This window comes from Cyphomyrmex costatus, unplaced genomic scaffold, assembly GCF_001594065.2.
Source record: "Cyphomyrmex costatus isolate MS0001 unplaced genomic scaffold, Ccosl1.0 scaffold133, whole genome shotgun sequence".
In the NCBI taxonomy this organism is placed as follows: Eukaryota; Metazoa; Arthropoda; class Insecta; order Hymenoptera; family Formicidae; genus Cyphomyrmex; species Cyphomyrmex costatus.
This window is the reverse complement of record NW_017275315.1, coordinates 44,150-116,238: the sequence shown is the minus strand read 5'-3', so window position 1 is coordinate 116,238 and position 72,089 is coordinate 44,150. Positions and strand designations below refer to the sequence as shown.

Genomic DNA, 72,089 nt, shown 5'->3' with positions numbered 1-72,089 from the left:
AACACAGCTGGAACGAGCGCCTTGCGAGATGAGCGGAAAGAAAAAATTAACAATCACGCGAGAAGCTTCTCTCCCTTCCCTAGCAAACGGCTCCCACGAGTACGAACACCTCTCTTATATGCGATGGCTCCGTCTCGTATCGTTATCTCAATGAGAATTCCTCGTAGTACCATTTTCCAACGCACATCCACGCGCGAGGGTCCCTTGAAAAATGCCATAATATAGCCATTTGCCGCGCACGTACGAGCTTTGAGATTTGATACTTTCCGAGAATCGCACGCCGGTATACTGTATGCACGTGTTACGAATGGCTGTAGGATGAAGGTAAACCTCTTCGTGAGTGAGGAATGTTAAAGTGACAAAAATCATCGAGAATAGCAGTACGAGGAAATTTCATTTAAATGACGATAAAAATTATGCGCGCAATAATCATGTTACTTTATTGAACAAAATGTAAAGAAAAATAGTAGCTTTAAATTCTATATTTCGACAAAATATTAGTATTCATTACGGCGCCATAATTAGACTGCGGAAGTTTATGTAAGAATTATATGCCATCAATATGCAACACATATATAATATATATGCACAAAATATGCAAAATATATGTAAGAGTATATTTAATCTTTATTTAATTCAAACTATTATAAATCATAACATAATATTATAGATATACATAACACGTTTTGAGATATAATTCAAATGCTTGTCTTGCACTGCTTCAATCCAGCTGTTTAAGATTGTGCATCTGGCTCTTTTTGCTTTCGGCATATTGTCCGTATAGAAAATTCAAGATTAGAAATAACGATGTAAACTCAGTCCTTATACTGATCAAGTGCGCATTCACTGAGTAATATTACTGATTGCGAACTGACTGAGGGCCGACCGCGAACGAAACTTTCGTACTTCGTATTGTTATTGTTGACAACAGCGAGATGGATCAAGGTCAGAGAACTCTATTTGAGCTAATTTGTAAACAAATTTAATTCATGCTACAACTATTATATGCTAGAACTATGAGAAATATCGAAAATAATATGATATGCAAAATATGAAAAATATATGCAATATGCAAAATATGCAAAATAAAAAAGTATTTTTAAATGCTGTAATGACGAAACATATTTCTATAGAAGTCCCACTTACTTAGCCTCATTCATAAAAATATGTATTTACATAAACTTCCGCAGTCTAGAAATAATAAATGTTTTCATTATTCTACATTGAAATCAATATTTCGAAAAATATAAAGGAAAATTTAGAGCGTCGCTTAAAGTGCAGATTCGAAATGTAAAAAAAGATTTAAATGTATATACATATATTTGTATTATTCAATATTACAATAAAAATTTCATATATAGAAGTATATATACACACTATAAAAAATTTTCCGACGTAGGACTTAGAAAAAAATTTGAAGTCAAAATTTTTTGGGAGTACTAAGTAGTTCTGATCGGAGTTCTGGACAGTTCTCGGCGAGTTCTATCGAAAAGTATCAGGGCTCAAAACGATTGGACCAACGGTTTCCGAGATATACTCTAACAATTGTTGATCTTCTGACAAATGTCGCTGTATCTTGCAAACCGTTGGTCCAATCATTTTTTCACCTTACAGTTTTCGATAGAACTCGTCGAGAACTGTAAGAAACGCTACTCAGAACTACTCGGTACTCTCAAAAAATTTTTCAAAGATTTCTACTACTTTTTTAAAATTATATTATTCTTCAAAAATGTTTTTTATATATCAAGAACTCTAGGTATTCACAAAATAGTTCTGTTAAGCTGATCAGAACTATGCGACCTTGAATTTCGTTAAAAAGTTAGCACCCCATTTTTTAAAAATTATTAAAATTGATTATTAAGCGCATATGTCATTAAAAATTATAGAGAACTCTTCGTATCGTCAAAAAGAAGCAGGAATTATCATCAGAACTATTGTATCTAAAAATTAATTTTTCAAAAATTTTTAATATTTTTTTTATTATTCGAAAATTTTTTTTACATATCAGGAACTCTAGGCAATCGCAAATTGAAGCTATTAAGCCGCTCAGAACTATTCCACCTCGAAATTCGATAAAAAGTTAGCACCCCATAGTCACTCATGCCATTTCTCGCGAGTGCCGAATTACATGAGTGATTGTTTATATAGAACTTCTTTCTAACATCTTCCCAGGCGTCTAAGGTAGGCTCCCACTACATTACCTTATTGATGAGTCCAGTAGTGGAAGCCGGGACGAAACGCCAACTTGTGATATTCTTCGCAATCTTATTTTTCATAGATTCTAAATTATTAATTTAATATTAAATTTTAATATATGTCTTTCAACATATTATTAAGATCTAATAAGATGCTATAAGCATCAAAAATTGGTTAGATTGATTGTCAATTCAACTAAGTGATATTACTGCGGTAGTGAATTTGTATGCATCAATGCTGAAAATCTATCAGCGTCGCGGGGGTGATTACATACGCAGTATATAAATTCACACAATATAATAAACATTAACATCCTGTTTACAAGACTCAATTAGGCATTACACTTTCTGAGATTTTTAAATCATACGAGTCAATTAGTATTATCTTTCACCCCATTTTTAAAAAATGTAAAAAAAATGTTTATTGAGCGGAACTCTTGTTATTAACTATAGGGAACTCTTCGTCTCAAAAGGAAGTCCCACACGCGATACCGAGTCGCCAGTTCGCCTCAGACCGCCGTGGCAGCCCGACGAAAATCGACGAAGGCACGAGTGACCGCCCTTTGCAAGCATTTTTTTTCAAAATCATCAATTGAGCCATTTTTTTCCTAAAAGGTACATTCTTCCCCTTTAATTTCGTTATTGATTCATGTCGATATCTTTCGTTGGCTTAAAGTTATGATTTTTTAAGTAAACAAGTGATTTTTCCATAGGTACCTCCAATTTTTAATAAAAAACTAAACAAAATAAATTTTTTTCGAAATATTATGACTTGGACTTCAAGTTAAAGGTTGAAAGAAGCCCCATGAATTTTTTCAGATTTTTTGAAGCGCACTAGTCGCTAAAAAACATACCAGGTCACGAGTTACCCCCCCTTGCAAACCTAAGGTGCCGAAAAAATCTTTGCAGACGGAGGGTTGACATACTCGAAATTTTTTATCAACATAGTCATGAGATATGAATTTTTTTCAAAATTCGCAATTTTCAAATGCCTATAACTTTGCGAAAAATAATCCAAATAAAACGTTTTTTTTTTAAATTGTGTGTTTTGTTCTCTATCATTTAAAAAAAAAATCAAGAAAAGTTTTCAAATTGTTTTTTAATTTTTTTCTTAATTTAATGTAAAAAATTTTTAATTTTTTAAAGTATGACACGTTTAATTTAAAAAAAAAAATTCTCATAAAGACTTAGATTTATTTGATGATTTTTAAGACTAATTTGATTATGGGCAAATTTTTGTTTCTATTTTTTTTCGAATAATTTTTTTTCAATTTTGCATTTTTTACATGATAAAATAATATAAAGATATAAACTCGTGACATTTTCATTTCCTAAAATTTTCGGTTTGTTCTCAATGTAATAACTTATTTTTTTATATTTACTTATTTAAAAAAAAAGTGTTTCCGTGATTGATATTACTTTTATACTAAAATTATCGGTTTCATATTATGAATTTTTTTACAATATAATTTTTCATTTAAAAAAATTGTTATTATTGTCCGATCTTATTTGTAAGAGTACGGCTACACTTCTGCATGCAAGAATTAAGCTTGCATGTACAATTACTAATTTTGATTAGTTTTGCTCATAGAAACGCAAAACATAGTAGGAAAGTTTTATGGGCAAACCTAATCAAATTTAGTAATTCACAGAGCTGCTCTGTGAAATCGGCACCCCTAAATGCAAATTTTGATAAAATCATTATTGTATTAGTTTATCCACTGTTTGTCCACGTTTGTCCACCTATTATTTTCGTTTGTCCATCCTATTTTTATTATATTTTTCATAATAATGAAAAATAATCACTTGGAGATACTACAATTTATTTTTGTGTATAACATTTTTTTGGAGGGTGGACAAACATGGACAAACAGTGGACAAACGAATGCAATAATGATTTTACCAAAATTCGCATTTAGGGGTGCCGACTTCACACGGCAGCTCTGTAAAGTCGGCACCCCTAAATGCGAATTTTGGTAAAATCAATATTGCATTTGTTTGTCCACTGTTTGTCCACGTTTGTCCACCCATTATTTTCGTTTGTCCATCCATTATTTTCGTTTGTCCATCCTATTTTTATTATATTTTTCATAATAATGAAAAATAATCACTCGGGAGTACTACAATCTTTTTTGGTGTATAACTTTTTTGGAGGGTGGACAAATGAAAATACCGGATGGACAAACGTGGACAAACAAATGCAATAATGATTTTAGCAAAATTCGCATTTAGGGGTGCCGATTTCACACGGCAGCTCTGTGAAGTCGGCACCCCTAAATGCGAATTTTGGTAAAATCATTATTGCATTTGTTTGTCCACTGTTTGTCCACGTTTGTCCACCCATTATTTTCGTTTGTCCACCCTATTTTTATTATAATTTTCATAATAATGAAAAATAATCACTCGGGGGTACTACAATCTTTTTTTGTGTATAACTTTTTTGGAGGGTGGACAAATGAAAATAACGGGTGGACAAACGTAGACAAACAGTGGATAAACGAATGCAATAATAATTTTACCAAAATTCGCATTTAGGGGTGTCGACTTCACAGAACAGCTCTGTGAATTACTAAATTTGATTAGTTTCGCCCATAAAACTGTCCTACTACGTTTCTATGGGCAAAACTAATCAAATTTAGTAATTATACATGCAAGCTTAGTTCTTGCATGCAGAAGTGTAGCCGTACTCTTACAAATAACAATTTATAAAAATGAAAAATAATATTGTAAAAAAATTCATAATAAGAAAACGATAATTTTAGTATAAAAGTAATATCAATCACGAAAACACTTTTTTTTTAATAGGTAAATATAAAAAAATAACTAATATAAAGAGATATGGGCAATATGAGCCAATAATTTTCATTAAAATCTTTAAATTAACCTAATATATTGCGAAGAATATTACGTAATTATGGCGTTAATTTAAAAATTTTTGACGAAAATTATTGGCTCATTGCCCTTATCTCTTTATATTAGTTGTTTAATACATATTGAGCCTTATCACAAACATTATAAAAAAATAAGTTATTACATTGAGAATAAACCGAAAATTTTAGGAAATGAAAATGTCACGAGTTTATATCTTTATATTATTTTATCGTGCAAAAAAATGCAAAATTGAAAAAAAATTAATTCGAAAAAAATAGAAAGAAAAATTTGCTCATGATCAAATTAGTCTTAAAAATCAAATAAATCTAAGTCTTTATGAGAATTTTTTTAAAAAAATTAAACATATCATACTTTAAAAAATTAATAATTTTTTACATTAAATTAAGAAAAAAATTAAAAAACAATTTTAAAACTTTTCTTGATATTTTTTTTTAAATCTAGAGAACAAAACACAGAATTTAAAAAAAAAAACGTTTTATTTGGATTATTTTTCGCACAGTTATAGGCATTTGAAAATTGCGAATTTTGAAAAAAATTCATATCTCATGACTATGTTGATAAAAAAATTCGAAAAAAATCATGATAGCTTCTTGCGATACTATAATATATCAAAATTTCAGCCAAATCAAAAATCCAAAAGTTTTCGAGTGGCACACTTGGGATGGAATGCCTCATATATATATATATATATGTATATATACACGTATATATATATATATATTTTATTAAACTTTTCTATTATATTTAAAGTTAGAGTTATAAATTATAAAAAGACAAAAATATGATACAAAATCTGATGCTATTAATTCGTTTTTAAATCTGTAAGAGAAGCCTGCAAATATTGAATGTCTTATACTTAAAGTAAACAACCGTTCCTTGCATATTATGAAAGAAAGGATCTATGTACGTGTACATTGTTAAATAAGAAGATTCTACATGAGAGAGAAGGTCCTCGCGTTTCTCACAAATGCTCTAATGAAGCAGAAGCTTCTAATAAGTCTTCATTAACATGTGTTAATAAAGAAAATCTTACATTGATGTTTCAGGTATCTTCCGATCGAAAATCGAATTTATATTCGGCTCAAATACATATTCATGCTTAACAACGTTGTCGATCCTCTCAACTTTTTGTAGTGCAAAATGTTTTAATAATTCTACAACTTTTCTAAAAATTTGTCAGAAAATGTAGATAATGAACTTAGGGACCTATTCTGTAACTCTTAACGAAAAATTTTTTGCGCTTTTTCTGTCTAGCAGAAAAAAAATTTTTTTGTGAAGGAGCTGAGTAGGCAGTCAGTCAGCCCCCTCTCTATAAGGTGTAAATAAGATCCGAATATATATACATATAAGGTCATTGTTACTAACATTATAGCAATAATAACTATAAAAATTATGCTCCTCACTATAATTATCTTACTATATAATTACAGTTACAAATACGATATACTTTTCTCTCAGTGCATCTTCGAGTTAAATAAACTCAAATAAAGAGTAAAATAGGACAATGCAATTAGTTGAATTGATAATGCGATTACTACAATCAACGATGTACATACTTTGTTTAATGCAAAAATGTTTAAATTAACTATAATATTACTTCATTTGATATTTTGTTAAGTTTCATTGTCTCGTAAGTAAGTTAAAGCCACTCGAATTGATAATTCAACCAACTCAGTTAAATATAATTTTTAACAAACAAAGTTATTATCGCGTTTAAAAAATTTTAATTAATCGTCAGTTATCATCAAAGTTGAAACTAAAATTTAGCTAATTAAAATTTGAATAATTTTCTCGAACGCATTAAAATAAAATGAATTTAAAAAATGTTCATGTAATAATAAAAGTTACATAACGAAACTGCACATAAGAAAAAGGTATAATGCAGTATCTTTTTCAATGCTGTGCAAGACGATTTCTTTTCGTGAAGCGCGTCGCATTTAAAAGGCCTTCGAACTTTATGATACCCGACGAAAGAAAGGAACCGTTTGGCGAAACGTGCACCATAAAAGCGAGTTGATTATACCAATTGCTGTATAAGCAATTGTATCGATAATCATGGCTTTTTCACTGCATCGTAATACAACGCATCCGAAAACAGTACCTTGGCAATCCGTTTATTTACAAAAATATTGAGTGCAATTAATGTAATGAATTTATTACAAATAAATATTGGAAGAAGGAGAGCAAGATAGAATGATTGAGTGTGTTCTGCGCGGGAAAAGATAACTTAGAACAATGTGTGAAAGACTATGTAAAAAAGTAAGTGTTTGGTTTCAAGAGTTAGGGAAGAATATAGAGGAGTTATAAGGAATTTTAGGGATGAGAATCTAGGTAAAGCGAAAGGAGAAATTCTATGGAAGTTGTACAAAGAAAAAGAAAATATTCATAAGAGAAAAGACGGGACAAAAGATAATTGTAGATATAAAGCGAGAAAGGTAGAATAGAGTAATAGAATAGGATAAGAATAGAAAAGAGTAGTTGTTCATTTTAAAAAGGCTAGTAGTATATTTAACGGAAATGGCTGTGAAAATAATACAAAATGTTTAAAGATATAGGATAAGAAGAGATTATTTGTTTTGTTATATTATCATGTTATTAGTCATGAGTTAAGTTTAGGATGATAGAAAAGGTTGTATGTGTGCGTGGGTCATAAATGGATTAAGATTTATTGTAAACCAAGTCCCCTTTTTGGCTATTTTTCAAGCTGAAGTGAATAAAATTCTTCTTCTATGTGATGAATTTATTAATTAAAAATAATTAAAAGATATTTATATTGTAGATACATTCAAGTTATGATAAATAATCATATTTTCAATATTTCTATCTTTATAAATGCAATTCTTTACGATTTACATTTATAATGAATTTTACTTTTTACATACAAGCTTTTATAATCTAAATTGTCCGTATTTTACAATTTCGTGATTCAATACATAACAAGTACAACAAATTTGAGATTTTTTAAATAAAATAAAAAAAAAAAATAATTTTAATTTTTATTATATATTATTTATTTTCGGAAATGTAGATTGCAAATAAAGACAATTATTAAAGCGCAATCCTCAATTGTCCAAAAGAATATAAAATGTATAATAGGATATAAAAACAGTAAATGATATCAATACATAAGTAATATGTAAGTATATAATAAATGAGTTTACTCACTGGTCGTTGTACTCTAGCTAAATACGTCTTCAGCTGTACCTGGAAAAAAATTAATGTATTATAATTATTATAAATGTTATCACATTTTATATACGCTAACACATTAAATTATTTCGATTCGAGTTTTAATTTAATTAAAAAACGCAATTAATAACAAATATTTGGTTAATTATTCACACAATAAACCGAATAAATAATTATTTAAATATTTAATTATTTAATTAAATAATTAATTAAATATACAACATAACGATTATTTTATTCCACCCCAACATTTCTCTCTGCTTGCATATTTATCAAATTTTTGTCGGACACAGCTTGCTCAAAAATAAATAGAGAGAAATTAGAAACTGACATTTCTCGAAGCTCTCAAAGAAAAAAATAGATTGAAAATATTATACAAAAAGTAAAAAATTTGCATATTAATTTTTAATATTTAATTATTGAGCTCAGTCTTTCTTGTCACAATAAATATTTGATATAAATATTTTTTATAATGTTAAAATTTAAAATATAATACATAAAAAACATTTTCTTTTATAAATATTAGAGAAATAATTGCAACACTATGTATATGTAATGTGCACAATCGTGTTTTTTAAATATCTAATAAATCAATATCTGTTCACACACACACACGCGCGCGCACACACCAACTAGAGTATTGTAATTTGCTCCATCGGTTGCTCCACTCGTTGCAAATTCCGTTTTACAATTAGAAGAGCTCCGCTGCTCCACATCGAGAAAACAATAAATATCGAAATCAAGCACTTAATTACACGCTGACCAAATAAACTTTGAAAGTTGGCCCGCAAATTTCACTACCGAAGAAACACGAGAAACGCGAATTTGCGACACGAGTCCGCCACGCCACGCCGCGATTTTGCAAAACGTTCTTCGTTCTGCAAATTTCCATGCACACAATTATTCCTTGCTAATTATTGTCACGTGTGTCCGATAGCGAACTTTTCTTTAGATGCAATCGATACACGTTTAAGACTTTATTATTATTAAAGAATCAAAATCCGCCATGCTCATGTTTAAATTAAAAGTATAACGATATAGTTTTATGTTATTTTTCTAAGTTATTCTTTAAGTTCAATTTCATTTCTAGGATTGTAATATTTGATTGTGAGATAAACAACCAATTGATTTTTATAGCTATGGTAGTCTTATTAAAAAATATTTAATCTATTAAAAACACACAGCCACACTACAGTTACAACATTATCATTGCATTATCGACGAGATATATGTCCATTAATACTACGATCACACGGAGTTAACTCAACGAATCTGTACACTCACCATTTATCGTATTTTAATGTGAAATACACCATATTCAATATTTCATAAATACATGTAAAGCAAATTTTTTATTCTGAACAATAAACGCTGAATATAATTACGAAATATAGTGAAAATACGCTAATCGGACATCGATTCCTTCGGATAAATCGTAAGGATCATTTTCCCGTGACGATGACATCGGAATATGTACTCACCGGCACTTTTCGGCTGTACTCGCTACATGCAGTATCCACTACGAAACGGCGTCAATAACAACCACTCGCGATAACCGACACTTTCCGACGATCACTTGTCACTTAAATCAACATTCTCGACAAGAATTTCCACCCGTCACGAGCTCTTACTTGATAAATGTCGCGATTAAACCAGAGATTGCTCGCTCCATGTGATTCTGTATCAAAGGCACTGTATTGAGTGTCATGGCGGCCGGCTCCCGCACAGTCGGCGCTTCCCGCGCATGCGCGAGTCGTCCTACACCGCGCCGGTAATTCATTTCAACTAAAACAGTTTGATTTACAGACGATTAGATGATCGCGATGATAGTTATGTGCTTTTCACGCTCATTTTGGACAACAACTGCAATAATGTAATCAATATTTTCTTTAGAGATTTAAAGAAATACGGAAGAATTTAACTGCGGAAAACGCGAAAAGTAAGCGAAATAGTCACGATTAAATTTCAAATTGGCGCGTACGTGAAGGAGTGAAACGCGACGTCACGTAATAATGTTTTTAGACGCATCTTATCATATTTGAAAGTACACTAATTGGATGTCGGTCTCTTCAAAGGAATCATAAGAATCAGTGTCCCGTCTACGAACTGTGTATCAAAATCTGAATTTATACTGGAATTGTATCCGTTCCGATTGTATTCGTCACGACGCAATGTCAACTGCAAATTAAATAGTGTCGTTCATAAATACCCGCGATAACCGGCATATTCCGGCAGTCATCTATCATTCCAGTCCGGCATTCCTGAAAAGAATTTCTATTCATTGTGAGTTCTTACCTGATAAATGCAACGATTAAGAAGGAGCGTTCGTCCTACGTGTTCCGACTTCTGTATCAAAGGAGCTCTACTTTCGAAAATGGTAATTGATATTCTGATTTGATAAATTCTCTACGAAGTTATGCTGACACAAATGAAAATGCGTCAAATCTTAAAAATGTTTACTAACTTTGAGAAGTTCCATGGCGTGAATTAAAAATCGCATAAAAATTCAATTTACATGATTCGAAAGCGTGAACTTTTACCTTTAATTAATTTTTTTATTGAGCTCTGTACAATTTTTTTTCACCGAATTATTCAATATTAAAGCAAAAGTCCTTTTTGCTTTAATTATATTAAAAAATAAAACTGTCCATACAAAAATGTGTCTTGTAATAAAAATAAATGTATTTTTTAAGGTGAATCCATTTTAAGAGAATTATAGATAAGATCAGAAGTTTTGCAGAAGTATCGATTCAATACCAATTTTTCCCCCAAATTCCGATAGTGTCGATACATTTTTTATCAATCTTTTCGAACATTAATTTGAAATATGAACATTTAAATGTTTGCGCAATGCGATAATTCGATGCTTTTCACGCTCATTTAGACAGCTACAATAATAATATATTCAATATTTCCTTAGGTGTACAAAAAAGTTCTGAGCTTTAGATTTCATACAACCGAAATAACAATTTAAATTTTATATATCTTCCCGCCCTTTTGCGGTTTTAAAGCGTTAACATTTGGCCTTCTAAAATGTCATACGGTTTGGCGTTTGATGCACATAATTTCAAAAATCAGTAGTGTTCACGATGGCAATAACAAAAGAGCAAATTCGATTTTCCATCCACTTCGCGTTTCATCTGAAGAAAAATGCTGCTGAAGCCACTGCAATGATTTGTGCTGCATATGAAGAGAACGCTGTAAGTCATGCTACATGTAAAAGATGGTATCAAAAATTTCGCCAAGGAGATTTCAGTCTTAAAGATGAATCGCGTGCTGGACGCCCTGAAAAGATTGAAACGGACGAATTGCAAACACTGCTGGATATAAACTCTGCGCAAACTGAAAAGGAGCTTGCAGAACAGCTTGACGTTACGCAGCAAGCCATTTCCGTACGATTACATACGATGGGAAAGGAAATTTTACAAAAAAAAAGCTCCGAACTTTTTTGTACACCTAAAATTAAAAAAAAAATACAGAACAATTTATTTGTGAAACACGCAAAAGATAAGCGAAATAAAGTCTCGACAAATTTCAAATTGGTGCATATCAGCATATGTGAAGGATTGTAGCACAACGTTATGTAATGACACGTCATATCGAGCGTATTCTTCATTTCGTGCATGACACGTGTGATGTATCATTTCTTATGCTTCTTTATTATTTGGTAAACAAGAAGGATAAAATGATACATCATCATGCGTGAAACGGAACACATTCATCATGTGTGTGACGTTACAGAACGTCGCCGTAGTACTAATATATTCCAAATTTATTTAGAAATGCTGACTACGTTTATTAGTATTAATAAATAAAAATTTGGGGGGGATTTTTCAGATTATTAGAATTGCGTTTCAAGACCGACGAATGTTTGGCACGCAATTTTGGGGGGACTACGTATATTGGTTAATTATTAATTAAATAGACGTCGCAATATTTACCCAAAGTAAGAACAATGTCCTATTAGGGATCTTTTTTTGATTAGATGAACATTTAAAGATTTAAAGGTCTAAATTTTTGAGAGGATTCTTTTTTTGAACATGGCTTGACCTTTTCATTTTTATATGATGTGATTTGTTTAGTAATATTTATAGAAATTGTGAGAAAAACGCGAAGGAGTAGAGAGTCGATCAGCTGACGCCGTCTGATACAGTCGAGTTTCGGGGAATTCTCCGGTTTATTTCGAGAATCAATAACATTCGAATAATTTGTATCGCGACCGAATATAAGACTTTCTTGTGATCGAGCGAGTTTTAATTGAGTAACTTTTATTATAGCATCTCCGCGCGCTTGTAATTAAATTGATAATTAATATATTCACGAACTCTTATAATTTAGTTTTCTCTTATTTTTATTTCGGTGACCCGAACATATCCGCTGCTCACATTCACCTTTCCTTTGATGTCTTTTATACCGTTGACGGAGTCGAAAGACTAAAAGAATAAAATTAAATATTTTAATTTGTTTGCTCGTAAACCCTTGTTTCTTTTTATTATTAGTTTTAAAAAACTTATCAAGCCTTATTACTTACATGTTTTAATAAATAAAACTCTCTCTATACATATGTGTGTGTATATATATATATATATATATATATATATATAGAGAGAGAGAGAGAGAGAGAAAGAGAGAGGAAGAGATTATTTTATATGTATATAATGTACACACATGTATACACATGTAAACGAGACAGAAACTTTAGTGCAGTTTCTAGTAAAATACATAGAAAGCTTTATATCAGTGATCCATAGATAGATTATTTACATAGATGATTTGAAACATAATTTACACAATCTACATTATACAAAAGTAAATACAAATTATTACATTTCACGAGTAAATACACAACTATTGGAAATTGTGGCTAGATATTATACGCTGGTTAGAGAAAAAGAAGCGTTTTGCGTATTGTGTGCAACATGCACCTCATATACGTACCGGCGAGAAATTGTAAGTAGCGCTCTCGGTAAGATGTATTAATTTTTTTTTTAAGTTACGTCGCGAGATCTTAATTGCTCATGTCGTCAGACAATAATCTTGTCGTGAATTTCTAAGTTCTGTCATAGTTCCGCGATACCGTTATTATTGTTGTTATACGCACGTGATCACGTCTGCGCGAGCATTTCGTATACATACGCATATTTATTTGAGTTTGTATCCTTAAGGTACTTTTTCATGCGCAGCACGCTGCAGCAGCAATTCGTTACTATTGGTTAAGAATTTTATGTAAGCTAGATGACGCACTTCCGGCGCAAAATACATTTTGCCGCAGTTCGTTGAAGTTGAACCGAACGAACAGCAAGCAGCAAACGGCAAAATCGAGGCAATATTATTTATTGCAACAAATATTAGGAAAATAAACGAAGAATGGCTTCGGATAAGGTACGAATGTTTGTAAATTAGATTATTTTATACTTTACACTTTACTTTTTCAAATTTGTGGTAAAGTATAAAATGATCTAATTTACAAACATGTATCCGTACCTTATCCGAAGCCATTTTTCGTTTATTTTCCTAATATTTATTGCAATAAATAATATTTTCATAATGAAACGACGGACATATTGTACGCTTTCTCGATTTTGCCGCTTGCTGCTTGCTGTTCGTTCGGTTCAACTTCAACGAACTGCGGCAAAATGTATTTTGCGCCGGAAGTGCGTCATCTAGCTTACATAAAATTCTTAACCAATAGTAACGAATTGCTGCTGCAGCGTGCTGCGCATGAAAAAGTACCTTTAAACTTCTGAATTAGAATCAGATAGATCAGTGATTAACTTTCCATCGCCGACTAAGCATTTTCCCGCGTATTCCATTTCGCCTTCAGGGTTGCGTTCAGAAATTATCGCCTAGGTATATATTTATATAAAAGATATATATTTAAAAAATTTACAATTAAATTGCAAAGGTATACTCTTATTAAATATGTAAAATACATGTTGTATGTTATATATGTATGGAAAGTTAAAAAAAAATGCAATTTATCAATATAGTGATCAAAATTTTTTTTCTGATCAAAGTAGGATATCCTTAGGAAAAACTTTGTTATGGGGGTAACTCTAGGCTATAGTTTACGTTACGTATATTATATCAAAAATGCATCCAAGAGTTATTTGAGCGTAATTTCTGAACAGACAAGACACATAAAATTTAGACTATGTGGTGCCATCTGACTGTTCTCACTTTAATCACAATGCCCGTCACACTGAGTAGTCGAGAGAACGTTATACACCGTCTTTCTTTCACCGCGTAAGCCGCGATAAAATACTCCACGGGGGGCATCGGTATTATTTAATATTACCTCATAAGTGCGACAGTTGAAAATATACTCTTCTAAATATAGCATTCAAATACAAATAAACGAATGAGTCACATGCACTTGTCGTGCCTTATCTGTCGATATCTCGACACATGATTTCGCGTATTTGTCGTGTATTTGTACGAGCGCCCGAGTATTTCCATTCTACGTTCTACGAACGCGACCCATTCTCTTTTTTGCCTTTTTGTTTTTTTTTGTTCAACTTTCACTGAAGCGTAGAAAATTCGCGCGAATCGCTCGAGGCACGCTAGCGTGACGCGCACGCGTACACGGCGCCTGGCCGGTCACGCGACGTTGAGACATGTGACCCGTTTAAAGTTTCACCGTGCGCGTGCAATTACCGTGCGAGCGCCGCCGCTCGTGTGGATTCCTTCGCGCAGTCGGTGCTCGCGGAGCCTCCCACTTACGTCGTCGCACCTGCGTATCCCCCACGAAACCGTAGGTTATGTCGCCGTGTTTATACTCGCTGTGATCCCGCGAGATCGAAGTTATATATTCGCTTGACACGCGGCGCTTCGCGCGCGCGTACACGGTCTGTCATATATCGCCGAGTGATCGCGACGGGCTTCGTAGGGGATCGCCTGGGCGAAATATGAGAAGGATAAGGTCGGGACATCAACTGGGACATCGGCAGCCGCGCTACTGCGTCGTGTCCGCGAGCTAATTTGATTACGAGCGGCCCAAGGTTCGTATATCCGCGATTCCGTTCTTCCTACTTCTTTCTCGCTCTTCCTCCGCTTGTCCTCTTTCCCCTTCCTACCTCTCTCGCATGGTGGAAATATCTCTCGTCTCGGACATCCCGTGTCGAGGGACGAGAGAAGAGACTCTCACGCAGATGTTTACGCGCAGACGACTATCGAACGAGAGCGAAAGTCGTATATTTTCGTCTCCGGGAAAAGTGTCGTGCCTCCGGTGTGCGCCGCGATCGATTTTCACGCGTTGCGTATTTCTTTCTTTTTTTTTTACCGAAGATTGTGGCCGCTGCGAAACCTTGTCCTATTTTTGTAGACCGCCTGCATACGTATGTATACATATATATGTGTGCACGTACAATACATGTACATAGCGGCGCGCGATTACTCGGCTGACATTCGCGGGTAATCGCGGCCGGTTACGAATCTCTATTATGACCTTGCACAAATGCGTTTTGTCGCCGTGGCCGCATCGTTTGTTTATGGCATGGCTTAGAATAACCAAAAACTGTCACTTTTATCAATCCGAGAGGTAGACTCTATAATATGGTTTTATCTGTTTCTGAGAAGATTTAATCAGATTGCATGGATAATACAACTGTCAAAATTTAATGTCGAAAATTATAACAGCTAAACATTTCTATTTTTATTTACTTGTTCCCTTTAAAAAAAGAAATTGATAAATGCGATACGTCATCGAGAAGTGTGCTCAGAATTGATTAAATACATTTTGAGATTAATCTGAAATTTTATAGGTTTTCTGATTATTTAATTGGCTTGATAGTTTGCAAGAATGTTATAATCAATTTGTAATAGTATTGGAATGCTTCGGAATGAACTGTCTAATTTAATTATGTGTGCAATAGATCAATTCATTCTTTATCCAAGATGACAGACTGTGACTAATGACTGATGACTCATTCTTAAGGTAATATCTTTTTTTGTGTTGATTGATAGGACAGCTGTGTTATGAGTATTGGTTTATCTATGTACGATGGCTTGGAGAGCGAGAGCCCTCCTGATAATGGCTTGGACAGTACTATGGGTACTACCAAAAAACTGGCTAGAGGCATCTCCCGTGCAACTGAAAATGCAGCAATTGTTTCCTATGCTCGTTTACAATTGGCAGCCTTAGAAACACTCGATACACCAGAATTCACATTTTCATTGCCGGACTTGTCTGTGTACCCAGGTATCATTTTTTGTTCGAGCGCAAAATGTGTATCCGAATTATTTTTTTTATTAACATTTAACTAATTTTTTTATTGATATTTTACATCTAGATAATTTTCGTAAGTTTTTGGAGAAAGATCTGATAGAGAATGGATGCCTAAATTCTTTAGAAGCTGCAGGTCGTTTAAACTGGTGGTATAAAAGTGGAAGCACTAGAATTCTTTGGCCACTAGCAACATCTGGAGATGGCAATTGTCTACTTCACGCTGCATCGTTGGGAATGTGGGGCTTTCATGATAGATTACTTACTCTGCGAGAGGCATTGCATAATACTTTAACCAAAGGAGAATACAGACATGCACTTTTTAGGTATGAAATGAGAAAATATTAATTTTAAAAGAGGTAAATCTTTGAGACATCTATTTATCTAATACCGTAATTATTAGACGATGGAAGTGGAGACAAACTAGTCTAAATGAAGCGGCTGGATTATCATACACGGAAGCGGAATGGTCATCGGAATGGCAAAGTATAGTGGATATGGCATCTCCTACAATCAGAAATCAGACTGCTGCCTCTTACCAGAGTCTTGAAGAAGTGAATATTACGGTTTTCTTTGGCTACAAATTTTTATTTTAGATATGCAATCTATACTTTAATTTCAGATACACGTGTTAACCTTGGCTCATGTCTTAAGAAGGCCTATAATAGTTATAGCAGAAACTATGTTGAAAGACGCGGATGGAGTAGCTTTAGCACCGATCCCATTCGGTGGAGTGTATTTACCTTTGGAAGTACCGCCTTCGCATTGTCATAGAACACCCTTACTCTTGGCATATCATTCTGCTCACTTCTCCCCACTTGTAACTGTAGATGGCTGTCACGATTATGGCAGCGCTTGCGGCGAAGGAGTTAGTATACCATTAGTGGATCCAGACACAGGCAAAATGTTATCAGTTTTATTTGCCGTGGATCCTGGCCCTGATTGGGATTGGGTTGATGGTTCACGAGAATTGTTAACATGTACACAGGATACCGTAAGTAAATCTCGTTGCATATATTCAGCATTTTATTAACAAAGTATTAAATTATTGGTAACGAAATCATTTTATTATTTGTATGCAGATGGAGGCTTTGTTGCGACAGTATTTAGATTGCGAGTATCAAAGTTTCACGTCCGAAGATATTGACAGGCTTTCTGATACGGATGGTTATTTGTCAAAAACCGCGAAGCAATTGTTAGAGGTCGCGAAACAATTCAGTTCTATCGGTAAATCTGTCAGTAAAAAAATATTGTCTATGACAAATAAAAGGCCAAAGAGCCCGCCTTCCACAAACGGTGGAATTTCGACAGAAGGCTTGTTGTGTGTGAGAATAAAAAGTAGACGTCATCAGTACGTGGATCAAATGCTTCAAAATTATCTTGAGTGTGCCCATGCGAGGTATTTCAATTTTGATTATTCAATAGATCAGAAAAGCGTGGATCATAGTTATATAATAGATTTACAGTTTACTGTATCTATATGTTGCAGATTTCTACAACATTATCAGTTGGACACAGGTGGTCAACTAAATTACGGTGCCGGAAAATCCAAATTTTACGCTGCCAGTGATCGCAGTAGTCATGCGAGCGTTAACAAACTAATACCTACTAACACAAATAAAGATCCTACTCTTTATCTTTCGAGGTATAATTCCAGAATCTAAACTTTCTTTGCTATATACAATATAATTATAGAATAAATTAACATTTTTTTTTCACAGATCTACATTTTTTATTGATACAACTCTACCAAATAATACGGGGCCAGAGACTTGGAATAGTAGTGACCATTTAAAGGTATGTCAAATAATTTTCGAAAGGAATAAATTCTGTTAATTAAAAGTTTTCGTTTGTACAGGGCACCGTGAAGGAGTGCCGCAATGAACACTGCCAATTCTTTGGATCACCAGAAAACCAATATTATTGCTCGCAGTGTTGGGCTCATCAACATTATAATTAAACAACCGTCCATAATCGTACATGACAATAATCTCAGTTTAATACCGTTCAAAATACTATTAAATAATTTTTAGACATAATACTAGCCATAAGATAAAGCTTATGAATGTCCCACCAACATATCGTCGATAATGTTACATTGTTTTCAGTTGTTTTCTCATGTTTTCTTGTATTTATTAACATTTTCTATCGGAAAACTGCATATCATATGCACAGGATTCAATTAATCGACATGCGGATTCATTGCGAAGCGTTTACAGCATATGTTTTCGTTTCAAATTTAAAAAAATGTATATTATTTTTGTTTGAGAAACAAAGTTGTTTTGCAATTTCGATGTGCCTTCTGTCTTACATGCGCGGAACAAAAAATAATCTAATCATAATAAAAACGTTTACTCTCACAACTACCTCTACAATTTTCGATTATAATCGTCAATAATTATCACTCCGTGGTTTTTTTTTGTATTGATAAAAGATGATATGGAAATGTTTATAATCTCTCATTATCCTGTGCATCTACAGCTGTGTGAAAAATAAACCATATTTTTATACATATATATATCGCCTCATTATTTGCTGATGTGTGGAATATGATAGATCGTAGTTAAAAACATACACAAAAAACTCAGTTTTTGCCATAATAAAATGTATTTACACATATTTCCTCACATTAGCCTATCATCATGTGAAAAAGGTAATTAATAGTAAATGATTAACATTACCTGATATTATTACCCATATTCACTAAATTATCGACAAAGCATATGTGTGATAATATTACACGCTAATTTTTAATATTTATACGAAGAAAAAACTTTATATACAAAAAAGAGGAGGAAAGAATTATGCAGTATATAAATTATTGTTTTTTTTTTTTTCAGTACTTTGTATGTTCTCTATTATTATAAATAGCTATAGAAGAAAAACACGAAATGAAGAAAGATTTTACAGTACGTCGAAGGAACTAGGGAATATTCACTTCAACTACGATATTACTACAAGCGCAGAGTATATGCTTAACTATTGGAATTTAAAAATGTCCTCTTGCTTTCATTTTATCATTTAAACACTTTCAACATCCGATATTGGTCTTTCAATTAAATGACTAATAAAGAAATAAGTAAAAGAGTACCATCTATGTATATTTCGTGTCTTTAAAATTGAGTTTCATGTACTATTTACAATTTCAGTCATACGAGCACAGATACAGTATCAGAATCGATTAGTTTTGTATCCCCGATATACTTTCCATTTAAATAATAAGTTTATATTTAACCAATTTCATCTGGAAAGTTTTATTTTCTTTTATGAAAGATGATAGCAAAAGAGAGATCTTTAAGAAAATTATAAACTAAAATAACATTTATGGCTGTAGCATTATACACGTATAAATTTCATTATAAGTTCTTTTGAAGATATTTAATGTCATTTACAATCAAAATTAAGATGTAACAAAAGTTATCCATTTCTAAAGCCATAAGTGAATTTATCATTCAGAGCCGCGAAGAAATAAAAACATGATTATTGTTAATTTCATTTTGTAATTCAGTAAAATAATACGGCGAAAATATCAGTATGGTTACATCGATATATGGATGCACATACATATATAAATATAATTAATGATATCAATGTATAACATGGATCCTAGTGTATGAGATGCAAAATTTATTACTGATAATTTTTTAACAGGTCTTCTTCGGCAGCTTATTTTCTCTTACACTAGATTGGATTCTTCCCCTGATAATTTTTTTTTCTTTTGTGTCATTGTAACATAAATAATTATTCAAAACAATGCAAATTTTATATATATTATAGATATTATACTTGGGATCAATTGATGTACCCATTTACAACTTTAAACAAGACGTAAAACTAGATGTCCAATGTAAAAAAAAATCAATCGTGTACTTATAGTACTTACGTATGATCATTTTTATCGAACGTATGTTATTGTAAGGTAAATCAATTGGTCCGTTCCTATTTAAAAGATCAAAGTGCCAGCCACAACACAACAAGCAGAGTGCTCCTCTATCCATAGTACTTATATCTTATATCCATATCTCGCGCGCGCGCGCCATAGCATATTGCTTAAGTTAAAGAGCTTGTAAACACGGAATTCTCCATAACTTTTCCATATAACTATTAACATTCCAATCTTTCTATTAACTCTCGCCCAACGAAGACTGGCATCATTCTCTTAATTAGCTCCACTGATTTTTCACACATTTCATAATAAGTTTCTGTAAAGTAATATATTAAATATTTGTGTAATATCTATATCGTATTTGTGTAATACAATATAACAAATATAGCTTAACATATTAAGGTTTAATATTATGTATACACAACATAAATAAATTTTCTAATCACGCGCCATAATAAATAAAAATTTTCATCGCATAACGATTCAATTCTCACTGTCCAACAAATACTTCGGTAGTGCAAGAGTTAAAGAATATCTTTCATAAACCATCGTTAAATAGAAAATTGTATTGCTCAACAATAAAATTTTGAAATAAACCTTTTTAAGAACTTTATAAATATAAGAACTTTATAAATATATCCTATTAAAAGTTTTATAAGTTTCAATAGGATATATATATATAGATTTGTTTTTAAAAAACATAAATGACACTGATTGATGATGTCTTATGAGAGATATATACGTAATCTTATTTCAGTTTTTCTTAGAGTATTTTTGACAAAAAATACTTATTTGAACTTTAATATCCAGAAAAAAAAACACAGAGATTGTCCGGTTTAGAAGCTCGTTAATTTATTAATCTATACAGAACTGATATATAATAATTAGCGATTCGCGGGCTTTTATTATCATTTAAGAAATGGATCACGATTCCCCATTACCACTATCATCACCATCCTCGTAATCGGTCGCGCTCAACTGCTCATCTTCATCATCATCCAACTCGTACTCGTCATCGTAGAAGTCCGTCATATCTAGTTGTTGTTCGGCCGGCCTCGCTCGAGTCTTTATGCAATAATCCTCCAGAGTTACAGGCACGACAATACCTTCCTTTTCGGCTTCCATCTTGGCAGCTTGAGCTTGTTTCCTAGATAAAAAAACATGAACGAAATATATATTGAGAAAATATCTACCTTAATTAATAGTCACAATCTTCCGCCTATCAAATAAAAAATTAAACATATTTTTAAAATACGTTTAATTAAACATATTATTAAAATATGTCTACTTAACATTTCTTTAAGAACTTCTCGATTTTCTAAATATCTTTTTATGGCTGATTAGAAGATACAGAATTTTTTAACAAACATTTCATTCGTAGACCCCAAAATTTTAGAGAACAATTAATCGACTTTAGCGTGAAATACAACGTAATAATTATTATTTATAATGCAAATATTATTATTTCTAATAAATATTCTCCTAATAATAAGTAATTTTATAATTTATAATTATAAAAAAAACAGTTTATATTATAGTTTTCATTTTCGTGTATAATTAAAACAAGCAATGGTTTTCCTAGAATAAGTTTACATGGTCGCTCTAACGTTAAAATATATATATTTACATTGCACCAACATTCTCGTTTCCGCAGTTATCTGTTTCGCACAGTCGTCATATAGTTTTTAGCACGCTATGGATCCGGTAGCGGTACAATTCCAACAAAAATGCGCAAAGTTTCTTACAACCGCGTGATGTCACGCAACGACATCACTAAGGATCTTACCTTATGATATTTTCATATTCTTTGTCTCTCCCTTTGGAATCACGCCAGCGTCTATACATCACGGATGCGTCAACGTTGGCTGGACTATACGTGTTGGGCTCGTTCAACAACGAGATCACTGACAGCAGGATAGTCCTGAGATGAGAGAAACAATCGATTAATAATTCTATAACAGAAATTTCTATCAATATTTTTCCAAATTTCGCATCTTCAGTTTTATGGTTTGGAAATTATTGCTAAATCTTCGACAATTGCAATTTCCATTTGTTCCTCTTATTTTTCTTTTTTTACAGCATTGCGCACCTACCTGACGTTCTGCGTTGGATTCCACCTCTCACAGGGCAATTCGCCGCTTTGTGGATCGTCTACGGGTGGATGTAGAATTGATATGCACAGATCACCATTCTATACAAAGAAAGAAGTAGTCTTTTATACTAATTCTCCTGACATTTAATTCTTCACTTTCGTGTTCGATTACTATAATACGTATAATAAGCCTGTCCTTTGTCGTTGCACTGCATTAAAATTTTTTGTCTCGCTTTCTCTCTCTCTCTTTCTCTCAAACTTCAAATATATATCTATTTCGTTTTAAGTGTACACAAATGCCAACAAGTATACATTAGTAACCACAAAGAGAATAGGCCTTTTATCGCTTTATTTCGCACAATAAGTTGAAATTTACGTGTGTTATTTTCGAAAGTTTACTCGGAAATTGTATTTTTGTGTCTATTCGCTTATATATGCTGAATAACTTATTGTTAAGAAACTATAATATTGTAAGATGAACACAAAGACGCTCGCGTCAACTTAAAAAGATACTCGTATACAAATGTATACGTATACATTTATTTACGATTTCTAAATATATTTATTGTTATTATAATAACAGAAAAAAAAGAGGCCTGCGTGCGTGTGTAAAAATTTGTGCGTGCGACGTTCATTCTGTTGCCCTTTCGCCAACACACCGCGACCTCGGATGCTTCTGGTTCCGCGTTTCTTGTCCCTGAGAAGATATCGTTGCTCGAAGGACGAGACCTCCGGACGTACCTTTACGGTATACGCGAAGAGAAGTCACCGAGGTCACACCGTGATTCTACACCATATTCGGAAAAAAGATATGACTTTTTTGTTTTACCAAAATTATACGTTATCGAACGAAATTATCAATATACGAAAAAGTAAGGTTTTACGCATAGCGAGTAAATAAAAAAAAAAAAAAAAAAAAAAAAAAAAAACATAAGTCTCGGGCTGTTCTATAAACGCGTGCCAAGCATCGTGAAAATCGTAGAGAACTCTGCGCTGCAGACGTTTCCTCACTAAGAATCACTTTTATCTTTCGTCTCTCCTATGTGAAGACGTTCGGCAAGTAGGACAAGGCGCACCGTGGTTTCACCGCGTGGCTCGACTCCGAACACCTCGTAATAAGCCACGAAGGCGAGCGCGAGCTTCTCGAATAAACGCCTGGCACTTGACACGACCGCTCCGACGGCGATAGGCATCGCTGTATCCGCGCATGCATTTGTACAAGCCGACGCGGAATCGCGCGAAGTGTATACCCAGCGAAGGTGACCGGCACTTGAGATCTATATATCGAGAGCTATACACGCAAACAAAATGTGAGAGGAAACGCAAAAAAAAAAAACAATAATAAAATTGACTCCAGAAATAGATTTTGCTTCAGAAACGCAATATTCAGTGGCTTATTATAAAAGCATTCTGCATATATTTTACACACAAAATCAAACAATGACGTTGCCTCTTATTTTTCACGTATACGTGAAACGTCCACCGTATATTTATCGTACGTTACTGGATTTGCGTGCCGACGAAAAAGACCAGGGAAGATTCGCGTATAATGTGCAAGATACACACGCGTACGAATAATATGAATTTCACGACGGGGAAAGTTAGGCTTGAGAAGAGCGAACCGTGTACGTGTTAAGCCATGCGGTATATATCGAGTAAACCTTCTACACGACGGTCTGCTTCGATTGCGAAAGATCTCTACATATTGAAGTAAGTGCCGTTTTCTCGAGAATTTGCGCAATGCGCAGATTATCATCGAAACAAAATTTCACGCGGCGAAGAAAAAGCGAGATAAGTCTCTTCGCGTATGATTAATCTCCTTTGTACGTACAACCGAGAGAACTGCTCTTTTATTACGATCTACCTCGCTGGATGTAGAGATCGTTGATTTTCACTTTACAGTTAGTGACTTCGCTATGATCGCGCGTAATGGAAAAAAAAAAAAAAAAAAAAAGATAAAGACGCCGTGCAGAGTAACAAGATTTGGCTATATTTTGAATTTAAATGTGCTGAAATAAAACGGACGTTTAACGTTAGATATACGAGAAACACCGTATCTGTAAAACAATTAGTTGTATAAAGATAAGCTGTTCGGCTTATCAATCGATTAGCAAACAGTTCAACTGTTTTGGATATTCGAGAGTCGAGATAGGAAGTGAACGGCGATTTAAAGTACTCTCGATTTAAAATATTTGATTTTATATTCGCGTTTCCATACTACACACGTAACCTACGTTATTTTACTGTTAATTCCACCACTACTATACTACAAACACGTCCAGTTTGCAAGCGAGAGAGTAACTGTGAGAGTAACTATTCTACAATTCACAAACTTTAATATCCTCTCTTCGACAGCCCAGACTTGGAAAAAAAAAAAAAAAAAAAGTATTCGTGTTTGCCTCGTTACTCATAACACGTTCTCGTCGTTACCATCCCTATCGACGACGGGCGAGTGGACATGGATGTCCACACGGGCTTTCGACGGTCATTGACTTCGCTTCGCTAGCCGCCGAAGGGTCATATACGACGGACAGCGCGAGCAAGAGATGCGGCGACCGCGAGGTCGATAAGCGTATGGGAATGCGATACTTTCGTACAAACGCAAATGATACCCGCGCCGTAATATGTATATAAGAAGAACGCGGAAATGCATTCCCAATCTCCTGAATACTTGTATCTCAAAAAAACGATACTCCGTGTGATACGGTTCGCGCGAAATGTCACGCTAATCTTAATAACTTGTACACTTATCGGTCACGTGAGAGGAAGTTATAGCTGCGAGGAAATTATATTTTAATATTACCTTACTTTAATCGATATTTTATTTCTCGCGAACGACATTATTATATACGGCGAGCGCGAATGAGCGGCGAAGTTTAAATGTAGTATGTACTTCGGCGTATAACAGACAGGAAACGCGGTCGTGCTTTCGACCTTTTAAAGTGGCGAACAACACGACGATCAGTCCTCGTAAAAACGTCGCGTGTATATTATCAGCAAGCGGTGTGTGCCAACCTTGTCTCTCGTCTCGGCTAGACTCGTTTTCCCGCTAATCGTCGCGCGAATTCGCGCCGTGTCGTCGACGGATATACGGCGGAAGAACAGGAATCTCGGAGTTTTACAAACGTCGAACGCGTGACGACGCGTGTCTCTGCGATAAATATAGTACGGCCGGACGTTCCAAGAATGTGGTGGCGGTGTGATACGTCAATATGAATGCAACCTCGGCGACGAGAGCTACACTACGCAACGCGCAATTTTTCGTGTTGGCTCTTTTTACTTTCTTTTTTTTCTCTCTCCCTCTTTCCCGTCCGTTCGCCCGGTTGCGTCTCGATGGTAACGACGGCCCGGGGTTTCGGGACGGACCGAGTGGTTTCACAAGCGCTGAAAGTGACGATGTAAAAGCTGATGGTTGTAAAAGCTATGGCGACGGAGGGTGGAAGATAAAGAGAGGCGGACAGAGAGAGAGAGCGGGACGGTCGTTATACAGCGAGGGGCGGTGAGAGAGCGGGGAACGGATGAACGGAAAAGGGACGCAAGGGAGGATACGCACGTACGAGAGAAAAGGGTCGAAGGGGGGGGGGAGAGAGAGAGAGAGAGAGAGAGCACGCGGGGAATCGATAGTCTCGTATATATTCACTCACCTCGTACACATTCGGATGCCAAACTTTTGTCATGAAACGAATGCTCGGTGGACTGTACGGATAATCCGGTGGGAACTTCATGTGTGCCTGTAACATAACGAATCAAGCTTCGTAAAGACGTGTTCTCGACATTCGGCTCTCTGGCTTCGGGTCGTCGAGACGCCCACGCGTAGTCTACCCGACACGCGTCTTCACTTACCTATATCTATACACGTATCGACGTGGATCGAAACCGTTATAATTTCAGCGAGTTCAATATCCAACGCTACGCGCAACATGCACGTGCGGAAAAAATGTATCTTGCGCTAATATAAAAACCGTCGGTTCTACATTCTCACGATCAACGTGGGAAATTTTCCCGCGTATGCGCGTACAGAGTGCCAAAATTAGCGAACCCACCGAAGGTATACCGGTTTTAGGATCTACTTGTTTATGCGAGCCCTCGAAAAACTACCGCAAACTTCTTCGCGCTGCGAGCTTATGCTTTTTGATCCAATTTCACACATAAACTTTCTGATCTATTATTTATAACGATGTATGTACGAAGTTTGAAATTGGTTAATGGCTATATACAGTAACTTGTTTCTTACATTTTGCCAAAAAAAAAAATTGCGCGGGCTCTGAAATTGATGAAAAGAAAATTAACGCTCTAGAAATTAATCACTTTAGACGACCTGTAAATAAATATACATCGGAGTTCTCCGATGCTGCGAAAGTGGAGCAACATGGCCGTTTAGAACGTAGCCGAGATAACGAGACAAGATGTAAAATCGGAGCGCAGGCTTCGACGTCGATAAGATCCGACATTTCGATCGGGTCTGAAATCTCCGAGGGAATCTGCGACGATATCGATTTCTATTCCAAAGCGTGAAAGGGGTGTCTGGTTGTTCGATGCAGGCTTCGTCGTCGGGGACGCTATATTGATCGCGACCTGGTCATGGCCCAAATATCCACCTCGTCCTCCGGGATAACCGCGTTCTAGAATTAACCTACTTTCTACCGACTACACGCTTACGGTGTCACGAAAATTCTACTCGGACTGATTCGCGTTGCTTCACGTGTAGTCGCAAATTGTCTCGTTGTAGTTTCCAACAACAATTTTTGTTACAGCCAGTTTTACGAAACTGCTTATTCGACTACAACAGAATTGCTGGCTCGTGGTGCGAAAAAAAGGTTCCTTTTTGTTCTATCTTTTTAATGTACTTTCTATCTATCTTCGTAATGTGACAATTAATAATGCACGAAAAGAGAAAGCACCAAAAGATTTGCTGACGTATCTAAAAATTTAAACAGATCTGAAAATAATTTTGTTGGACCATCAAAGTAATTACATAAGAATCTCAAGCATGATGAGCACTACAAAATGTCTAACAATCATTTTAAGTCTGTATAATCCAATAAAATTAATAATAAAATTGACTGTGTGTGTGTGTAAAACGAAGTAAAGAGTCGGCGCGGTAATTTGAGCGTAATACAAATTATTATTATCACATTAATCACACGATGTCAAATTATATACAATTACACAACACCGCTTTACCAACAAAATTATTTTCAGATCTCTATCTAGCTGTAAATATTTTAACAAAACTGTCCTTTTCGTTCAACTTTTGCTATTAATTTTGTTTTATAAAAAATGAATTTTTTCTGTAATTCTTATTTTTTGACAATCGACTTTCATTGAAATAAATAAACGCAGGATACGAATCAAGTTTTCCAACGTGATACCGCGATATTGATTGCGACTATCAGCATGCGATCTTATATGCCACTGTCTCAGGTAATATTCCGTGAATTATGTCTCCAATACAAGCTTTCTATTTCTATAGAAAATTTTTACTAGAATTTTTACATATCGTAATAACTATTCGTCAGAAAACCGCTTTTGCAGAAGAAAGATTATAAATTGTGTGGAATTTTGCAGGTTGCTCCGGAATGGAGCTATCATCACGACGTCTTTCGTCGCAACTCCACCGTGTGACCTACAAATTTTCGCGACCTACTTCGACAATAAGCAACTGTGGTCATCGTAACGCGACGTTGTGTAACGTGAGCTAGGCGACAACTTTTAAAACTATCGAATCGTGTCACGTCTGGTCAGGCATTTTTGTAAATGAGACTATCGTGCGGTCTATTCTATTCTTAGCTCACAAATGAAATTAAAAGTCGATAATAATATTTTATTCAAAATCTAATTATCCGATTTTAATCTCTCTTTGGTAAATCTTTTTATATATAATATTATAAGCTATAAGATAAATTCTTTCAAATTTATTAATTTCACAGATAGAATTGTCACATCTCGCGTGTGCGTCTCTATACTTTATCTCAGATAAAGTCGGTAACTTGTAAAAGTTTGTCATATTTTCTTTCGTAATAATCAAGTTTTTTTCGCGTAATGAATCACGAGAAAAAAGGAAAAGATGACAATAGCTTTTAGCTTTCTCTACGTGCGTAAGATAACAACTAATACTTTTCCTTTTAGACTCCGAACAAATCGACAACCGCAACTTCTTTTTAAAGATTTGCGGTATATCGACGGTATCGATTCCACAGCCGTATTTATCGCGAAAAGTTCTGGTACTCTCGCGAAGCGGGATGTCCGCCATCTCTTCACGAGGTGAAAGGATCAAGTCTGATCGAGACGGACTTCGTGGAAAATGAAATGGCGAAGTTGCTGCGTCTCGAAAATCGTGAGCTCGTCGGATAACGGATCGATTTTTCGTGCACCGACAAGACGAACCGGCTCACGATCGTCTTAGCGGAATGAGATTAGGTGAAAGTTGGTCGGTATAAAGGCCTGCATGCACCAGGAATAGAATCGAGAGACAATGCTCGATGGCATTTTATGTAACTTGGCAACCGTATATCGGCTACCTTTTACCGAGTCGTGCATAAATTTTGATCAAGGGACGGACGGGGGGAACCCCTCTCGATAAGTGGAACGTGATTTTGCGAGAAGATCGCCAGGATCGTCATTACGACCGAAAGAATATACGAGACACTCGATATATCCGTCGTCGGGTGTGCTATTAAAACGCGAGAGAGACATTGATATTTAGGTATCGCGTGCCAACATACGCACATTTCAAATACACAATCATAAATCCAAGTCAAATTGGAATATTCCGCTTCGTTTTAAAAGGCAGCGATCATTAAAAATGAATGAAGGAGGCGTGATCCGATCAGATCATTGCATACGCAATTCATTCAGCGTTCCGTTTCGTATCATCGATACTTATTACGACGCAAAATGTTCTTTTGCGACTTTGATAAACCTCGTTCCGTTATAGTTTACGTTGCTATATACTTCCAGCGTTCTGTGCGAACGAAATGAAATTTATCTCGAGCTAAATAAGACACGCACAAAGTTTTGTACATATTTATGAAACTTGATCCGTAAAACTAAAACCCGAAACAATTAAATTAATCCCGCCGTTTGGTCCTCGGGGAAGATTCGTGACGGGAAAAATTGACTTCAAACCGACCGGAAGCAGTCCATAAATAAAAGGAAGAGAAACTTGGTATAGCCCTCTAGGACAATGAGACCGATAGTACGTAAAGTTATTCATTCACGAAGATACCTCAAACGCAGCGTAAGATGAAAGCGATTGTTTACCTGAGCACGGCGCAACGCGAGCATTCACCGATTAAGGTCTAACGCGATTACGGTAAAATGGATAACAGATTAATCCAGGAGCGCTTCGAGCGGAGCAGTGGACGCAGTCTTTCGAAATAACCACGCGGAGGGATTTACATGCGCAAGGTGTGTACACGGTTTGCAAGAAACGCCGCCGCGCTCGTTATTGTCGGTTACGTTGTGGGAAGATACGTTGCGTTACGTGAATAGGCGTTCACTCGTTCACGACGAGGCAGAGAGTGGTTTAGAAAGCGGACGCGGGACATGCAAAAACTCTTGGTAGCCGCGGCGGCGGCGGCGGCAATGACAGAACTCATTTTACAGTCTGCCGTTTAACCTGGCTGAGCATTAAAGCCTCTCCTCTTTACCTCCTGGATCGCGCTGACGTTCATCACGTCAGAAGTGAAAAATCACTTCGATCTGCATGCATTCTCACGTTCCATTACATTTTTCACCGTCCAACGTGACGTTTCTAAATGTGACTTTAAGAGGAAATATATAGAATATCGATCGCTGTATTGCAGATCTGACGAAAAAGCCAAATTATTATCTGATTAACACTGTTATTATTAATATCTAACTTTATTAGATATCAATGCAAGAATATAATCAATCTTCGGCGGCTAAGAGGAAGATAATATAGACGTATATAAGCCAGCATTGTCATCAGCCGGCCAAGGTAGTCTCAATGACTCGCGTGTGATTGTCAGAATTCACTTGGCAGGAAAAACGCTTTAGTTTCTGAGATAAACATTGGCTCAAGGAAAGGAAACAAGGCGCTCGAGCTGTATGCGGCGACGCGAAATTCCGCATTGTCACACGTGCAAACATTTGGCGACGATAAAACGGAGATCATTCGAATCGTTTCATTATCGAGTTAATTATAGACGTCGATTGATGTTTCCACATTAGATCATTGTTGTCTCCTCGTCTAACAAACTCGAGTATACAATGCATACAATGTGACAAAGAAAATTATCTAAAAAAACTTGTGTTTCGAAAAATATTTATTTCCTAAAATTCAACAGACAAACAGTCAGATAAATAACTTATTTTTAGAATTGACTATAAAACGTAAATATCTGATTTACGTTATTGAATACAAATTATTGAGCCACAATATTTTCAAAAACGCAGTCCCGATGTAAACAATCTACCCTAGCTACGCATTTAGACTGCCGTCTTTAATTTAAAAATAATTTTCTCTAATTAGACACAAACATGTACATTTATCTTCTCGATTTAAATGTATAGTTGGCTGTATATTAATCATTTTTGAATCCAATATTTAACTAGCAGTAATCTTTGCGATTAGCAGGTATCACATTATACGTCACGTTCATTTAAACGCTTTCTAGCGTTTCCAGTATCAGAATTATCAGATATTCTCAAAGTATTAGCAAAGTAAAATAGATATACGACATATTGCGAATGCATGTTCGCGATATCACGCGGCGATAAGTATTCCACACCACATTATACCAAGAATAGAATCCGTGCTCCGTACTTTGTATACATATGGATTTACTGGCAAACTTAAACGGTAGTCAATAGCGTCGGGCCTGCACTATGCGCCAAGTTAAGGTTACGCGTTATCCGCGTTTTAACGTAAAATGTGGAATAAAATGTACATATATATATATATGTGTCGCCGTGCGACATGTTTTAAAAGGCGCAAAGCTCGCACAAAGACCCATTGTTTATTTTACGGATAAAGCGGATAAGGAGGACCGTTTTCGCGTGGTAAAACGAAATCTGCTGCTCCGCGAAATACCGCTCGATTAAACTCTCGGGGCGACCGAGAGTGGGGAAAAACGGGACGCGACGTAGACAAGCGGCGGACGACATAACCAAGAAGGGGCGCTAAGCGTATAAACGCGTAGATGACACCGTCGATATCGCGCCGTTGCTCGGCGCGACTCGTGTAGATACACACGCGCCTCACACCGTATGCACACCGTAAACAGCACAGAGGGGCACAGAGAGCGGGGTACCTTGAAATATCCGCCCTGGTAGAGAGTGTCGGGCGGACCGAAGATCGCGACTTCCCACTCGAACATGTTGTCCTCGTTGACCAGCTTGACGCGGAAGCCCTCGACGGGCTCCTCCTGTAGGCTCTTGTACTCCAGGGCGAGCGCCCGTAACGCGCTGCTCGTTGGCTGTGCCATGTCTTCACTCTCTCTCTCTCTCTCTCTCTCTCTCGTTCTCTCTCTCTCTCTCTCTCTTCGCTCTCTCTCTCTCTCTCTCTCTCTCGCTCTCGCTCTCTCTCTCTCTCGCTCTCTATGTGCGATGTATCACAATATAGCTATCACACTGTGCGAGCGGGCGAGAACGTCCCGATCCTGTCGCGATGTTAGGTAGTCACGGTCTGGGAACGAGCGTCTCCCACGCGTGAAACCTTATACGGCCGAGCGGGATGAAAATCGGGATTGCACCCGGAATTGAAATAGCGAGATCCGGTATGAGACGCAAATCAAGACGACGGCACACACGCGAGCGGGTCCGCGCGACTCCTCCGTCGCACGCAGAATCGTCCGCGGAAACGCGCACGCAGCAGTCCTTCTCACGCGCGCGTATACGGCGAACAAAGGTGCGCGAGCGGAGCCGCGTTGCCGTAAACGTGCGACGACGGAAAGTTGCGCGCGAGAGAAAGATGCCCCTCTCCGAGTCAACAACACAACAGCATTCCCGACAACGGCGACGGCGAAGACGATAGGCGACGATGACGATGACGATGACGGCGACGGACGCACACGCACGTCTATCCGCCGCGAAAGTCTAACAAAACAGCTGACGTACTCTCCTTGCGTCAGCGATCTGACCGTCGCGCACGCGCGCGATCGTCCGCTCTCCTCTCGACTCCTCTCTCGGCCGGAATCCCTCTCGATTTAAAAACCACCTTCGAGGGAGCCGCGATTAAGATTTCTCGGAAAGAGCGAGCGCGAGACGTTCGCAAACGGCAATTACTTGCGCTGCGCGAATGAATAACCTTATTTAATTAAACAATCGAAATCTAATTCAATTAAAAGATGGAAGAGAGAGAGATCAGGAATAATATATCCCGCTTTCTCTCTCACATTAAAAACCGAGTATCCGCAATCGGGATGTAAAACTTTGCCTCTTGATAGGCCCCGTTATATTCTCATTCGATCCTTCTTGGAATTGCAAGAGACTTGTACGGACCTGTTTGCTCGGAAAGTGCATTAATTTTAATTTAATTAAAAACGACCAGGGGAAAAAGAAACTAAGTTAAAAAAAAAATGGACGCGTTTTCATTACGTTACACGCGGAGCCTTACTTCCAGAACCTTCCTCGATATTATTAGAACGTTCACCTCGCAGATCAGATCGCGTGGTGAACGGGGAGTTTCCAACGAGCGAGCGTACGAAGGAGTGTTCTAAAAGATGACTGGTCAGATGGTAACTGAAGAGACCAGTCAGCGTACACGTGAAGAATGCAACCACTCGCGAGGGACTAATCGAATTGATCGACCCGAATGCGTACACCAATCACACGCGATCCGTTCTCCAACGCTGCGCGTCTCTGTCGCGTTTTCTGGACGAAGTCGACGAGCATGCAGAACGTGAAAGATTAAACCAGGTGCGGCTAGGTCAAAGTGATGCTCGAGATTACTCGAAATGTTCTAACCTTTGACTCCCGAATATATACCCAGTATGTGTTACTTGAAAAAAGAACAAGCGATTTCTCTTCTGTTGGTGATGTCACACAATTGAGAATTTAGTATTATATAATATAAATATAATTTTCGCTTATTTAATTATTTTTGCTAAATCGACTTGTATTTGTATTTATATAAAAGCTCCTTATCTTCTTATACCTTATTTTCCGCTTTTCTTTTGAAATTTAGAAATGTGTTCTATTTCAAATGTAATCATCGGATTGCAAGTGAAGTTGAAAGCATAAATAATTTACTACTTTTGAAAACTTTACGCAATGTTGTCTGCCAGGTGTAAAGTTACGGGGTATAAATAAGATTCGAGAATTGATTATATATGTTAAAATTGTTTAATACTTAAATCGTTCGTGTTTTAAAGCTAGTTTAATATACCAGTTTCATAACAGATCAATACGTTTGAGAGCGCGTATTCCGCGCTTCACACGTATCCGAAATAATCATTTTATCTTTTTTATGACATAAAAAATATTTCGTGATTTCTACTTCAATGAATAAATACATAAGAGAATATCCTCTTTTATCCAATACTTCATGTAAAATTTTGCTGATTCACAAGATTATGTAAAATTTAATAGCATATCATTTATCACTTATCGAAAGCATCCTATACATATATCGTGATACATGAATATATAGTAAGAAATATATCTGTGAGTATATATGTGTGTGTTATATGAAATAGAGGACGTCCCGACCACTGACGAGCAATCTCTCTACTAACTGCGTACTACAACACAAAAAAGGCAGAGCCGGCGTCAGTTATCAACAAGGAATTTGAAGTCTTCGAAAAATGTCTGAAATAAATCCAGAAGTGTTCAAAGTATTTGGCTTTTGGAGTGGCATTCTAGTTCTAAAGATGCTGGCGATGGTGCCGTTAACTGCACGACAACGATTTCGAAAACACGTGAGTGCTAAGATTCTAGATAAAATAATCTCATATTAGGATCATGATCTTTTTCATTAAAGACTATATATAGATATAGAATAGATGTCTATATACTATTTGAATATGATAAAAGTTTCTAATTAAATCGTTATAAATATTTTTTTTTATTTTGAGGTCGATTGTTATTAAACGCTGAAACAGGAAATAATTGAAAAATATTTGAATTCTTAAAAATTATGGGAATATTCTTCTCGTCTATATATATTATGCATATATTTTTCCTTAATTAAATTAATAAAGAGACTGATTTTGATATACTTTCTAAAATCTTTAGGTCTCACTCGAAAAAGTGAAATTTCACTTCTAAAGATTGAAAATTAAGACTTTTTTTTCAAAACTAGCTCAATTTTCACTCTTTAGAGTAACATTCTATTCTAAAGAATTTATAGAGAATTATTTATACTGTTTAGCGTTACGTCAGAATTTATTAACTAAAATAAAACTGATTTGAAATGAATTGTTGTAGGTACTGGTAAGTCCAGAAGATACTTTCTTCAACACTAAAGGCAAAGCTGTTTACAATGATCCAGATGTGGAGCGTGTACGCAGAGCACACTTGAACGATCTCGAGAATGTTCTCCCTTGGTTCATAATCACGTACTTCTGGCTGGGAACAGGACCTTCGCCATGGTTGGCCAAAACCTTGATACAAACCTTTGTACTGTCTCGTATAGGTCACACTCTGTCGTACGTAATTTTTCAACAACAACCTCTGAGAGCGGCAACTTTTACTGTGGCACTTGGAGTTACAGGTTACGAATTATTTAAGACATTATTGTACTATTATTAATTTTTACATAAATCGTGCAATAAGCATATCTATAGCTCTGTACGACATAACATTCTTTTAATATTTAAAGATCAAAACAATTTTCGTTATGTACATATCTACCGAGAAATATTGTATAGCTAAAGATATATTGTATGAAAATGTAATACAATATAGATATATATATGTATGTTTTTATAGAAGAAACTTAAGTGTTATTATATTAAATGTACGATATTTTTATTAATATAGAATAAACAGAAAACTTTATTTTCGTTTTAATAACGACATTAATGACGTTATATGTCAGAATTAAACATATTAATATTTTTTCCTGTAACTTATATGTCCATTTATATCATGTATAAAGAGAAAAATTATTTTTAAAAATTAGAATCTTTAAGTAAAAACCAATTTTCATTCGGTTCTGAAAATTCTTTACTCAGATATGTTTTTTTTTTAATATTTGGCATTATATTATTGTTCTAGAATTCAGTTTTGGTAAGATTTTTTGTTTCATCTAAAATTTTTGAATATAAAAATAAGTTATAATTAACGATAAAAATGTAAGATAAAAAACTATAATTATAAATAGTGTTATGGATCAAAAGGTATTATCAATTAATTAAACACCGCAACAACACAAACTCTTCTGCCTCTTATTTCTGCCATTAACAGGTTTCTTAAAGATTTATATTTGATACATTGATTATATATACATATATTTGCGCAATTATTTCCTGTGACCACTCCTAACGTCTGATTTTTGTATTTAATATTTATTATTCTATTAATTAAAAGGAGTCCATAAGTTATTTGTTTAATTTATTTATTAGTTTTCTAGATATTTATGAATTTATAAAAACGTTAATAATACTGAAATAATATGTAGAATACGATTTAATGATGAGTATCAAGAAAAATAAATGCTATACCTTTTTTCAAGATCTTGTTATATATATAAAAAGGTGTTAAAGATTCTTATTAGAAAATCAATCTTTTTACTTGAAAAAATTATAAATTTATTTTATCTTTAATAGCACATATGGATTTCTTTCTCTGTAAAATCTGTACGTTTAGGATATTTTCAACCGCGCAAGCGTTTTAACATTTCGAAAGCGCATACGCGAACTTTATCGTACGTGGTCGTCATGACGGCACCGCGACGCCGACAAACGCGGGAACGTCAGACGTCGCGATGCGTCTGTGACGTGCTAGTCGTGGTCGTCGGTGCCGCGTCATTCGACGATCGACTATCATGCCTTGATCTGCATCTTCGCCGCGTTAATCGCTAGATTAACGTAACTCTTAATTTTCGCGGTGTGACTTAATATGTGTTAATGCAAAATGTTTAATTATAAACGTTTACAAAAACCAGTAATCACTGCTGAATCTTCTTGCGTGATGAGGATCGATAGGTCAGAAGCGTAGAGTGATCAAGAAACACGATAACAGGTGGGTGTAATTTTCTATAATCTTATGTAAATAATAATGTAATAGATAAAAAACCTGCATGATAAATGAAAAGTTTTAATTATAAGGATGTAAATGATTGACTTTTAAAATACGCCATGTATCTTACATTTTTTTAATCGCTCGACATATTTTGCCTCAAATTATATATATCTAATTTTTTATTCTACACATAATTTTATCAAGTTGATCATATTTTTTTTAACGCAACATGCATAAAAGTGCATTGTGTGGAAAATAAGCAGAATTCAGGTACCGCAGCGACTGAAGAATGCGGGAGAAATTCCTTATCTTATATCCATGCAATTTTCTCCTTTGTTCCGACGACAAACACGGATCCCCGAGTTACACGCGAATAGAATCAAGCTCGAGCAGGTCATTCCTGTACCTGCACCTCGATTTCCGTGAGGATCATACTTTTTTCTTTCAGCGTGAACAGAAAAGCCAGCTGAACGATTCTTTCTCACGTGCAACGATTTGCATAGGATGGTACTTCTATCAAGGAGTATGTCTTAGGGAAGATTGAAATAAGTTTCCAACTTCTTTATGTTGACAATTTCTTAAAAGATTCGCTAAAAATTAAATCTGTTTTCTCTTAGTTAGCCACATCACTTGTATTAAAAATTAATTAAGAACACATAAAGGTTACCTAACAACCTCATACATAATCCAATTTCAAGCGGCTTAAAAATCGAGAGATACATATTCTTTCTTACAGAAAATTAAGATGTATATTAATTACAATAATTATTTCAATTTTACACATCTATATTATTAATAATTATATATTATTTTTATAAACTCCTAAATTAACTCCTTTTAAATTAACAACGTGTTTTTAGTTCGTTGACATATTTTCTAGCGCCCGTAATACCGTAACGTGTTCGTCAACAGTGTATCGATGTTTGTCTACTTTCCGGAGCTTTAGACGTAATGAAATTTTCTCACGAACGATGCATTTGGACAGAGTACATGTAGAAAAGTTCCTTAGTTAAAAGTCTTCACATTCTCTAATTAAAAATCTCCGCGTTTCATGGGACGGACTATCGATTGCACAATTAATTAACATTCCTATGGATGCAAGAATATTCATCGTTTTACTTTATTTTTATAATATAGTACTTTACCGCACGATCTTTCGCGTACCGTGTAGCATTGTGTGATACGATTATGATTTAAAATCATAACTCATATGTATATATGTTTGTGTATGTATGAGTGTACTACATACCGCTGTTAATATGCAATGATAACGCTAATGTGAATAGACAAATCTCTTCATTGTTTCATCAATACTAGCCGTGGTAACCACATCTAGGACATATAGACTGCACACGACATGCAAACATATACGCATCTGTGTTACTTCAAAGATGTACATACATTTTATGAGAGACATTTTGAATGATGAAAAAACAATTCGATTCGTGCACGGGCAGTTAATTAAGTCACTTTAACTCAAGATTTCATGAAATTCTGACGAATATTAAAAACACAAATTATAAAACTTGTTTATGTATATTCAAAACGAACCATTGTAACGCTGCAGGGTTTTTGTAAATTTAACCCGTTTAAAAATTATATTAGCTTTTCATAAAACGCATATTACAAAGAAATTAACTGTTTTTTTTTTTTAGTCTTGTTGTAATTTCAACTTATTTTTCTGTTTAAAGAGGCGACTTTTTCTACAAAAAGCTAATTTATCCTGTGATATACACACGTAATTACCGATCACATTCTATTGTCCAAAGATCGGTTGGATACCTTTATTGAATATTGCAAATATTAATTAATTGATGACGTTATACTATGCAAGCGGCATGCACGTGATTACAAAGCGGTGTATCGATCACGTATTGGTCCCTAAAGGCAGTTTAAACACAAGGGACTCTAAGCGTTCACCGGGTGCATGCCTGCGGCGTACGAGAGATAGATGCACGCGGTTATCGATAATCGTGTCAATTTTCCGTGTCGCGTGGTCACGCCTTATACGTGCGTGCCATCCGAAATTGCATTTCTCTGTATCGGCTGTCACAGCGAACGACGCGCACCGGTGGCTATGATTCAATTTGTACCGGGATTAGTACCAAGATTCTAATCACGTTTGAGGTGGGTGCGCTTTCACCCTTTACACGCTGCGGAACGGCCGATAAATCTGCTCGTTGCCAAGGTTGTTTGTTATCAAAGTGAAGTGAGTTGTCCTACGTTTTTTCGCAACTAAATTGATTTAATTACACAATCAGAGATGTATACATGTATATATTCCTACACTGAGACTAAGAACAGTTTTCTTTTTTATTCTTTTCTTCTTTCTGAAATTCTTTTTATGTAAACTTTTCAAAAACGAATTTCTTAAATTTACAAATTAGAAAAGGAATTTAGATTACATAGATAATAAGAGCAATGATAAGAGAACATAAATCGAGAACCACTGTTTTAGTGTCACGGTCGTATATGTGACGGGATATGCTCTCGTTGTATTGTACTTACAAGCACACGCCAGAACACTTTGGCTCGGAGTTACTCTCAGATATTTATCACTGTATTCCCTGCAGAGACTCTTGACGCCCGATAGAGGAACGAAACGGCTCGTGACATCATAGGCTGCAAATGCTGTATATTCGTGGCTTATATCCCTGCCCAGTCGACCCCGACGCGAAATTCGTATGACCGCGTTTGGAGTGTATGTCTACACAATCAGGACGTATGAAAACTTCGTACTTGAAAGCCTGTAGGTAATCCTTGGGAGAGAAGGCTCAGTGATGTACGCGAGCGTTTTGAATTGCGTGTAAAAAGGTACCGTAGAATTCTGATGCTTGCAGCTCGCCCTTGAAAGAAAGGTTAAATCACGTAGATACATATAAAGAGTACGTCGGCCAAAAGAAAAACGAACGATCCGAAGGATTTCACGAGGCGGATCATAATGCACCGGAACAGTACATCCATTGTAACTGTAATGCAGCATGATTACACGTGCGCATAAATAACGATGTATAGTTTCACGACCGATGACTTCATGGTGCCTATATAACTCGCGTTATTTAATGATACGGTCGTTTCGCTTAGACATTACAAGCAGACGTGAACTTTAACGTTTAAAACCTGTGTCTGAATCACGAAAGAAACTGAAGATTCTAATAAACTATGAATATACTATATACAATAAATAACAAAGGCAGCATCGTGTAGTCCCGCAATTTTGCGTCAAGTTCCGAGTTGCTGTACTTCTAGAATATATAATGTCAATTATTAGCACCTGTAAAAAATTTAGAGACTATATATGATAAATTCGAAGCACCCCTAATCACTGGAAGGGCTTCACTTTTCAAGACGCGCCGTCTAGTTCTCTCTGACGTCGACGTAACGACGCGTCAGCGAGGAGGTCAGGCTGCATCGCTTCGTCTTAGGAGCGCAATTACAAAAGTTTCCCTTTTAACGTTAATTAATGAGAGAGTCCGCCGTACCGTACTTCATTATGGCGCTATCCATTACGGAGGTGGCCTCTTCTCTTAAGTTGGGCATGCTTTCAATTCTCCCCCGGGAGAAAGACCGTGCCAAACTGATTTACGAAGAGCGATCGACTTTTTCTTTAACTTGCATAAAATTAGCCCCGTTAACCATAAGCATCCGCCACGGTTCGTCTCCTTTTGCGAAATGCGCAATTTCGATACGCGGAGCACGCGAGCCGATATTTCGCGAAATCAGTCGCTGATTAAGGTATCCTCTGTCGCGAGCCACTATCTGGAATTCGATCGCGTCCTTCTCGATAAAAAAAAAAAGACGTAAGTGGACCAATACGTGTTTTCAGGCTACAAAGAATGAATAATCACATATATGCGCACACGACTCCGTACGGTCCGAGAAAGGTCAAGAATAATTTGCAAAGAATCAGAAATGGCTTTAAGGCTTCTTGTAACTCTAAGCTGCAAAGGTAATGCAGCGCTGTGATTTGCAAAATAATGTTAATCCATCTTTAACCGTTAGAGTTCATCAATACATTCGCGTGCGAAGCTATAAGGTCGGCGAAAATTCCATTAGCTCGAAAAATACGGAAAAAAATGATAACAGTAACGTTTATAGTGTCACCTCGAATGACACATACAGAAACATTCGCTCACACAGTACACGGATGACGCGTTCAATCGCGGTTACCGGTTCGCCTACAGATTTCGACGCATTCGCCAAATACGGCGTATTGAAGTCGAATCCGAGAAGCCGCACGCCGTCTGGTTTTCTACCCACGCCACGCTGTCTCTTTTTACGGGAAATATGAACAAACGGGCGTGGTGCTTTCGCTCTTTAAGTAAATTGGTCCACGGATGCGCTGCGCTCGTGATAGTTATCGAATTATAGTTTAGAAAATGTTGATGTACATTAAAATTTAAAAAATAAAAATCTGATGTAGATCATAATTTAAAAACAGATTTGACTTTTAGATAAACGGCTGTAACGCGAATAGACACGAGGGACCGGTTGAATTACGGTTACCGTTAGGTGAGGTTAGTGAAAAGGTTACCATAAGTAAATTAATTCATACTTCAATTCAATTGTTACTATAGTCGTCTGCATCTCTTCCTGTAGCATAGAATAGATCCCGACGTTATTTATCATATGGCATCAACCCCGACTGGGACTATATTGCTTAACAATAGCATCTTCATCCATGTAATAACGCGTTTTATTGTGTATATGCCATAAAGAGCAAACGTTCATTAAAGTTAATAAACATCTTTGGATATAAGTGTACGTAAACATTTTTTTCTTAAACGAATGAGACACACAACATCGTTAACGCCCACGAATGGATTTTACATCTTGAAGTAAGTGTTAATATTTCAATCAAATAAAAAAATTATTCACCCGATTTATTTCCAAGGACATACATAACAGCAGGAAACAAATATTGCACAAGCATAAATGGTTTAAGTATTTCTGCTAACAACGTGTTTCTTTTTTTATTTTTTTTAAATGTGTAAAGCATTTTTTTTCACTTAATATATGCAATTGGCTTTACAATTGATTTATAATTCGTTTATAATCTCAACAATGATTTCCGTCTTACCAAGTTTTTATCTTGAATTAATGTCTATCGATAATAATCAATAACAATAAAAAATACTTAACATTTTCTAATCGGAGGTTTTATTACAGGTCATAATTATATACCGTTATTTCTATATAAATTGTAATTATATAAAGAAATGAAGTAACTAAAACTTTTTATATCAAGTTTTTTATTTTTTATCAGACCGTGTCATAATCCGATATACAATAACGATAACGATAACGATAATGGTAACGAGAAAATATAAAAGTAATAAAATAATTTATAATAATTATTCTAAGAAGTATATTATTTGCAAATTAGAAACAATGAGTAAATTGGCGATTGGGAATAAGAGCGTAAACATATATTATTATTTAATTTATTATTATTATACAATATATTATTTGAATCAAGAAAGAATCCATCCATTCCTTATAAACGAATTGATTTATCAACCAAACGATTACCTTTTTAAAAATCATGACTTGTTAAGAGAGTCTCATTGAAATAACTAACTGTCTCAATCGTATTTGTAACAATAAATAATAGACATTGGTGACACTTGTTAGTCCGGGAGGAAACACCGGCTACGATCGTCGTCGTACAGTTTTGTCGTCTACGTCATCGCTCGGTTTACGCCGTGGCATCACGATGGACCGGTTCTGCGAAGGTGCCCCCCCACCGATTTCTCTGTCGCGCTCGCGATGCTCAGGGTTCACAATTTTTCTCGCTGTAAAATGTTGAAAGAAAGAACCTGCGTGTCGTTATGTATGAATCATTGTGCGAAACTTTTATAGAAATAAGTATCAAGATGAAACTTTCGATTCGCGCGTAGGATAACACGCCTTTATAGGACTTCCTCGTCTTTCATCCTCCATTTCTTATACTTTTACCATGCAATTTAATTCGATACAGTATATGTTACATGGGCTGCTGTTAATTATATTACAATTTTTCGTTTGTCGTCATATGTGTTTGGATCTCTAGTAAAAAAAAAGAAATAATATTATACGCAAAAAAAGGAATAACGAAAGTTAATCGTAATAAAGTTCAATTGTATTTAAATGCGCGTGAAAACGCAAAATGCGTTTTACACAAGTCCATCTAGGTTGGAATCTAGTTTGGAATTTTATTCGCATAATATGAGAGATCAACAGGTGCACGCATGTACACTAATACAGGAACGAGAAAAAGACCACATCCTGCGTTTACGTGTGTGTTACGTAACGCGTACACCGATGCGTATACGCGCACACGTGCACGTAGAGCGCGGCTACATTCATGAGTTAATGTAACGTTAAATACCACTGAGTAATGCTCATTGCGCGCAATGGAAAGTAAAATAGGAGAAGTAATTGCGACATGTTATTTTGCTTCATCACACTTCACGTTAAAATTCGGCAATACGTTCATGTGTGTGTGAATATGTATATCTAACAATAAGAGTATAAAGTATCAGAGAATGCTTCACGCAAAGAACGAAAAAAAGATCTCTCTTCTCAAACCTTTAATATTGAAATGTTATCCGTACTTATTTTTCGGCGTCGTGTACAAGTGTTGGAATTCGACATTGACATATAAAAGTATTTACGGCATATGCTATCGCTGTGCAAATATGTGCACGATAAAGAGAAGTCGTAGATAAGCTATGAGAGGAAGAAAGACGTACTCTAATCTGGCAGTAATAACATAAGCAATACACCTGGTTGAGACGGTAGCCGCGCGACGTACATATGTACGTGCGCATGTACGCGCGTGTTCACGGGTCACGCATTCTTACACGCGTTGCTGGTCGTGAACAATACGTCCCACGCCACAAGCGTGTGGGACACACGAGGATGGGTGGCAACGTCCCACGCTGAACGAATGGGACACTCGGTACGGACGAACGTACAGAGGCTTCGTCACGTCGCGGAAAGTAGGGGTGCCGCGGTGTTCTCCAGGCATAAAAGATCCATGGTTGGTGTATGTCGGCGACGAGAAAGAGAGAGAGAGAGAGGAACGGAGAGGAACGGTGGAAAACCGTGTGGTCACCTAGACTAGCGACGGCGAGTAACCGCCGATGCCACATCGACTCGCGATATCGGACCGAAAACATCGGTTCGCATCTCTCACAATCACAGATTTTGGAGCCGGCGTTTAGTATACCGAGTGATCAAAGAGAAAGACAGAGTTTTGGAATTTATACGCGAGTAAGAAGAAACACGCGCGAAGCTCGTGCATATATCTGACGCGGGCGAGAAAGTTCCGAGGATCATACAGAAGAAACGAGTTTGTAAACGAGGCCGGTCACAGCCGAGCTTCAGTTCGTCTGGGCGACTCGAAGAGTGGCGCGAGCGCGTGCGAGCGAGCGGTATAATGTAGTTAAAACCGAGTGCCGACGATAAACGGTTGTGCGCCGGCGATAACAGAGAACTTTTTTATATTTAAAATTTTAAGATCGGGGGCAAAGTTGCAGTGATTGAAAAATTAACATATTCGGCAGTGAGTGCGCGTTTTAAAAACATTCTCGGTTTTTATCGTATTTACAACGATCATACACGAGTCCCTCGCGTCTGTGTGAAGTTATATCGTCGAGTAATCGAGCTGTAGAGGCAACTGAAAACACGTCGCGATGACTATTCACAAAAAAGGCACGAGAATGAAGAATGCGGGAACCGCGCAAAGCGAAGTGGCGACGACGTCGACGTCCTCGGATGTGACGTCAACGGAGACAGTCGAGGTTGTATCTTCCACCAGCGTCGTGGAGGAATCGAATCAGGTGAAGGAGAGCGAATCTAGAAGTAGCATGGTAGAGGTCACAAGTGCCAGTCGCGAGGTCATCATGGATTCCAAAGGTAACATTATCAAAGTTATCGAGACACCTCCACAGACTATCCAGCAGAGCTCGTCCAGCCGAAGAACCGGCAAAAGCTCTCAAGACTTTATAGCAGGCGAGCAGGTGCAATCGATTAAGCAAGCGAAGACGACGCGCGAGATTCCACGCGAACACGCAACGTCTCTTTCGGAAAGTCGGACAATTCAAGGAGAAATAACCGAACAGGCCAGTCAATCCGTGCAAACGCAAAGTCAAAGCGCATCCCATTCAATGGTTCAGCAGTCGAGCTCCTCGAGTGTCTCAATTGAGAGTACATCGACGAGCGAGGATCATAGCGGACATCGCTCCACTGTTGTAGTTTCTCATGATATTAAAAATGGAGCTCGCGTTCCCATACCTCAGACATCGTCAAGGTCGACCGAGAATACTCACGTGAGCAGCGAGACGAGCGAAGCCGTAACGAAAGACGGCCAGACAATGTCGAGCACCACGAGAATACGCGAAATGGGAGAAAGATTTAATGACAACGGTAAAATGATATCCACGTCGAGTCGGGAAGTTGACCGCGAGCATACAGTCACACCTTCCAATGTGACCATTATTAAAAATACCGATGATATCAAGAGAAGTGGCGATAAAGGTACGCGCAGCGATTTGAAATCGGAGAGATCAAACGTCGAGATATCAACACGTTGTAACAAGCCCGGCCAATCCACATGGGATGGTACGTTTGTCTATGAAAAACCCGCCACTCCTAAGGGCAAAAATGTCATTGATAAAACAGTAAGTCCGAAGATTCATAGCGGTACTAAAGATAGTGAAACAAGCGTTAAAGTCACTCGAGAGACCAAGGAGGCATCGTCCGTCGATCAGAATATATCTTCAAGTTCAAGCATGACTCGAGACTCGAAAACGATAGTCGATGAAGGTCAACGAATGATGACTTCTCTTCGTGATATCAAATCGGAGAAAACCGCCACAGATACGACAGATTTCGTTAGCGAAAAACATTCGAAAGGATCAACTCGTTACTCGAAACCTGGCGACTCGACATGGGACGGAAACTTCGTCGTGGAAAAAATGATGACGCAACCAAGACGGCGTAACGATTCCGACGTCAACGTTTTTCACGATCGCGGCGACAATGTCGTCGAAACGACGCAGAGAAAAGATTTCAAAGAAAGGAGCACGGATGGTAGATATCAGAAGGAGTCATCCGAAACTATGCGCGTCGTAAAAGGTGCTGCGGACAGCACCAGATTCATTTCTGAAGAACGACGAGATGTAAGCAGAGAGACTTCAATCCATGTTGATGGCACGCCATTGAGTAAGGATGAACATCCCGCTCGCGTATCGAGTTCATCGCAACGAAGACCCGGCAGACCCGGCGATTCCGCATGGAACGGCGAATTTACCTACGAAAAGTCGCAAGATGAAGTAAAGAAGCATCCTTCAGACGTCACCGTTGTCCGTAGAACGGAGAAACATCATGATTCCGTGGATGTTCAAGATGTCAGCGAAGAACAGAATGCTTCAAACGTTACCGAATCGGTCTCCACGTCTTACATCGTCGAGTACGCGATTTCTAGCGACAAGAAGAATGTCGAGAAGGTCACATCGGTGTCCGAGGTGATCTTGGAGGAAGATGGTCCTGAGGATAAAATTACGCGCCGCCATGGAAGTCCGGAGAGACAGACAAAATTTGATACAACTTCGCGCTGTTACAAGCCCGGTCAATCTGCTTGGGACGGCACCTTCGTCTATGAACGACCAGTAACACCTGATAGTCGCCGAAGGCCGGAAGATAGACGTACAGTAAAAACTATAGATATTCGAGATGTTACGGAAGACAATTCGGTTAACGAAGCGGACGTCACGAGCACTTCTTACATCATCGAGCATTCATCGAGTCAGCAGAGTTTCTCGGACATCAGGGATGCCAATGTCACGTCCACGACGTACGAGACAGTCATTTACGAGGGACGTCCTATTGAAACGACGATCAGATTTGATGGAGATGCATCACGAAGCAAAATTTCGACGACGGAACGTCGGACTAGTCCTTCTCCACGACCTAGAAGTCCGGAGAAAATACCGAAAGACAGAGATCTGCGAAGTACTAAACCCGGATCGTCAACGTGGGACGGAACTTTCGTATTGGAAAAATCACAAGATAAGAAGCGACCACCTAGCAGGGAATCCATTGACGGTAGGCTACCTCATCCAGCGGACAGCAAAAAGACACCCCATCTAGATACGTCGAAGAAATATATTAGCGAGACTACTATCGATCTCCAAGATGTCACGCAAAATGTATCAAACACGTCAGAAATTACGGGAAGTTCCGTTGTTATGGAACAATCCAAAATGCACAAAAGTTACACGGATTCCTCCAATCTTGATTTCTCGACAACTTCCTTCGAAACTGTTATTATTCACGACGGTCAGCCAGTAACGACGCAAAAAACAGTAACCATTCAAGAAAGCCCTCAGAGCGCCGTGAAGAGGCTGCCTAGTAGTGACGTAATAACTACTACTGACATTAAAGAGACCACTGTTAAAAGCGAGAAGGAATCTCGCGCGGACGATAGAAGTTACCGACCTCAAAAACCAGGCTCGTCCACATGGGACGGATCGTTCGTGTATGAGAAAGCAGATGAGAGAAGGCCAAGCGATAAAAAATCACCGAAAGATGTACATGGAGTCGTGGTCGCTGAACAAAGTCCAATTAAAGAACAACGGACCGACAACGTTACAATTTTGGACACATCAAAAGGTATAACAAGTACCACCGATTATTCTACGAGCTCTGTCACGGTCGAACAAACATTCGTCACGGATTCAGAGACGTACGATTCTTCAAATATATCGAAAATTTTCATCAAAGAAAGCGCAGAAGATAAAGTACGCGAAACCGATAAAAAGCCGAGACAGCTGTTCGACGGAAAACCTGAGCCATCGCCTCGACGACGTCCGGAAGACATTAAAGAGCCTAAACATGAAAAACCGGAAAAGAGTCCGATGGATCGACCGACGAAGCCAGGCGCCTCCACCTGGGATGGATCGTTTGTGTATGAAAAACCAGAAGAGAAGATACCAGGAGATCGAAAAGTGCCGAAAGATACTAAAACTGAAGACAAGCGAAGCCCAATTAAAGAAAAACCGAGCGACGTCGCTAATTACAGAACATCTATTACGATACTAAACACATCGAAGGATGCGTCAAGTTCTGCCGATTATTCTACGAGCTCCGTCACGGTCGAGCAAACGCACGTCGCCGATTCAAAGACGTATGACTCATCGAATATATCAAAAATTTATATCAAAGAGAGTTCGGAGGATAAAGTACATCCGGTCGATTATGAGAAATCGAAACAGCCCTCCGACGAAAAGCCGCAAAAAAGTCCGGTAGACAGAACGCATCGACCATCGAAACCTGGTGCCTCCACTTGGGACGGTTCTTTCGTGTATGAAAAACCGCAGGATTCGCAGAAGAAACCAACACGTGATGAACCAACTGAGGTACCGAAGAAACCGGTAGACGTGCGAAAACCGATTGAGAAAGAAAGCAAACCAGCGGATCAGAAAGAAAAAACGATGCTTACTCCGATTTCGCGAAAATCAATAGAGACACAAAAGGACGTCACTGAGATCAAACGCGACGATGTCGCGGATATCACACGTGCGGATATTACGCGTACATCTGAAGTGCTCCAGCAATCTTATGTAATCGATCAGTCTTTGAGATTTACATCTGTGCAAGACGTGCGCGATGTTAAGGACGAGCGTGTCATCACTGAATTTACGGCGGACACACGCAAGGATGTGGTGAGTAATTGCAAGACGTTAAAATGTTTCTTGATTAGCTGTCCACAGGAAATCGTGTTAAAACTGCGACTCATTCAGCTTTCCGGGATATTATCTTATTTTTATTTTAACATTCATTCCTACAAGACATCGAATACTGAAAATTTAAACTTTCTACTTTCGGTATTCTTAAGTTCTCAATATGATACATTAACTTCTCGATAGTTGACAATACCAGTTTGGCAGATTTATAAAAATCTTATCGAAACACTTTGAGCTCAGTCCTTTCGGAAGAGACTCGAGTGATACTTTCACTTCCAAACCGAGCGAAGGTTGTAGGTTCGTGTGTATGGCGCCGCGTTGAAAATAAACTTGACGTAATATAGCGATTCGTAGAAAGACGGGAAGGGTTAAGAGAGTAGAAGAAAAAAAGAGAATTCGTTTTGTTAAATCCTCTATGTTGAAACAGACAGAATGTGTGTGTATATATATATCGCGTTCCTAACATATACGAATTTCTGGACGACTGAGTCCCGATTCATCGAACTATTGCAAAGTGAATCGAGCGGAAATCAATATTTCACACATGAGAGATGATTCTGTCCGACATACAGTACCTCAATCGTTGTACCATGATCGTCTTAAATCGTCAATATGCTACTGCATATTACAGAAATATATGATGTATCTTAATATTTAGAATATGTTATCGTTATTGACATGAAATCAATACGATAACCTCTGTTTTCGATTAAAGAGTGAACTTTGATGCATAAAAACAAAATTTATCTTCGAGATAAATGTATAATTTAAGACAATAACTGTGCGGTTTAAATTAGATTAAAGGGGCGCGAACCTTTTTTTTCTATCTTATCAAAATAATATCAGACTTAAAATATAACATCAAACAACATTATTATAGAAAAAAAACAAATTTAAATCGTTGCTGTATTATATTTATATTATTTATGACAAGAGTCTGTATACGAAGATTAATTGTTATGATTATTTACATTTTCATTAAAAAATGTTCATGAAATTACATTTTTCTCGGACTTGCAAGTGTAATCACTTGCAATTAGGCTAAACCAAGCATATGCAGAATGATAATAATTGCATCTAATATGAGCAAATTCGGCAGTGATGTCACCTCTCACTATAACCCGCTTAATGTACGACCAATTGAATTTCACGCGTGTTCCGCTTCGCTTATCACGCGGTCGCTTCGTTCAAGTGCTATAGAAATCTTAGTTAAGAGATGCCACGTTGAGAGACACGTGTACATTGACGTCACTCATCGCTAGTTACAGTATCGATAGCAACGACCGATAACATTAAATAAAATAATAATAGTACAACAGAGTAATACACAAGTACATCGTTTTATAATAATACCTTGTATATCCACTGTATATTTCAATATGCTATAGAACTTAATATTGATTTAATCAATAAAAACAAAATCGCGCGTGGTATCACGGGTTTTACACTGCAGCTGCGTCGCTTTGGAAAAGTTACACGTTTTCATAGAAATATGAATCGATATCAGACATAAAGATAATTGACATAATGATATTTTGGATCTTACTGCTACAGCGATAAAACAATAGTGTTTCTAAAAATTTGAAATTCATTTCAATTTAGAGAATTAGTTTTTGATAAAAATAGCACTTCATTCTTATTTAAATGATTTTGTCTAAGTTGTAAAGTTGACTTTTTTAAAGAGAACTTTATTGTTTCTCTGCGTTCAATTTTCTTATAGTTATTTTAATTTGAATTTTGTTTCATGCTTGAGAAAATCTTATTTTGCACATGTTGCTTATTGAAGATTCAGTGAGCATACTTTTCACTGTTAAGCGTAGTGAATTTCCTAATTGAAGATGCTCGGGACAATTTGAAACTTTATCTCCACGCAATATCTCACAAATATTAAGATCGGTACTCTCTTCGAAGTTCACGTTACCTAACATCATAGTCTGAATATTCAATGCTTCGCTCACAAGGATAATTCACAAGGACTACGTTGGTAATTTGCGATATGTTCGCCCGTTTACAAGTTTACACCCGTTGAACGAATTATAAAAAATAGCCATTCGTATAACTTATTCTGCACCATACGGACAGTCCGTTTCTTTAAAGCAGCTCGATCTAATTCTCACAGCCGTGACTTTACTACGAGGTCTCGAGATGATCGATAAAATGCTTTAGTACGTTCGCGTTTGCACACGTGTTTTTCGCATTACTTCATCTATCATTCTATGAATGAATATCCAGCGATTATCTCTCTCCATCTTTTAGATCAAGAGAAATACTTTATAGAATCTATATTTATGTGTTATGAATGTAATTTACGTCCCTATTCAAAACAATTCATTTTGATGCTACGTTAAAGACGCCCTTGCTTTTGATTGTTCAACATGCAAACAACTACAGAGATGGCCTATTTGGATCGAGATATGATGATACATACGACGTACATGAACACGCGTGATCGCGTTTCCTCGGCGCGATTCGATATTATTATTTTATGAAGGCGCGCACAATATCTCGTCATGTCACACATTACGGCATCGATAAATGCGATATTTTATTATCAACACGTTCATCAAAATTCTTTTAAGACAGAAATGTTATCAGACTTGTAGTTAATACGAAACATCAACAGAGAAATGATCATCCTTAATGTGAAATTTCTAGATAGACAAAATTATATTCATCAGGAAAACAAGTAAAGTCTAAATTATGTAAACGAGCTTCATTATGAGCAACTCTTGATATCGTCGAGGAGGGGCAATCAGCTTAAAGACTCAAGCTACTTAACCCGCTAATTAAATGCCAAAACTTCATCTGATGTGCTTTATGCGAATTACATTCGAGCGTTAAAAACGGTAAAGGATTTGACTAATAATATTAGCAAACGTTATTTGCTTCGTTGTAAATTCAAGCTAAAAAGCAAGCGTGCTTATGAATATAATGGCCAAGTTACAACAAATTGAAAAAAATAGACACGTGACACAATGTAACGCGGACAGTTATGACATAAAATACTGCGCTTTAAGAATGGATAGCAATCTGCACGTTCGAAAACATATAAAGGTGAAATATATAAAATTTATAAAAAATCATTATTAGATATAAAATTTATCTTAATAACTAGAACTGTTAACTTTGGTTTGTTTTGTATATATGTCGGTTATTCATGAAATTTTCGAGAATTGTAAGCAAAAAAGATTCTCTACACATTCTAATAAAAATATAAAGTCTGAAAATCTTTTAAAATACGCTTATTAAAATAAAACTTTTTGTACAGATAATTTACATTATTGGCAGTATCACTCATAATCTATTTCTGGAAATGACGCAGCAATGTCGTTAACGAAACAAACTAAATCGCAAAAGTACGGTTCGACGGTTCGACAAACGCGTTACACGATACTCTGTAAGCGTGCACATAAAAGCCGTATACACCAATCTCGTGTTACCTGCATTCTGTCGAACTAAGCATTACCGGCGTTCCTAATCTCGTTCATGCTCGCGGCGCTCATTATGCAGCACGTTTGAAGCTCGTAATGAACGCTCGTGGAAAAACGAAGCCGCATTTACGTCGTTATTGCACCTTGAAGTCTTTGCCGACGTGTGTTATCAAAGCGTTTACTGTGTATAATTAACATGCCAATTGAATATCATAAATCTTTATTTTTTTTTAAGTGATCGTTATGACATTGACTTTAGGTAAATTGATATAACGTTGCTATGTGCAGTGTCGTCATTCGTTATGAGCAAAGTAGTTCTAAAGTTTGCGAGTGGTGGTGTAGTCATAACTGGTCATTTATGTTTGACATTTCCTAACAGTTTATATGCCATATCAATGCAAGTACTTTGTTATATAGTCAATGTTATAATCAATTCGTTACTAATACAACGCTAAAATTGCAGCTGTAAAATTCTACGTAATATCAATTTATAAAAATGTGATAATACTCAACATTACAGTATATGTAATAATTAACAGTGTAGTTTACACTGTGCGTGAAAACGTTATGAGCAACCATAATTATTGATCGTATTAATTGACCAATACTTTGCTTTATTTTATATATGTATAATATATTTCCTAATATTACTGTTATTTAATAAAATCTAAGAAAAACTAAAAGAATACTTTTTGTCGTATTTTTTAGAGAGATGTTACCGAGTCAACGAAGAAATTTATCGACAAAGAGCAGGTGACTAGTATGGTAGCGCGGGATGTCATTGACGACACCCGATTCGATACCATCACTGGCCCGGCACCCCGGTCTCCAGCGGATTCCACGAGGAAACCATCACCGGAACGACCCGGTTATCCTCGTGGAATACCTGGTCTCAGGGAAGATGACCGACCAAAACCGACTCCAGTTGCTGGAAAGCCTAGCCGACCTCCGCAGCGCGAAAGAAGCCCTCAACGACCAGTGGATGGCAGGTAAACGAAAAATCAACTGTTTCTTCTTTTATCTTTGAATTACTCTTTTTTTTTTAAATATGTCTACATAGAAAAAATAAAAAGGTAACAATTTATAACTTGTCGATTTTTTTAGGCCTTTCGAAATCCGGCCGAAGTCACCTGAAAAGCGTCGAGATCATACATCGCCAGTTAGAAAGCCACAGCCAGCTGCCGGCAAGCCAAGTCGACCTGAAGAAAAACCTGTAGCATCTAGAAAATCCGATAAAGAATCTGAACCCTCGAAACCTAAACTTAGTCGACTTGCTGAGAAGCCTGAAAGACCGAAGAAATTGGAACAGGACAAGCCTAAACGAGGAGATCAAAGTCCAGACTCTCTCGATGAGGACTATCCTAAATCAGTGCCAGTACCGGATGTATTGTCGAAAATTCCTCTAAAAGAACAGTGCATTTGCGAGCTTTGTACTTGCGGGTAAGTATTCTTTGTGATAAAAAAAGTATCTTTATATATACATGCATATATATATATATATATATATATAAGGATATAAAAATAAAAAGCTTGGTACGCCCGCTAAGTGTAGAATTTAATTTAAATTACATGCTAGACATTAAGCTGAAATTAAGATTCTACCACAATAAAAAATTAATAATCTAATAATATAATTGAATTATAGACTCTTATATGTTTCAAAAACAATACAAAAAATTTAAGCAAATACAAAGGCTATTAAGAGTCAACGCTGTTAGCAGTGCGCAAAAAAAATTCTACCACAACTTTTAATTACTTCCTGCATGCATATAAATTTTAATATTAAAATATTAATAAACATTTCACAAGGAATATAATTAACAAGTATAGAACTAGTGCGAATACGATTTAATTTAACTTATCTACACGTTCGCTGCAGAGAGGAACACGGTTGACCTACTTCTAAACATTATTAACAAGATCAGAATACAAAACTTGCCAGAGTCGAGATGCAAATTGACGAGAGGAACAAGAGATTGTCTTCAAGGCCATATTTCCTACTCTATTAAATTCATTGCAGCAATCCATTCAGAGCCGGGCTGAGTTTATTACGTACGAATGTATTTACTTTTGTTTTAACATTATTTTAGTATCTGTCTCACGCATTACATACTTCCTGTATAGAATCATATTTTCGTTATCAAAAGTTTTTTCTCTCATCGTTCTTATTAGATTAATTTTAACTATTAAGAATCCTCTTTTCATTAATTTAATTCTCGCTATAAAAAAAATCAGTAATATACTTATTGATAGAATAAAACTTTTAATAATGCAGTAGTATTATACAAGTCAATTTTTTATTTAGAAAATACTATATATGTATGCATAACATGTAAAAGTAGGACACGAGACAGATCCTTTTACGGCAAGTTGTTCTGGGCGAGGGCAAGTCATCGCACGATTCCTTCTTTATTCGAACTTTCCAACCTACGTAGCTCTGCATGACGGTGACGAATCATACAAATTTATCATACAGCTTTGGTAATTGTGTTAGGCATATCATCATTTTTGAAAAGTATATTTATTATATTATATCTTTTGAAAAGTAGCTAATTATGGTAAACTTTTTAACAACCTTTTCAAGGTATTGATAAAAGAAAAAATTTTTCTAAATATTTAAGAAAATTTTTAAGTTTTCGTTTTAGCTGTTAATTTGTCATTTTTGGTGACGATAATAAAAAAAGACAGTAGTTTTAGAAAAATTTTATATATAATACCACATAATTATATATATAAATTCAGTCTTATCAGATTGAAAATGTTGACCTAGATAGAGACTCGTAGCGCAGATTTGCGAGCGAGAGGTACAAGTTTGTAGAAAATTAGTCGTGTCGTGGCTGCCTCAAGAAATAATTGCGGTTCGTCTACTCGTAGGCGATTAGTCGTTGGAAATTTCTACGTAAGTCTGCCCGTAACTTTGAGGTCTGCTAAAACTTTTCTCTTCTGTTTAAAACGCGGCTCTAAAGGGATGTTCATAATGTGTCATATAACATGGTTTTATCCAATAAAAAATACATAATGCTACTCGACTTTGACCAAGTCTGGCTTTTACGGAATTGCATTTTCGTAATACCCGCAACGGCAAAGAAGAAAAGCGAAAAAGAGTTATGAGAACGAATTTTGACATTGCTCGACGTAGTTACACAAAAGTAGAATCTCTCATATGAAATGCCGGTGTCCAAATAAGTTGAGTTGCTTTGCATAAAATATTGGCAAGAATACCACGTTTCTTCTTTCCATACCATTTACAGAAACTAACCAGTATTTCCATCAAAAACATCCACCAGCAAGACGTAATTCGTACCTTTCACAGAACGGTGAAAGCTTTTCATTAATTAATACGATCAATATCAATAGGAACATTATTCGTTCATTTGATAAAGTCTTAAGTATATATTCTGAATTATATTCAATTATAAATGAAGGTATCTAAAACTTCCAAAGCAATTGGATTGTAAAAAACTTAATCAATTCTTGTAATTAAGCCGAAGAATATTTCATTAATTGAATATGTGCGTATCAATAACAATTCGATTTACGTAAGAATGCATCTCGTTAAAACATACTGTTGTCTGACTAATAAAGGCTTTCCTTATTGTATCATATATATGAAATATACTCGAATTGTAATAAATATTAAATTAATTCTCGCTAAATAAAATATACATTATTCAGCTTATCGTAATTTTTACGACATTTATATATAAAAGATATTTGTTTTTAAATAATAATATATAAAATGTAATATTAACAGATATGATATTTTAAAATTCCGTGTATTGAGTGAACAATACTATTACAATTTTGTCTTTATATCGCGTATTGTAACGATTGTACGTACTAACTTCGAGAATAACAAGACATTTAAAACGACGCAAAACCTTTATATGTAGTCATTAAGAGCATAAAAGGATTGATGCCCTTTTGCGTCATATTTAAATCTCTATATGCATCAAGCCTTTGTTATGCACCAGTATTATTTGAACGAATATGAAAGAGAATAACAAAAATTTTCCGCGAACGCTTTTCTTCTCTTTCATTAATATTAAACAGGCATATATACAGTGAATGTAATAAGAATGTATGCAGTTTTGTTTACCTTACGATACTTCTGCTTTTAAATATGAACGCAACTGTTTAATAGATAGTTTTCTTTAAATATGCTTTTTCAAAACTTTACTTCTCATACGATCTGAAAAAAACATTGTAAGCGTTATATTTGTTTCTAAATACTAATAAATGAAAATATTTTAGACGTCATCGTTGCCCGCACAATTGGCCTCAAGAACATTTGGAATTCTCTTATGAAGAACCGTTGCATACTGTGACTTCCTATCGTCAGGATTATGATGAAAAACGCGTGGAAAAACAAACAAAATATTATCATGAAGATCACTTGCGTACAGAAGGTGAATTCATCGGACAGAGACGAACCGATTATGTGGCCACTAAAGGCGAGAGAGCGCCAGTCAGAAAACCGCAAGATCATCTCAAACCCGAAGGTGAATTCGTTAGAAGACCAAAGGAAGAGGCGCCTACAAAGGGTGAAAGGGCACCTGTGAAGAAGCCACAAGACAATCTCAAACCGGAGGGCGAATTTGTCGGTAAGCCTCGAGAGGAAGCTCCGAAATATGGCGAACGAGCCCCGATTAAAAAGCCGAAGGATAACTTGAAATTCGAAGGGGATTTCGACAGTAAGTTTAGTATTTATTTACAATTAAGCATTTACTTCCCTTATAGAAATTTACCACTAATACTGGTCAAGTATTGTTAACAGTATTTTTAATACTGAAAATAAGTGATTAATTGGCCAGTATTAGTGTTAAATTTCTATAAGGGTTAATTCCGTATGTAAACTTATATTAATAAACTTTTTTGTTATAAATTTGATCTCAATAGATATTTAAGAGAATTCATTGTATATTATACATGAAAATAAACTTTTCGTAAAATTGTATGTTCGAAAAAAGAATGACTTTGTTATTTTCTAGCTACAACAACGACCGAGCTGGTTTTCACTGGTACTCCTGGCGAGCGACCGATGCCAATACGTCGCAACACTTACACGAAGATAGAGGGTGATTTCACTGATGAAACGACGACGCGATCGCAATACATTGATCATCATAGCATTCAACGCGCTGAAATCGTTAAACGAACGGATAATCTCATTGTGGGAGAGGGTGAATTCACGGTTAGTAATTTTAACGATAAAACTTTCGGATTTTAATCAAAACGTTTATAAGACCGTATATGCAATTCCATTGTTTTTCTAAATTATCTTACAGGGTACCTCTCGTATCAAGGAAGATTTCCAGACTCATGTTATCGAACGTGAACCTCAATGGCGACCAAAATATCCTGAAGATACCGATCGGTTTTATAGCAAAACAGATATTATTGACAGTACTACGACTACTCAGGAACAATTTCGAACTTTTGATCAGGCAGATTATAAAAGTACCATAGTTATTAAAAGAACTGATAATCTAAGACCCGAAGGACCTTTTGAAGCATTGCCTCACACAAAGGATGATTACGTTACACCAATATTACTGCGTAGGCCAGAACCACAAAAACCTATAGATAATTTAAGACCTGAAGGGCCATTTGTAGGACGACCTAAAGATGACTATAAGCCTACTAAAGGAGAACGCGCTGATATCAAACGTCCTGAAGATAACTTAAGACCCGAGGGACCATTTGAAGGACGCCCTAAAGATGATTATTCACCTAAACGCGGTGAACGTTATGAAGTGAAACGGCCAGAAGATAACTTACGTCCTGAAGGGCCATTCGAAGGACGACCTAAAGATGATTATAAGCCAACCAAAGGAGAAAGAGCTGATGTTAAAAGGCCGCAGGATAATTTGAAAGCAGAGGGACCGTTCCAAGGACGTCCAAAAGATGATTTTACTCCGAAGACAGCAGAACGTCCTGAAGTGAAACGACCGAAAGATAATTTACGACCTGAGGGAGACTTTACAGATCGTCCAAAAGATCAGTATATACCTGGTGAAAAACGCACTCCAATCAGACATCTGGATAATTTGTATCCTGAAGGTGATTTCGAAAGACCTAAGCTGATACCTTACGGCCCTGGTGACAGAGCATCTATCGTTCGTCATCCGGATAATCTATTTCCAGTAGGAGAATTTCCAGACAGGGAAATTGAGCCATTCAAACCTGCCGACCGTAGAACACCTATTAAACATGTTGATAATCTTCGTCCAGAAGGTGACTTTGAAAGACCAGAGAAAGCACCTATTGGTCCAGCCGAAAGACGCACTCCAATTAAACATCCGGATAATCTTAGACCCGAAGGAGAATTCGAGCGACCTCGTCAAGATGGTTACCGTCCAGCAGAAAAACCAGAAGTCAAAAAGCCAGTGGACAATTTAAGACCCGAAGGTGAATTTGAAAGACCACGTCCTGAAAAATATGCTCCAGCTGAGAAACGAACACCTGTAAAACATTCAGATAATCTCAAGCCAGAAGGTGCATTTGAGCGACCTCGTCAGGATGGTTACCGTCCGGCAGAAAAACCAGAAGTCAAAAAGCCAGTGGACAATTTAAGGCCCGAAGGTGAATTTGAAAGACCACGTCCTGAAAAATATGCTCCAGCTGAGAAACGAACACCAGTAAAACATCCGGATAATCTCAAGCCAGAAGGTGAATTTGAGCGACCTCGTCAGGATGGTTACCGTCCGGCAGAAAAACCAGAAGTCAAAAAGCCAGTGGACAATTTAAGACCCGAAGGTGAATTTGAAAGACCACGACCTGAAAAATATGCTCCAGCTGAGAAACGAACACCAGTAAAACATTCGGATAATCTTAAGCCAGAAGGTGAATTTGAGCGACCTCGTCATGATAGTTACCGTCCGGCCGAAAAACCAGAAGTCAAAAAGCCAGTGGACAATTTAAGGCCCGAAGGTGAATTTGAAAGACCACGTCCTGAAAAATATGCTCCAGCTGAGAAACGAACACCAGTGAAACATCCGGATAATCTTAAACCTGAAGGTAAATTTATCGGCAAACCGAAAGAAGATTTTATACCAACAAAAGGTGATCGCGCTGATGTTAAAAGACCAGCGGATAATTTAAGACCGGAAGGTCCATTCGAAGGTCGACCGAAAGATGATTATCGACCAGTGCGTGGAGAACGTATGGACGTTGTTAAACGCACGGATAATTTGCGTATGGAAGGAGATATAGAAACATATAGATCCAGAGATGAATATACTGATTTCTTAATACGCGAAAGAACTGAAATTACTAAATATCAAGATAATTTACGTATGGAAGGTGAATTTATCGATACGAGAACGCGAGATGATTTCAAAATTGTTAAAGGCGAACGCATGGACGTTGTTAAACATCGTGATAATTTAAGACCAGAAGGTCCATTCGAAGGTCGTCCGAAGGATGATTATTCACCCAAGAAAGCAGAGAGACCTGAAATTAAAAAGCCGGAAGACAATTTAAAACCAGAAGGCGATTTCGTACGTCAGCCTAAGAAAGAAGCACCTAAAAAAGGTGAAAGAGCTGATGTGAAAAAACCGAGAGATAATTTGAGGCCGGAAGGTGAATTCGAAAGACCGGAAAAGAAACCAATTGGTCCAGCAGAGAGACGTACCCCGATTAAGCATTCTGATAATTTAAAACCAGAGGGTGAGTTTGAGAGACCAATACCTGAAGAATTCAAACCTGCCGAAAGACCAATTGTAAAGAAACCACATGACAATTTAAAACCGGAAGGCGAATTTGTGTCAAGACCAAAAGAGGAAACGCCAAAGAAAGGTGAAAGAGCTGATATCAAAAAACCACAAGACAATTTGCGACCGGAGGGCGACTTTGAGAGGCCGGAGAAAAAACCAATTGGTCCAGCAGAGAAGCGTACCCCGATAAAACATTCTGACAATCTAAAACCAGAGGGTGAGTTTGAAAGACCTAAGCCTGAAGAATTTAGACCTGCCGAAAGACCGGTAGTAAAGAAACCGGACGATAATTTAAAACCGGAAGGCGAATTCGTCTCTCGGCCAAAAGAAAAAGTGCCAGAAAAAGGTGACAGAGCTGACGTTAAAAAGCCGAAGGATAATCTCAAACCCGAGGGTGATTTTGAAAGACCGGAAAAAGCACCTGTTGGTTCAGCGGAGCGACGTACTCCGATTAAACATCTAGATAATTTAAAGCCGGAAGGTGAATTCGAACGACCGGAACAAGAAGATTATCGTCCAGCAGAAAGGCCAGAAGTCAAAAAACCAACAGATAATCTGAAACCCGAAGGTGATTTTGAAAGACCTCATCCTGAAAAATATGCTCCAGCTGAGAAACGTACGCCAGTGAAACATCCAGATAATCTTAAGCCGGAGGGTGAATTTATTGGTAGACCTAAAGAAGACTTTACGCCCACTAAAGGTGATCGTGCTGAAGTTAAAAAACCAGAGGATAATCTGAGACCAGAGGGTCCATTCGAAGGTCGACCAAAGGATGATTATCGACCGGTGCGTGGAGAACGCATGGACATAGTGAAGCGCACGGATAACTTGCGTATGGAAGGAGATATAGAAACATATAGATCCAGAGATGAATATACTGATTTCTTAATACGCGAAAGGACTGAAATTACTAAATATCAGGATAATTTACGTATGGAAGGAGAATTTATCGATATGAGAACACGAGATGATTTCAAAATCGTTAAAGGCGAACGCATGGACGTCGTTAAACATCGTGATAATTTAAGACCAGAAGGTCCGTTTGAAGGTCGTCCGAAGGATGATTATTCACCCAAGAAAGCAGAGAGACCTGAAATTAAAAAACCGGAAGACAATTTAAAATCAGAAGGCGATTTCGTACGTCAGCCAAAGGAAGAAGCACCTAAAAAAGGTGAACGAGCTGATGTGAAAAAACCAAGAGACAATTTGAAACCGGAAGGTGAGTTTGAAAGACCAGAAAAGAAACCGATTGGCCCTGCTGAACGACGTTCTCCGATTAAACATTCTGATAATTTAAAACCAGAAGGTGAATTCGAAAGACCTAAGCCTGAAAAATTCAAGCCTGCTGAAAAACCGATTGTAAAGAAGCCACTCGATAACTTGAAACCTGAAGGCGAGTTCGCACTTAGGCCAAAAGAAGAAGCACCGAAGAAAGGTGAGAGAGCCGATGTGAAAAAACCACAAGACAATTTGCAACCAGAAGGAGACTTTGAAAGACCAGAAAAGAAACCGATTGGTCCTGCCGAGCGACGTTCTCCAATAAAACATACTGATAATCTAAAACCGGAAGGTGAATTTGAAAGACCTAAGCCTGAAAAATTCAAGCCTGCTGAAAGACCGATTGTAAAGAAACCACTCGACAACTTGAAACCCGAAGGCGAGTTTACATCAAGACCAAAAGAAGAAGCGCCGAAGAAAGGTGAAAGAGCCGATGTTAGAAAGCCGCAAGATAATTTGCGACCAGAAGGTGACTTTGAAAGACCAGAGAAAAAACCAATTGGTCCGGCGGAAAGAAGAACTCCAATTAAACATTTTGATAATTTAAAACCTGAGGGTGAGTTTGAGAGACCTAAGCCTGAAGAATTCAAGCCTGCTGAAAGACCAATTGTAAAGAAGCCACACGATAATTTGAAACCCGAAGGCAAGTTTATATCTAGGCCAAAAGAAGAGGCGCCGAAAAAAGGTGACAGAGCCGATATTAGAAAACCACAAGATAATTTGCGACCGGAAGGTGACTTTGAAAGACCGGAGAAAAAACCAATTGGTCCAGCGGAAAGAAGAACTCCGATCAAACATGCAGACAATTTGAAGCCAGAAGGTGAATTTGAAAAACGTCTAAAGGAAAAAACACCGATCAAAGGTGACAGGGCGGATGTTAGCAAACCAAAAGATAATTTGCGACCTGAAGGCGACTTTATAAGACCACAGAAATCGCCGATTGGTCCAGCAGAACGACGTACACCAATTCGACACGAAGATAACTTGCATCCAGAAGGTGAATTTGTTGGTCGACCAAAAGATGATTTTATTCCCAAGCGTGTCGACCGACCAATTCAAAAAAAGCCTAAAGATAATTTGAAGCCTGAAGGAGAATTTGTAGGAAAACCCAAGGATGATTATAAACCGACTAAAGGAGAGAGAACTGAAATCGTAGTGCATCAAGACAATTTGAAGATGGAAGGCGATATAGATGTTTATCGATCTCGAGATGATTACGTGACTACGTCTAAACGCGAACGTATGGATATTATTCATCATGAGGACAACTTAAAGATTGAAGGAGAATTCGTTGATATCCATCGAAGAGATGATTATCGAGCTACTCGTGGTGAACGTAGCGAAATTATTAGGCATGAAGACAATCTTCACCCTGAGGGTGATTTCGAACGACCAGAGAAAGCACCGGTAGGTCCCGCAGAGAGAAGATCTCCTATTAAACATTCTGATAACTTAAAGCCAGAAGGCGATTTTGTACAACGGCCGAAGGAAACCGTGCCTTTTAAGGGTGACCGAGCGGTGGTCAGAAAACCGAAAGATAACTTAAAGCCCGAAGGCGAATTCGAGAGACCAACAAAATCGCCCGTTGGTCCCGGCGAACGACGATCACCCATTAAACATCCAGATAATCTTCATCCGGAGGGAGAATTCGTTGGCAGACCGAAGAAAGACACGCCGCTAAGAGGCGATCGAGCGGATGTGAAGAGACCAAAGGATAATCTTCATCCCGAAGGAGAATTCGCGAAACGTTCCTCGAAAAAAGTCGAACCGGCTGAGCGAAGAACTCCGATCAAGCACGAGGATAATCTTTATCCTGAAGGAGATTTCTACATGGTGCCTAAGGATGATTTCATTCCAAAAAGAGGAGATCGATCGCCAGTTAAAAAACCTCAGGACAATCTTCGTCCCGAAGGCGAGATGAAAGTATCTCCGAAGGATGATTATAAATATGTAAATGGAGATCGCGTAGAAATACGTCGGCATGAGGATCACCTGCGTATGGAGGGACAAATAGACACTCACCGCTCAAGAGATGACTATAAGAAAATTACGAGAGTGGAGAAAGTGGATGTCAAGAGACACGAAGATAATCTCAGAATGGAAGGCGAATTTATCGATGTGCGTCGCAAGGATGATTACGTGCACGTGGTTGGTGAACGCATGCCAATTAAAAAGCGTCCTGACAATCTACGTCCAGAAGGTGATTTCGATAGACCTCAGAAGACCGTGATCGGGCCCGCGGAGAAAAGAACTCCAATCAAACATCCGGATAATCTGAAGCCAGAGGGTAACTTTGAACGTAGAACTCCGGATGAGATTGGCCCCGGCCAACGACGGTCGCCGATTCGTCACGCCGATAATTTGAAGCCGGAAGGTGATTTCATCGGACGTCCACGTGATGACTTTACTCCCAAAAGAGCAGAAAGAATCGAAGTCGTAAAAAGAGAGGATAACCTAAAGATGATGGGCGATTTCGAAGGCACAACGTCTCACAAGTCGACTTACACGATAACTCGTGGTGAGCGAGCAGACATTAAGTCACACGAAGATAACTTAAAGATCAGCACCGGCACTATGGAAACAAAAACAACCAGCAGAGACACATATACACCTTCTAAATATGAGCCTTCTCCGATTGGTAAAACAGTAAATCGTCGAAGACACATGGAATCATCTATTTCACTCGGTGATGACACTACCATAATGACCACGACGAATCAACGTAACTACAATACCTACACGAAACGCACAGGAAAAGATATCGCTGCTAAAATGAGTCAGATGGAGTCTGATACTAGGAAGACCGTGGAATCGCAAACTTTAGCGGATGGAACTGTCGTTACAACTGTAAAACGTACAACTACCTCTGCTCAATCAGATCAGAGAGCTGTTAATGCTCAAACTATCTCTCGTCATCAACAAACACAACATATTACGGATCGTCGTCAACCAATTGATGTTTCCCCATCTGGACCACAACCCGTGGATTCACGAAAAACGACTTCCCAATTAGCATCTAATCAGCATCATGAACAGCATCAAAGAACTCATTTGAGCGAGCAACATTTGCGATCACAGAACACGCAGAGTCGTCGAACAATCGAGGACAGATCGTTCACGGAAGGACTAAATCGAGGGCAAATAATGCGAGCGGAAGATACATCTCGTTACGCGATAGACGCCACACACGGCGAGCATCATAGACAGCAGCATCAGCAGCAGCACGTCGAGCGTCATCATCAGGAAATGACCAAGCGCGATTATGTGAACGCGCAACGTACGGAAACTCGACAAAGATCCGCGACGAAACAACATGAGCAACACATCTCCACTCAGGCTCGATATAATTCGAGCAGCCCGGAATTCCGGCAATCAATCAACGGGCAAACGAGCGTAGAACGATCACACGTAGACTCAGCGACAAAGTCCAGTCACCATCGCAAGAACGTGATATCCTCTTCGTCGGCTGACATCAGCAACGCAGTACTCCATCGACGTGGCGCAGCTTCTTCCACCGAGGCGCTTCACACGATCTCGTCGACGGCGGCAGACCAACGCAAAAGTATTTCAAATCTGGCCGAGAGCGGGCGGTACATCAGTAATTCGAGCCAGAGTAACGATAGACGTAGCTTTACTTCGCTGCACCGCAGTTCTAAAGAAGTCAATCCTTGGGCTTCTTCCAGCTATGAACGCCCGCAGAGAATTATTCGGCAAGATAACCTGAGCGTCGGCGGGAAATTCTATTCACAAAGCGAGGCAAAAAGCTATGGAAATTTCTCACAAAATACTCAAAAAGTAGAAAGAATCCAGAGACAAACGAATGCATCTCACATTAATTTGGGTGATAGTAATACTGTCAGTTCTAGCATGTATAAAAGAGAATATGTTCCTAGACACAAAGGACCATGTCCAGCTGCTCTTTTAGAAGCCAAACAGGCACCTTTTAAGCACACCAGAGATACGCAGAAACATAAGTTTTACATGCCCGTCGTGTCCAACTAAATTGTGGCCTATTAAATTTAACGTTTTATTAACATTTTTTATAAAAATTGTCCCAAATGACAATGTTAAAATATCAGAATCAAAATTTTGTTCTGTAAAAAAGATTAAAATTATACACATTTATCATTATGTATAATATTTTAAAGTAATTTTTTGTTTATATCGATCATTGAGTAAAAATATATACCATACATATTCTTTAATAATTATAATTATAAATATACACATAATAATCAATAATAATGATTTGATTTTAGAATCAATTATAATTAATTATTATTGTGTTATTAATTAATAATTGTTAAAAAAGGAAATATAAAATTATACGTATCTAATACATATAGTAATAGTAAATATGATATGTTACTGTATATAGAAAATTTTTTTAAAGTACTCGAATTTTGTCAAGGTTGAACGATCCGAAAAGGATTTTTTGAATAATGCTGTGATGATATCGCGCTGTTAAAGAGTTAATTTATATTTTATAATCGTTGAAATTATTTCAAGTAAAAAAATGAGTACTATAATCGTTTTTAAATTACTGCAATATCAACGGATGAAATTTGATCTATCGTGTCTCTTGTACAGCAATATTAAATGTAAGCTGTTAAAATACAATACATATATACTTAATATACACAATTTCTGTTTAGGATGCAATTACGAATGAAAATAATTGGTCGATATAAGTATATAAATCTTGATTATATCACTAACTTGTATCTACCGACGAGTAGGTAGCCGTCCGTTATTCATTATATATATTCCTTTCTTCTTAAAACACGTGTATACAAAGCAATAACTAGAGCTTAAATCCATGATACGGTCGGATCTAATAGAGCATTAGTTTCGTCCGATAATTAGGATAGTAAGTGCCATTATGTTATTCTATTTCACTGACTTTATAATATAAAGTTTTTATATAGCAATGAGTTTCTTGCTTATGTTTTATTTAATTTTCAGCTTATTTTGTTCTCGCTCTTATTTAGCGTTGTGTTCTAAAAATATATTTTCAGCAAAATATCAAATAGAAAAAATACGTGACTTTCTTTCCTTTTTCATTCTTAGTAATTCTTATTATAAATGGGTAATTCAACTTCTGGATGTTGGTTTATTTACTTTATAACATTTATTTTATTTGAATAAAAAATTATATTTATTTGTTGCATGAGTTTTATTTTGTTACCATTATATTTGTTTTATTAATATATGTATTTAGACGATTAAAACGCACATAATAGGAAAGTATTTGATATTATTTGTTGTTTGTACAATGCAATATACTGTACATTCGATACATAGTTGTTACAAAAATTAATTATTAATTAATAAAAAATTATATGTAAATTGAACATAAAAGCAATTAGGAATTTAGATTTAGGATTTTAATCAGCATTGGTAAAATCTAATTTATCAGAATAGTTTTGGTGTCAATATTAAATAAATTAAGCCAAAAGATCTGCTGATTATAAAATAATGCAGTAAGAATGTATATATATGTATATTGAATTGACAATCCTTTTTATTAATACTATTAGGATTTATTAATATTATTGGCCATAAGCTGTTCGCAAATAATGTGAATGAAAGCTCTATCGGCCTCATTGTGGATATAAAAAAAAGATCTCATTATGTTCCTAATTTTTTTTAAAACTTGGCTGCATAGACAATAATGGCTCTGGTGTGTATACTAGATTTTACACACTTAGAGATATATAACTAAATATATCCGAAGATATGAAAACATTATTTTTTTACTGTATTTTTTTACTAAATCCTGAAATTTATATGGCAATTTTTCTCTAAAATCTATATATCAAATCCATCTATATATCAAATCCAAGTCAAACAAGTAATAGGGAGACACGAATGAGAAACTTGTGGCTGTGCCGTTCACATTCATTTATTCGTGTCTGTTCGCACTCGCTTTCTTTATTTGAATCTGGCTAAAAATATTAACTTTTGATCAAATAAACATGTAATAATATAAAGTCTATTATAATTTGTGTAATGCTATTGTGTAAATAGATAAGTAGAAAAATATAGCATTAAAAATATGTATGTAATTGTACATTTAGATAAACAGCATAATAAAAAAATAATGCAGTTTACATTTTTTAAATTCTCTGACGAAATAAAATTTGCATATTTTGATAATTTTTTTATTGAAATTGGATTCTCCACGATTATGAAAGAAAATTTATATGTCTCTCAAAGTTAAGTAATTAAAGTGAATTGCAATTATAGAAAGAAGGAATCAAGAAAATATTGTATATTATTTTCTATAAGGGGAATAATTTGGATAAGTTAACAAAAATGTTCAAACTGTATAAAAGATTGAGGTCATATACTGTATTCAATGAAACATACAAAACGTACACTTTCACATCAATACATAGTATTCGTTTTATATGTTTGATTTGATACGCTATGCAATCTCAATCTTTTATATGTATAATTAAAAAAATTCTGTTAATGTAAATTATCCAGCTTTATCCTAAATTTCAAAATGATATTTGTTCTTTTATTAATAAATTATTAACATATATTGGTCTTCCTAGCTCAAAAAATATTACACAGAGAAAGACGATAACTCAATTAACAAGTGAGAACCTCATGTCACTTATTGAACTCTGCGGAAACACTTAGAAGCGCATTATTTATAGTATTTGTAATTAGACATACATAGAGATGTAATATTAATTGTTCATTGTTAATATATATAAATTTTATATACATATATACATATACATATATATAACCTGTATATAAACGGATCACTGTATTTAACTTTTTCAGAACATATCTTGTGCGATAGAAACGATAAATGGCAAATATTTCTCGTATCAACGAGACAAAATATTAATTACATATTTCAACAAAATATATATGCATATGAGGTGAAACAAGGTTTAAAGTCGCAGTACCGTTACTACCTGTTCCTCGGAGCATCTCTCGTTCTTTCCGTCTCCTTTTGCTTCGTCGTCACGCTCTCGACGACGATTCAAGAGAGAAGAACAAGTAAGATCCAGCGCCTGTGGGCGATTCACCGTCTCACGCTTTTTCCCCTTCGTCCACCCTCTTATTTTTATACCTCGCTTCGACGCCTCGTGAAGTTTGAGGGTTGTTAACCCTCGCAACGAGATTATCGAAAATTTCGCGCCGGAATGGAGATTTCACTTCGAGAAACTTTCATGTCTCTCTCTCTCACGCAAAATTACAGGCTGCCTCTCTAATTACTCGATCTCGCTCGAATTCGTTCAGCGAACTTTCAATGTGACCGATCAAAAGGAACATTTTATCTCGACAACCGCAACGTTGTAAAACTTTCTTTCCATCAATGGACCAGTGTACATAAATATCGTAATGAGTGGCTATTTTTATAGGGTAAAAAAATAAAAAATCTACATTAAAAAAATTTTATGATACCATAGCTATTAAATATTAAATAAAACGATTTCAATTAAATGTTTGGTTAATCAAAAATAATTTTACTTTTTTTAATATTTATTTAATAATTGTAATTAAAATAGTTGGTTACATTGCTGTTTAATAATATTTACTAAATATGTAAAATAGTAAAATTATTTTTTATTATATCAATCGAATATTTGATTAAAATAATTTTACTCAACATTTAATATAGCTATTATCAGAAAATCTTTTTTCTATGCATGTGTATCTTTCGTAGAATTTTGTGTTTATGCATTCTAATACTTTTTTACATTATTACACAAGTTCTAGTTTCTAGTTGGAAAACAAACATTTCTCTCACAACTCGTTATTGAATAATCTTTGCTTATCTATCGCTGCTTATATACTGTATATATAATTAATGTAGCATCAAACTGTTATCAGCATTTCTTTTACGTTTCATTGCTAACTGTTACATAAATAATTAAGACCGCGATCTAGTTACATGCGAGTCGAACGATTAAGATGCCGGCCTATTAACCGCTAATCGCCGTCGATCGTAATTACATGACGCGTCCGCAAAGTGGCACGATTCTAAGGAAGTGGTTTGAGATCGTTGCCCTCTTTTCCCGGCCTGTCGCAAACCTCGCAGTCTATATCACGGGGAAAACAGACGTCTGAAAGAAATATTTATAAAATCGAAAGGATAATTTTATCTCGATATAGTTATTCAACGTGTAAATCCAATGTGTTTGTCGCGATACGTTGACACAAATTAAGACGTGCGCACATTTCCATATGTAACGCAGTTGCAGGCTCAAAACGATAGAAATACAAAAGAAGTACAGCGAGCCATTAACCGGCATATTGCCGTCGCTATAATCGTCGTTGTCATCTAGATCTTTCAAAGTGGTACAATTCGGAATAGCCAGACACGCCGAGAACGTTGTCCTCTTTCGCGCGGATCGGCCACTATACCTGCAGGCGAGCGTAAAGTCACCTGCCGCATACCTGTCTACCTCCCAGCGGCAGGCCGGAGGCAATCACTGGTCCTTTTAGTCTCTCTCTCTCTCTCTCTCTCTCTCTCTTTCTTTCTTTCCATTGCCATCATATCGCGAAAAAAACATTCGCTTTCACGAAAGTTTAGGTCTTCGCAGGCCTCTCCTTCGTTTACTCGATGCACGAGGTGTGCGAGAAAAGATGTGCCACACGCGAGGAACCTACGGTGAAATCCACGATTTCTGTTGGCGTTTCTTCCGCAAGGAACTTACACACTGCAAAATGGGCACAGTAAGTCTGACATTCGTTTCGAGCCCGGTACGCGCGCAAAAAATCCTAAGGCGCAGGATTGGCAATCTCTCCATTAAGATGTAAATACTCTCACGTCGTGAGATATTTGACATATCTATCGTCTCATAGACACCAATGAAGCATACCTCTTGGAAAACCATTGGATAGTACCATTGCCGATTAGAATTACATGTACTTAGAAAAAAAAAGTGGACGAACCAGTCTCTGTTCAGATCTTCACGTTTGTGCAATTTTTTCCCATCACCCGTTTTACGGCATGACAATAATGCGCCTTCCTTATAGGAACTTTTGTATCAACAAAAAGTCATCGGACGAAATGCTTGGCACGCGACCTCGTTGCACCGTTGTTCGCGCCGATTACCGCCTGCGTGTATACATTTGGACGTTACAAGAACATCGCCAATCTGCGATTTTGTTGAATAGTTCCTGGTCAAATCGCGATCACCATGGTCGTTGCCGTTAAGCGACCGAATTTGATACGCTCGCGAACACCGCCCGACCAAAGCTACCGCTTTTCTATTATGCTGATTTCACGCATTCGTGCGTAAATGCATGTTACCGTGCGTCGCGATTTTGCGGTCGCGACATTAGGTACTCATTAACGTGTCCCTCATTTGTAGATCAGTCTTTTTTTCATTACATTTGTAAATTTCACCTTTTCTTTTCTATTTTAACGTAACAATATATTAAATTTCAAAGTAACTCAAAATAATAGAAAAATGAATTCAAAATAACATCGTATGCAAGATAGATCCCGTTTTTCAGTAAGAAAAAAGTAATAAAAAAGATGAAAACGAACTTGCGTAATTACGTACTTTCTGTATGTATGGATATTATTATAGTTTAACGTTAATACATATATTTTCTTATTATTTGCATAAACAGAAAGTAGCGTAAAGGATTTTCTAGCCGGCACGATGTTCAGTTGTTCACGCTTAGGTGCATAGAAACTAAGGAAAAACCGTCATCCTAGGCTGTAATTTTATTGTCGGCGCGAGAAACCAAAACGTACGTGTTTGCAACGGCGCTCGTTCCAGCAACCCAGATCTCCGCGCAATGGAAATATACCGTTAAAACGTGCCACAGGCTCATAGCCGTTACTCCTCGTTCGACGAATCGTTGACTGGCAGGAATCTCCTCCGTTCCTCTGATACTGATTCCCGAGTTTGGTCCACCCACAGATTGTTTCGCTGAATTTTATGAGGAAGGATATTCGGAATTTCTACGCACATCTATCGAGATATTATCTCGTACATCAGAAAGTTATCAAATATTTGATCAGCCCGTGTCATCAAAAAGAGACATTTATAAGAGTACGTATTTTTGCTAATAATAACAATCTATAACGTAATAATTAATTCTTAACGTTAAACGAAATGTTTAGATAAAGGATATTAAGTGTTTTACGTAAAGTAATTGCGATCAGCGTTTGCTTCCTTCTTTTTAGATCTGGTTCTATGGCATCGTGCAAATTTCCGGCATGTTGCCTTCACACCCGCATATTTGTGGCGCTTGCACGATCCTACGAGCGAAAGTACTTTTAGCACTGCGAATTATCGGCGGTACGGTGGGAAAGAGGATGGCATTCAATGACTCCCGGCGCGGCGCGTCTGACAGATTCACTCGTTCTACTTCTCTGTTACCCGGGTTCTGCGGTTTCGCGAAGCAAGACATTACCGCATGTCCGACACGTCTGACGAGATTACCCACGGGGTATGTCGGTGAGAAGCGCGTTATTGACGTAACCGGAATAAATTTTGTTCTCCTAATGTTGACTCTCCACGTGACTGTCACGTCATCGCGAGCAATACGATATCATCAATTCATTTTAGTTGCACAAATGGCAACTTTCGCTCCAACGCTCGACTGTGCGAAATCAGCAACCGGGCAACGATATGTATGCGTGCCGGTATTTTTATAGAGTGCACTTCGCTCGAGAGTACCATATAACGACTCGTTTCTGTGAGTCCGTACGTTTATATTTACGGGAATCAAAGCCGGTTATCGTTTCCCGGCGGAGCGATGGTCCATGTGGTATGTCGAAGGCGTTTATATGGCGCGATTACCGCTCGCACGATATATCGCGCTCAAATACTTATTGACGTAACTGGAGTAGCCTTCTTTCCTTTCCTGTTAGCTCTCTCTTCGTGATCAAACAACCACGGAAGCGGTTGTCCGCATCTCTGTCTTATAACCGATTATTCCAAAAGCAAGTATACAAGTCAAAATTTTAACGCTAAGTAGAATACAAACGTAAATTGCAATGTACGTATCGTATATGGTATTTTAGAAATTCTAATAATGTGTAACTAAAATTACAAAGCAGCATTAAAAGAACGCAGAGCAGCGGTAAATGATTTTCTAGTTACGATCCAGTCTTGTAATTTTCTGAAAGGAGTTGGTAACTCCTGCTATTTACTCAATTCATAGAAATCTTTAACGGAATGCAAATGAGGACTTCACCGAGAGATAAGAACTTATATTAAACTAGAGAAGAGTAAATTTACATACGTTCTCATATGCGGCCCAAATGCATGCGGGAGTCGAGATTTATTAGTTGCGCCGAGCGAAGCG

The 72,089-nt window shown here is 36.7% G+C and overlaps 4 protein-coding genes across 5 annotated transcripts; 3 read left to right on the top strand and 1 right to left on the bottom strand.

The window, feature by feature from the left end:
* Positions 1-15,005: 15,005 nt before the first annotated feature.
* On the top strand, positions 15,006-18,899 carry LOC108782708 (OTU domain-containing protein 7B). Its single transcript, XM_018551038.1, has 9 exons — positions 15,006-15,277; positions 16,242-16,476; positions 16,568-16,826; positions 16,904-17,054; positions 17,123-17,494; positions 17,583-17,899; positions 17,990-18,145; positions 18,222-18,297; positions 18,359-18,899. The coding sequence occupies exons 2-9, from the start codon at positions 16,254-16,256 to the stop codon at positions 18,458-18,460; spliced, it is 1,656 nt and encodes a 551-aa protein (XP_018406540.1). The 5' UTR covers positions 15,006-15,277; positions 16,242-16,253; the 3' UTR covers positions 18,461-18,899.
* Positions 18,900-21,258: 2,359 nt separating this feature from the next.
* LOC108782695 (ubiquitin-conjugating enzyme E2 R2) lies at positions 21,259-32,456 on the bottom strand. The gene is made up of 5 exons (XM_018551021.1): positions 31,757-32,456; positions 26,123-26,209; positions 22,480-22,577; positions 22,173-22,307; positions 21,259-21,533 (listed from the first exon to the last, which is right to left on the bottom strand). The coding sequence occupies exons 1-5, from the start codon at positions 31,928-31,930 to the stop codon at positions 21,311-21,313; spliced, it is 717 nt and encodes a 238-aa protein (XP_018406523.1). The 5' UTR covers positions 31,931-32,456; the 3' UTR covers positions 21,259-21,310.
* Positions 32,457-33,305: 849 nt separating this feature from the next.
* LOC108782696 (microsomal glutathione S-transferase 1) lies at positions 33,306-35,297 on the top strand. 2 transcript variants are annotated; one of them, XM_018551023.1, is made up of 3 exons: positions 33,306-33,362; positions 34,142-34,363; positions 34,872-35,297. In XM_018551023.1, the coding sequence occupies exons 2-3, from the start codon at positions 34,250-34,252 to the stop codon at positions 35,193-35,195; spliced, it is 438 nt and encodes a 145-aa protein (XP_018406525.1). In that variant the 5' UTR covers positions 33,306-33,362; positions 34,142-34,249; the 3' UTR covers positions 35,196-35,297. The 2 variants fall into 2 exon arrangements, with proteins under 2 accessions (XP_018406525.1, XP_018406524.1); XM_018551022.1 differs by having other exon boundaries at positions 33,358-33,434.
* A 9,011-nt stretch (positions 35,298-44,308) lies between these two features.
* Positions 44,309-64,844, top strand: Sdb (SAXO downstream of blistered). Its single transcript, XM_018551010.1, has 6 exons — positions 44,309-48,340; positions 52,501-52,781; positions 52,897-53,232; positions 56,047-56,486; positions 56,784-56,986; positions 57,081-64,844. Exons 1-6 carry the CDS (start codon positions 44,309-44,311, stop codon positions 64,788-64,790), a joined length of 13,002 nt encoding a protein of 4,333 aa, XP_018406512.1. The 3' UTR covers positions 64,791-64,844.
* The last annotated feature ends 7,245 nt before the right edge of the window (positions 64,845-72,089 follow it).

Bases quoted from the DNA above. Each gene is read 5' to 3' on its own strand.
- LOC108782708 (XM_018551038.1), top strand. From the start codon at position 16,254: ATGAGTATTGGTTTATCTATGTACGATGGCTTGGAGAGCGAGAGCCCT. The intron at 17,055-17,122 runs GTGAATATTACG...CTTTAATTTCAG, and splicing joins CTTACCAGAGTCTTGAAGAA to ATACACGTGTTAACCTTGGC. The intron at 17,495-17,582 runs GTAAGTAAATCT...ATTTGTATGCAG, and splicing joins TAACATGTACACAGGATACC to ATGGAGGCTTTGTTGCGACA.
- LOC108782695 (XM_018551021.1), bottom strand. From the start codon at position 31,930: ATGGCACAGCCAACGAGCAGCGCGTTACGGGCGCTCGCCCTGGAGTAC. The intron at 26,210-31,756 runs GTACCCCGCTCT...GTTATGTTACAG, and splicing joins ACCAGGGCGGATATTTCAAG to GCACACATGAAGTTCCCACC. The intron at 22,308-22,479 runs GTAGGTGCGCAA...CTCTCATCTCAG, and splicing joins AATCCAACGCAGAACGTCAG to GACTATCCTGCTGTCAGTGA.
- LOC108782696 (XM_018551023.1), top strand. From the start codon at position 34,250: ATGTCTGAAATAAATCCAGAAGTGTTCAAAGTATTTGGCTTTTGGAGT. The intron at 34,364-34,871 runs GTGAGTGCTAAG...GAATTGTTGTAG, and splicing joins GACAACGATTTCGAAAACAC to GTACTGGTAAGTCCAGAAGA.
- Sdb (XM_018551010.1), top strand. From the start codon at position 44,309: ATGACTATTCACAAAAAAGGCACGAGAATGAAGAATGCGGGAACCGCG. The intron at 52,782-52,896 runs GTAAACGAAAAA...CGATTTTTTTAG, and splicing joins CAACGACCAGTGGATGGCAG to GCCTTTCGAAATCCGGCCGA. The intron at 56,987-57,080 runs GTTAGTAATTTT...ATTATCTTACAG, and splicing joins TGGGAGAGGGTGAATTCACG to GGTACCTCTCGTATCAAGGA.